Consider the following 72,089-nt stretch of genomic DNA (forward strand, 5'->3'; position numbering starts at 1 on the left):
ACAACGTTCTATACCCTCTGTACAGCCGATGAAACCGGAAGAGGATTCACAGCAGGATGCGGCCATTGCATTTGTTCGTTTTTGTGTTACGTTAACCGGGGAGATAGGACGAATTGTCTGGAAACACCAAGTCAAGACGGTATTCCGCCCACTAGCCAAAACTCGGGCGCCGCATGGTAGTGTGAAAGACGACCTTGAACTACGGAAATCCGAGGTTTATCAGATATCCTACCAATATGGTAAGACATACACAGGTCAGACGGTACGTACTGTCGAAGTTCGTTGCCGAGAATAGCAACGGCATACCAGATTGTAGCAGCCTAACAAGGGAACCTCCCCATCGCACCCCCCTCAGATTTAGTTATAAGTTGGCACAGTGGATAGGCCTTGAAAAACTGAACACAGATCAATCAAGAAAACAGGAAGAAGTTGTGTGGAACTATGAAAAAAAATAAGCAAAATATACAAACTGAGTAGTCTATGTGCAATATATACAACATCAAGGACAGTCTGTGATAAGGAGCGCCGTGGTCCCGTGGTTAGCGTGAGCAGCATTGTAACGAGAGATCCTTGGTTCAAGTCTCCCTCGAGTGAAAAATTTAATTTCTTTATTTTCGCAGTTATGATCTGTCCGTTCGTTCATTGACGTCTTTGTTCACTGTAATAAGTTTAGTGGCTGTGTTTTGCGACCGCACCGCAAAACCGTGCGATTAGTAGACGAAAGGGGAACCGAAAATATTTGATCGCAAGGTCGTAAGTCAACCGATTCCTCCACAGGAAAACACGTCTGATATAATCTATACGACACTGGTGACGGCATGTGCGTCACATGACAGGAATATGTTGTCGACCCACCTAACATGTACACTTGGCGAATGGGTAAAAAGATTCTTCTACCTTGCCCGATTTAGGTTTTCTTGTGGATGTGATAATCACTCCCAAAAAAGTGATGAAAACATAAGAGTTTGTCACATAAACTGCAACAAATGACTGCAACAGTCGCACAGTTTTCCCTGTGGTCTGTCAAAACATATGTTTTTAACGTTTTCAAAATTTTCCGTGTGTAGACCGTCAAATCCTGCATATGTCCAAGCAAATCTGAACATGTCCTGGAATTTTGGAGAACGACGTTGATTGTGTGTGTGTGTGTGCCTGAACTTTGATAATTCTCTGAAAATAAAAAATTAAAACTTTCACTTGGGGGAAGATTCGAACCAAGGACCTCGGGTTCCACAGCTGTTCACGCTAGCCACAGGACCACGGCGCTACTGAGGTTGTACTGTACTTAATGTTATATATCCTTAGCATGGACTACTCAATTTGTATATTTTGCTTATTTTTTTCATGGTTCCACACAACTTCTTCCTGTTTTCTCGATTGATCTGTGTTCAGTTTTTCAAGGCCTATCCACTGTGCCAACTTATAACTAAATCTGAGGGGGGTGCGATGGGGTGGTTCCCTTGTAAGAAGTCGGTAGTCGCACAACACTGCCTGAAGAAATTGCGCGGAATGGATTATAACCACACCAAGGTTCTGGCAGAGACGTCTAACTACTGGAACCATGTCGTTTAGGAATCTATTGAGATTCGAGTAAGGGAACCTCTGATAAATCTTGGTAGCGGGTAGATCCTTTGTAAAAGCCTGGGACTCCACTATTAGAAAGGTTAAGAAGAGAAATGAGAAACCGGAACGACGAACTGACTTCGGGGAAAGGCGGAAGAACAGCTGAGGCACCAACAGCACGCTCTCCTGGGCAAAGGGCCCAGGAAACAACACCGTGTCGGCCGCTGCTGATGCTCCCCTTCTCATAAAGGGTATCAGCGTTTGGCGCTCTTCCTTCTGGACTGATGGAGCTGTGTGTTTCTACTCGACTTGTTATGGTTGTCATTTCTGCTCACGGATTTTGTTCTACTTTTGCAGCGGGGTTCACCGTAGGTTGCTACTTATAATGGCGTTACCATGTGCCTTCAGCTTACGACTTTCGTCACTGCTGGCCAACTTTTTCCTTGTCATCAGTGAAGGCTTTGCTTCAAGGTGCTAATAGTTTCACTTTGGTATTGTTCACACTTCACGTAGAATTCTCTTGCAGTATCACAGATGCTTTCCTTAAGCCGTTGTACATTGGCTAAGTCATGGAGATACAGGATCGAATAGTGCTGTGGAATATGTAGGGCTGCCCAAAGGACCCTGCTCTCTAGGCACTCTAATGAGTTTATGCTGATCGAAACGTGTGGAGGTAGGGATGCTGGACACGGACGACCGATAGACCAACGCATCAGAGGCAGAGAGGGAGGAGATAAAAGTGCGGCACCGGCCCCCCATTAGCACACCTGATGATGGCAACAAGATCGTTTGCAGAAATATTGCAGAAGTATTGCGCCCGTTGGACATTGACTTCAAGCAGTTCCCTGTGAACTATTTTGAACGGTGTTCATAATGTTTTGACACATCACCCTATATAAACACAAAAAAAAGTTTTGCATTACCTCGGGTCCGAGAGTTCTGGAACATGTACAGGAAATGGGAATAGGGATCAACATAAACATCATTTCGGCCCTTTTTATTACTCATGAAAACCACATATATGTGTAAATAGGCTGTTTAGATTTAAGTAGGCTGTTTAGGATTTTATGTTGGTAACGCCACGTACCGCTCTGTATGAAAATCCCTGACTGTGCTGTGTGCAGTCTGTGGCTGGTTGGCATTGTTGTACTATTCGCTATTGTAGTGTTGGGCAGTTGGATGTGAACAGCGCATAGCGTTGTGCAGTTGGATGTGAGCCGCCAGCAGTGGTGGATGTGGGGAGAGAGATGGCAGAAGTTTGAGAGCGGACGATCTGGACGTGTGTCCATCAGAAAGAGTAAATTTGTAATACTGGATATCATGAACTGGTATTTTAACGTCATTAAGGTAAATACATTGTTTGTTCTCTATCAAAATCTTTCATTTGCTAACTATGCCTATCAGTAGTTAGTGTCTTCAGTAGTTAGAATCTTTATTTAGCTGGCAGTAGTGGCGCTCGCTGTATTGCAGTACTTCGAGTAACGAAGATTTTTGTGAGGTAAGTGATTCATGAAAGGTATAGGTTATTGTTAGTCGGGGCTATTCTTTTGTAGGGATTATTGAAAGTCAGATTGCGTTGCGCTAAAAATATTGTGTGTCAGTTCAGTGTTGATCGGAATAAGTAAAGAGAGTAATGTGTGAGTACGTTCAGTTTTGCTCAGTTATTTGAAAAGCAAATAACGTATGACGTTTTCCAGCACAGTATTTCATAAATTTTTCTAAGGGGATGTTTCATATGTTGTACCACCATGCGGCGAGACCTTCAGATGTGGTGCTCCATATTGCTATACACACTGGTACCTCTCTAATACCAGTAGCACGTCCTCTTGGATTGGTGCATGCCTGTATTCGTCGCCACATACTATCCACAAGTTCATCCAGGGATTGTTGGTCCAGATTGTCCCACTCCTCAACGGCGATACGGCGTTGATCCCTCAGAGTGGTTCGGGGGTCACGTCGTCCATAAACAGCCCTTTTCAATCTATCCCAGGCATGTTTGATAGGGCTCATGTCTGGAGAACATGCTGGACACACTAGTCGAGCGACGTCGTTATCATGAAGGAAGTTATTCACAAGATGGTTCAAATGGTTCAAATGGCTCTGAGCACTATGGGACTTAACGTCTATGGTCATCAGTCCCCTAGAACTTAGAACTACTTAAACCTAACTAACCTAAGGACAGCACACAACACCCAGTCATCACGAGGCAGAGAAAATCCCTGACCCTGCCGGGAATCGAACCCGGGAACCCGGGCGTGGGAAGCGAGAACGCTACCGCACGACCACGAGCTGCGGACATTTATTCACAAGATGTGCACTTTGGGGGGCGGGGGGGGAGGGCCAAATGTCATCCATGAAGACGAATGCCTAACCAATATACTGCCGATATGGTTGTAGTATCGGTCGGAGGACGGCATTCACGTATCGCACAGCCGTTATGGCGCCTTCCATGACCACCAGCGGCGTACTTAGGTCCCACATAATTCCACTCCGAAAGAGCAGGGAACCTCCACTTTTCTGCTCTCGCTGGACAGTGGTCTAAGGCGTTCAGCCTGACCGCTTCGTCTCCAAACATGTCCGACGATTGTGTGGTTGTAGGTACATGCGATACTCATCGATGAAGAGAACATGATGCCAATCCTGAGCTTCATTCGGCATGTTGTTGGGCCCATCTGTAATGCGCTGCATGGTGTCATGGTTGCAAAGATGTACCTCGCCATGGATGTCGGGAGTGAAGCTGCGCATCATGTAGTTTGAGTCGTAACACGAAGTCCTGTGGCTGCACCAAAAGCAGTATTCAGCATGGTGGCGTTGCTGTCAGGGTTCCTCCGAGCGATAATCCGTAGGTAGCGATCATCCACTCCAGTAGTTGCCTTTGGGCTGTCCGAGTGAGGGATGTCATCGACGGCTCCTGTCTCTCTGTATCTCCTCCATGTCCGAACAACATCGCTTTGGTTCACCCTGAGGCGCCTGGACAGTTCCCTTGCTGAGAGCCCTTCGTGGCACAGAGTAACAATGGGGACGCGATCGAACGACGGTATTGACCGTTTAGGCTTGGCTGTACGACAGACAACATGAGCCGTGCGCCTCCTTCCTGGTGGAATGACTGGAACTGATCGGCTGTCGGACACCCTCCGTCTAATAGGCACTGCTGATGCATGATTCTTTACATCTTTGGGGGGGGGGGGGGGGTTGGGGAGGGGGGAGGGGGTGGGCGGGGGTTTAGTGAAATCTCTGAACAACAGTCAAAGGGACTGTGTCTGTGATACAATATCCACAATCAACGTCTATCTTCAGGAGTTCTGGGTATGCGGTGGTGCAAAACTTATATATATATATTTGTCCGGATTATTAATGTTCGTTTCTTTTAATATTCGTCCTAACGGCAACAAATAGTCCCCGAACATATTTGGATCTCATCCACGTCACAACGGAAGTTCAAAGTGGCCTCCATGGGATTGCAGTGGCTGTCGTGCAGGGTACACATAACCGTACCTTTGCTTACTCGATGTTGGCAAGCCACTTGCCTGGACCTAGCACAACAGTTCGTCTCAATATCTTGTAGAACCCAGTTCTCCAGAGCCGGTGTACGCACAGTCCGCCGCATTCCTGCACGTTCGTCTGTCTGAAAGGACCCAGGACAAACTGCACACCGGCTCGTTCCCGACGTGAATACCGGACCATACTGATGCTTACAGTACCGCTACGGTGCGTCAATCAGGCAGCGTGGAACACTCAAGGAACACACAGCACGTGGTCAGAGGAACCGTTATTCGTCAGCGCCATCTACTGTGAGAATGTACTGCGGGAACGATGCATTTCCGGCTACATGTTCACGGGACATTTTTTTCTTCATTTCCAGTCAGGAATTTGTCACTAGAGTTTGTCGCTTTTATTACTCTCTCTCCCTCTCTCTGCACTGCTGGAAACAAAAATTAGTGCACCCTATTAGATGCTTCTAATTCACTAGAGATTTATAGTTGCAACAGTGCATATGTAGTACATGAAATGATTACATTTACAGATCTATAGCACAAGCGTTTCTGAAGTAAACATGATGGTTCAAAAATGGTTCAAATGGCTCTGAGCACTACGGGACCTAACTTCTGAGGTCATCAGTCCCCTAGAACTTAGAACTACTTAAACCTAACTAACCTAAGGACATCACACACATCCATGCCCGAGGCAGGATTCGAACCTGCGACCGTAGCGGTCGCGCGGTTCCAGACTGTAGCGCCTATAACCGCTCGGCCACTCCGGCCGGCCCCGTGCTGGTAAACGCATATTAGTAATTGGTGTAGTTTCCATGGGCAGCAAGAAAGGCACTGACTTGGTATCCAGTCTATTGTACAGATGGCGAATTCTGTCCAGGGACACGTTCTGCCACGCCTGCTCCACCTTTTCACGTAGTTCTGTAAGAGTTGTCGGTTCCCGAGTCGCACGAGTCACTTCTCGTCTCATCATATCCGCACGTGCCCGACTGGGGACAAGTCCGGTGCTTGAGCTGGCCAGGAAACTTGCTGCACGCCTTACAGAGCACGATGAGTTTCACAGGCAGTTTGTGACGAACATTATCCTGTTGTAAAAACACGTCGCCTTCCTGTTGCAAGAATGGCAAAAGATGGGGTTTCTGCACGCACCTAGCGCTGGTTAGCGTACGCTCCAGAAACAGCAAAGATGAACTCCAGCCCATAAGACCTGGGGTGGGACCAGTGTCTGGGACGAATGCACTCTACGAGACAGTGCTCATCAAGCCTAGGTCGTAATTGCAACAACCATCACTCGCGTGCAGGCAGAATCTGCCTCCATCGCCGATACCATGGCTCGCCATTCCAAGTGATCCTCTGACGGGATCAGCTGAACCGTCCACGTCAATGCTGTGGCCTGAGTGGAAGATGGGCTAGAGGTATGCTTGCCCATACCCCCCCCCCCCCCCCTGTAAATAACCTGTTCGCAACAGTTCGTGTTGACACGTCTGGATTCACAAGCTCTCTTATCTGTACGATCTACCACTTCCGTCCTTGCAATACGACGATCCGGGCAGTCTTCCGTTTTGCGTGGACGTCCAATACCTCATCTACGGGTGTGAGAGTGTTCACGTGGCCATTGATACCAGCATCGTTGCGCAACTGGTGCAGCACTTCCAAATTGTGTGACAATTCTCCGAAAGGACCATCCCTCCACACGAAAGGCCACACTTTGACTCCTTTCAAACTCGCTCATTTGGATGTAGTAAGCACGAGTGCGTCTGTGTGGCACGGCTTGCTTCACACATGTGCACCACACTGAACCTTTTTGCTGTGAGCATTCCCTATTAAAGGGTGGATGCTACTACGCTTTTTGATGGCAGTCGACGTTGAAACCACACGTACTGTCCTGCAGATGGCATGAGCCGACATCGGATCAAAATCGACGTCTTTCCTGGTGTAATATATATAACACTAGAAAGACGTAGATTTGGATCCGATGTCCTGGAGGAAAGTAGGTGTACCGATGATGGTATATACTGTGTATACTGCTCAGCCGGAACATTACGAGAACCGACCTACTATCAATATAATTCCGTCCAGGCGAGAGCAGCTTCACCTGCAGAGGAATGACTGTTAGTCAGCCACATGCACAGTGCCTATAGTATTAGTGAGCGTACTGTCCGTGTGTGGAGGAGAAGCCGAGCGATCTGTCTGAATTTGATCAAGCGTAGATTTTGATGGCCTGGCTAAACGGCATCAGTATTTCGGAAACTGCACGAGACGCCTGGTGTTCGAGTGTGTCTTCAACACGTGTCGACATCTAAGTGAAACCACGTCCAGACATCATAGGGTTGGGCAGCCACACTTCAGTACAGATGTGGCACGTCGTAGGCTGAGCAAACTGGGAAAACAAGACATGCATCGAAATGTGACGGGGCTAACATCAGACTTTAATGGTAGGCAGAGCACACAGTGCACTGGACACTCCTAACGATGAGCTTCCGCAGCCTACGAACCTTCCTTGAGCCAATGTTAACACCACGACATCGGCAACTGCAACTAAATGGGCACGTGACCATTGGCACTGGACGTTAGTGCAGTGGCAGAGCGTTGCATGGTCTGATGAATCACGATACCAGCTTCATCATGCCGATAGGAGGACGCGAACCCGTCATCTTCCAGGGCCACATCTCCTCGACACCTGTACTGCGGGACAGAGACAAGCTGGTGGAGGCTCCATTATGCTGCAGGGAACATTGATGTGTGCTCCGTGGGTCGACTGGAGCTTGCGCAAGGCACCACTAAGTCCAAGGAGTATCGTATACTGGTTGCAGACCACGTACACCTCTCCATGCTTCCTGACGGGATTTTCGAGCAAGATAATTCCCCGTCTCACAGAGTCAGGAGTGTGATGGAGTGATTCGAGGAACACAGTGACGAGTTCCAATTGATGAGCTGGCCCTCCAGCTCGCAAGATACGAAACCGATCGAACGCATCTGGGGTGTGATCAAACGTGGCGTTAGAGCTCATCGCCCTCCTCCCCAGAATTTACTATAATCATGGTGACTTGTGTGTGCAGATATGGTCCAAATTCCCTCCAGCCACCTACCAAGACATTATTACTTCCATGCCATGAGGCGTTGATGCTGTTATCTGTGTATATATGGTGGCTCACTTGAACTTTTCAGCGCAAGTATCTTTGGAACAATGGATATTGAAAAACGAGTATCACTGGTATGAATGTGAGGCAGGGGCTCAGTAAAGTAAATACTGTGAGTCACTCTAAAATGTGAGCATATATTATTGTCAAAGCAAACTTTTTAATGGACACCTCCAGATTATCTCTTATACAATCAATAACACGGAAAATCGTAAAAACGATATCATCGCAATACCTCAATTAAATCGAGAGAAATTGTAAAGTGAAGGTCACGCTGGAAATAAACGTAACGTGCCGCTACTGCACATCCCGAAATGCAAGCGTGAGCCTCACGTTACCCGTAATCACGGCGTGATTGAACGTACTACGGTGTGACAAACGCTGTACTTATTGCTGTTAACATTGTTATTAAGTGGATTGGAAATAATACAGATGTCCAGTCACACACCATAAAAATAAGGAAAGGATTTGCTCATTTGTGCTTTATGGATTTTTACTACACTACTAGAATGGACAAAACGCTATTAAATAACTGAATATCACCGCCCAGGGTGAACAGAACTAATGGCTGACCAGGAATCTAATAGACGGGTAAATACATCTACATCTACATTTATACTCCGCAAGCCACCCAACGGTGTGTGGCGGAGGGTACTTTACGTACCACTGTCATTACCTCCCTTTCCTGTTCCAGCCGCGTATGGTTCGCGGGAAGAACGACTGTCTGAAAGCCTCCGTGCGCGCTCTAATCTCTCTAATTTTACATTCGTGATCTCCTCCGGAGGTATAAGTAGGGGGAAGCAATATATTCGATACCTCATCCAGAAACGCACCCTCTCGAAACCTGGCGAGCAAGCTACATCGCGATGCAGAGCGCCTCTCTTGCAGAATCTGCCACTTGAGTTTGTTAAACATCTCCGTAACGCTATCACGGTTACCAAATAACCCTGTGACGAAACGCGCCGCTCTTCTTTGGATCTTCTCTATCTCCTCCGTCAACCCGATCTGGTACGGATCCCACACTGATGAGCAATACTCAAGTATAGGTCGAACGAGTGTTTTGTAAGCCACCTCCTTTGTTGATGGACTACATTTTGTAAGGACTCTCCCAATGAATCTCAACCTGGTACCCGCCTTACCAACAATTAATTTTATATGATCGTTCCACTTCAAATCGTTCCGCTCGCATACTCCCAGATATTTTACAGAAGTAACTGCTACCAGTGTTTGTTCCGCTATCATATAATCATACAATAAAGGATCCTTCTTTCTATGTATTCGCAATACATTACATTTGTCTATGTTAAGGGTTAGTTGCCACTCCCTGCACCAAGTGCCTGTCCGCTGCAGACCTTCCTGCATTTCGCTACAATTTTCTAATGCTGCAACTTCTCTGTATACTACAGCATCATCCGCGAAAAGCCGCATGGGACTTCCGACACTATCTACTAGGTCATTTATATATATTGTGAAAAGCAATGGTCCCATAACACTCCCCTGTGGCACGCCAGAGGTTACTTTAACGTCTGTAGACGTCTCTCCATTGATAACAACATGCTGTGTTCTGTTTGCTAAAAACTCTTCAATCCAGGCACACAGCTGGTCTGATATTCCGTAGGCTCTTACTTTGTTTATCAGGTGACAGTGCGGAACTGCATCGAACGCCTTCCGGAAGTCAAGAAAAATAGCATCTACCTGGGAGCCTGTATCTAATATTTTCTGGGTCACATGAACAAATAAGGCGAGTTGGGTCTCACACGATCGCTGTTTGCGGAATCCATGTTGATTCCTACAGAGTAGATTCTGGGTTTCCAAAAACGACATGATACTCGAGGAAAAAACATGTTCTAAAATTCTACAACAGATCGACGTCAGAGATATAGGTGTATAGTTTTGCGCATCTGCTCAACGACCCTTCTTGAAGACTGGGACTACCTGTGCTCTTTTCCAATCATTTGGAACCTTCCGTTCCTCTAGAGACTTGCGGTACACGGCTGTTAGAAGGGGGGCAAGTTCTTTCGCGTACTCTGTGTAGAATCGAATTGGTATCCCGTCAGGTCCAGTGGACTTTCCTCTGTTGAGTGATTCCAGTTGCTTTTCTATTCCTTGGACACTTATTTCGATGTCAGCCATTTTTTCGTTTGTGCGAGGATTTAGAGAAGGAACTGCAGTGCGGTCTTCCACTGTGAAACAGCTTTGGAAAAAGATGTTTAGTATTTCAGCTTTACGCGTGTCATCCTTTGTTTCAATGCCATCATCATCCCGGAGTGTCTGGATATGCTGTTTCGAGCCACTTACTGATTTAACGTAAGACCAGAACTTCCTAGGATTTTCTGTCAAGTCGGTACATAGGATTTTACTTTCGAATTCACTGAACGCTTCACGCGTAGCCCTCCTTACGCTAACTTTGACATCGTTTAGCTTCTGTTTGTCTGAGAGGTTTTGGCTGCGTTTAAACTTGGAGTGAAGCTCTCTTTCCTTTCGCAGTAGTTTCTTAACTTTGTTGTTGTACCACGGTGGGTTTTTCCCGTCCCTCACAGTTTTACTCGGCACGTACCTGTCTAAAACGCATTTTACGATTGCCTTGAACTTTTTCCATAAACACTCAACATTTTCAGTGTCGGAACAGAAATTTTCGTTTTGATCTGTTAGGTAGTCTGAAATCTGCCTTCTATTACTCTTGCTAAACAGATAAACCTTCCTCCCTTTTTTTATATTCCTACTAACTTCCATATTCAGGGATGCTGCAACGGCCTTATGATCACTGATTCACTGTTCTGTACATACAGAGTCGAAAAGTTCGGGTCTGTTTGTTATCAGTAGGTCCAAGATGTTATCTCCACGAGTCAGTTCTCTGTTAATTTTCGGATAGTGCACTCAGTATAATGTCACTCGATGCTCTGTCCCTACCACCCGTCCTAAACATCTGAGTGTCCCAGTCTATATCTGGTAAATTGAAATCTCCACCTAAGACTATAACATGCTGAGAAAATGTATGTGAAATGTATTCCAAATTTTCTCTCAGTTGTTCTGCCACTAATGCTGCTGAGTCGGGAGGTCGGTAAAAGGAGCCAATTATTAACCTAGCTCGGTTGTTGAGTGTAACCTCCACCCATAATAATTCACAGGAACTATCCACTTCTACTTCACTACAGGATAAACTACTACTAACAGCGACGAACACTCCACCACCGGTTGCATGCAATCTATCCTTTCTAAACACCGTCTGTACCTTTGTAAAATTTCGGCAGAATTTATCTCTGGCTTCAGCCAGCTTTCTGTACCTATAACGATTTCAGCTTCGGAGCTTTCTATCAGTTCCGGTACTTTACCAACGCAGCTTCGACAGTTTACGATTACAATACCGATTGCTGCTTGGTCCCCGCATGTCCTGACTGTGCCCTGCACCCGTTGAGGCTGTTGCCCTTTCTGTACTTGCCCAAGGCCATCTAACCTAAAAAACCGCCCAGCCCACGCCACACAACCCCTGCTACCCGTGTAGCCGCTTGTTGCGTGTAGTGGACTCCTGACCTATCCAGCGGAACCCGAAACCCCACCACCCTATGGTGCAAGTAGAGGAATCTGCAGCCCACACGGTCGCAGAATCGTCTCAGCCTCTGATTCAGACCCTCCACTCGGCTCTGTACCAAAGGTCCGCAGTCAGTCCTGTCGACGATGCTGCAGATGGTGAGCTCTTCTTTCATCCCGCTAGCGAGACTGGCAGTCTTCACCAAATCAGATAGCTGCCGGAAGCCAGAGAGGATTTCCTCCGATCCATAGCGACACACATCATTGGTGCCGACATGAGCGACCACCTGCAGATGGGTGCACCCTGTACCCTTCATGGCATCCGGAAGGACCCTTTCCACATCTGTAATGACTCCCCCCGGCATGCACACGGAGTGCACATTGGTTTTCTTCCCCTCTCTTGCTGCCATATCCCTAAGGGGCCCCATTACGCGCCTGGCGTTGGAGCTCTCAACTACCAGTAAGCCCACCCTCTGCGACCGCCCGGATCTTGCAGACTGAGGGGCAACCTCTGGAACAGGACAAGCAGCCATGTCAGGCCGAAGATCAGTATCAGCCTGAGACAGAGCCTGAAACCGGTTCGTCAGACAAACTGGAGAGGCCTTCCGTTCAGCCCCTGGAAGTCTTTCGCCCCCTGCCACACCTTGAGACGACCTCCCACTCTACCACAGGTGAGGGATCAGCCTCAATGTGGGCAGTATCCTGGGCAACCACAGTCGTAGTCCGATCGGGGGATGCGTGGGACGAGCTGGCCGTCCCCGACAAACCCCCATCCGGAACCCCACAGTGATGCCCATTGGCAATAGCCTCAAGCTGTGTGACCGAAGCCAACACTGCCTGAAGCTGGGAGCGAAGGGATGCCAACTCAGCCTGCATCCGAACACAGCAGTTGCAGTTCCTATCCATGCTAAAAACTGTTGTGCAAAGAACGTCTGAACTAATCTACAGAGAGAGCAAACAAATCGACACAAAATTTAAACGGTTATTAAAATACAAGATTGCCTAGTAAATGCAGTAATGCTGCTACTTGCGCACTGCTGACACACTGCTCGGCGGCGGAAGGAGACTACGCGATTTTACACTATTCAGGTACTAAAACGCGATGCTGCAACTCTCAAATACTATAATACGCCAGGAATTTATGAATTAGACAATGCAAGTACCAAAAACACGCAAAGAAATTAAGAATTAAACTATGTAACAAATGAGTGAGCTAGGAGTATACGTAGCAGTTGTATGTAGTTGTGTGACTGGACATTTGTATTATTTCCAGTGCACTTAATAGCAGTGTAAATAGCAATGACTACGGCGTTTGTTGCATCGTAGTACGTCAATCACATCGCGATTACGAGCAACGTGGAGTTCGCGCTTGCATATCGGGAAGTGCAGCTGCGGCGCGTTTCGTGTATTTAAAGCGTCAACTTCTCTTTCCAATTTCTCGGGAAGTAATTGACTTATTGTGACTCAACCAAAGACAATCTTTTTGCGATTTTTCATTTTATTGATTGCGTAAGAAATAACATGGTGTATCCACTTTCAAAAAACATAAGTTTGGATTGAAAATAACATTTCCTTGCGTTTCATTCTAGTATTTACTTTCATGAGAGATTGCATATATATATATATATATATATATATATATATATATATATATATATATATATATATATATATATATATATGCAATCCTGTATGGTGCAAAAGGTGGCGATTGACCCTGAATAAAGAAAAGTGTGAAGTTTTTTACATGAGTACTAAAAGAAATCAGCTAAATTTCGATTACGCGATAAGTCACACAAATCTGAGGGCTGTAAATTCAACTAAATACTTAGGGATTGCAACTGCAAATAACCTAAATTGGAACAATCACATAGATAATATTGTGGGTAGATCAAACCAAAGACTGCGAATCATTGGCAGAACACTTAGAAGGTGTAACATGTCTACCAAAGAGACTGCTTACACTACGCTTGTCCGCCCTGTTCTGGAGTACTGCTGCGCGGTGTGGGATCCGCATCAGGTGGGACTGACGGATGACATCGAAGAAGCACAAAGAAGGGCAGCTCGTTTTGTATTATCGCGAAATAGAGGAGATAGTGTTACAGACATGATACGTGAATTGGAGTGGCAATCATTAAAACAAACGCGTTTTTCGTTGCGACAGGATCTTCTCATGAAATTTCAATCACCTGTTTTCTCCTCCGATTGCGAAAACATTCTGTTGGCGTCCACCTGCATAGGGAGAAATGATCATCACGATAAAATAAGAGAAATCAGGGCTTGCACAGAAATATTTAAGTGCTCGTTTTTCCCGCGTGCCATTCGAGAGTGGAACGGTAGAGAGAGAGAGCTTGAAGTTGGTTCATTGCACCCTCTGCCAGGCACTTTATTGTGAATTACAGAGTAATCACGTATATGCTAATGCTTCGAGTGTGCCATCATGGTGGCGTAAGACCTGTACAAGTGGTGAGAGGGATATAATGAAAGTTTATGTTATTATTTTCTAACTTAATTCGATATAGCTCGTATAGTGTATTTTATCGTTGTTCAATTAAAATCAGATTAAACTGTGACTGCTAACATAAAGACAACTATTCTTTAAATGGGTGCACTGCACGCCCGCTCATGTCACAAAATGGTTCAAATGGCTCTGAGCACTATGGGACTTAACATCCGAGGTCATCAGTCCCCTAGAACTTTGAACTACTTAAACCTTAGGACATCATACACATGCATGCCTGACGCAGGATTCGAACCTGCGACCGTAGCGGTCGCGAGGTTCCAGACTGAAGCGCCTAGAACCACTCGGCCACAGCATGATGGTGGTTCATTGAACCCTGTGCCAGGCACTTCATTGTAAATAGCAGAATCAGATACATATATATAAGAACTCGCTCAGAAGGGTAGAAAAGTTCGCGTCCTGCGGCGGCGGTGTATTTGGCTACAAAGTGCAGCCCGGAGGATCTGGCGGGTCGTGGTGGGGCTGTCTGCAGCGCCTTGGCACGTCCTAATACATGCAAATTAATTCGCGCGTATCCGGGCGCCGCCGGCCATGAATTATTCAGGGCGAGAACCTGGCCGCCGTCTTAGGGGGCGGCACTTCTGTTTTACGGCGGCCCATCCACCCATCGGCCGCTGGTATTGTTCCAAATGAGAGCCGAGCAGTCTTATAATTAAGATGGTTACTCTCGCCGGCGGCGAGTGCGTAATTTAGATCGATGCAGTCTGCGCGCCCGATCTAGTAAAGGGCCCTCAGCCCCAGGCCAAAACTCAAATGCTTCTCCTCCTAATGTTAACTGCGTTCCTTTCGCAGTCACGAGCTCTATATGGCTCCCATGGTCCATTTGCGACAGATACAGTCTGAAATTATTAGCGCCAGCCCACAGTATAGGCTACTAATCGGCTTGTAATCTCCCCACGGAAAATTACCCTCTACCACGCAATAATTAATAATGGTCAACCAAATCATCCACATGTATTTACGTTTGAAAAGTATCTGATCAGATTTTCTAGTAATATATGCGCCGACAGCTCGTCGACGCCAAGGTATTTTTCTAGTGCGTTTATTCTTTGGAACAACAGAGGTACAGATATGTATGCTCCATGGTTATTATAGTGGGAGAAAGGAACAGCTTCGGAAGTATCGGTTGGAAGATTGCGGATCGCTAAAGGAGATTTTATTTACTCTTCTTCGCGCTAAAGCGAGCTAGGAAAGTTTGTGCTGCTAGCGTGATAGATAAAAAAGAATAAAAAACCTGCAAAAGAAAATTACATGAGACTTGGAACCAACACAAAACGGAACATGTACGGAAATGGATTCAATATACAATTTTCCTCAGAAATAAGGTTTGTGACCATTTTATTCTAGAGTGAATGACGGATGAGTTCTCTGTCTGAATCATTGATGATTGTCTGGGCTCTGTAATTAATTGGGAAGTTTCAGCTGTGACGAAGAGAGCCTGGAATCTCTGAGTTTTTATAAATCGTCCAAAAAGGCTTCGTCCACATCTGAAATTTTAGATCTGTCGTAAACTGAACGAATTGTTCAAACGATCGATTTTCCCAACTGAATGCAGCGCTTAAGAATAATAACAAATGTAAAGATCTTTTCTAGCAAGCCAGCCGCTGAATATTAAGACGAAGGGCTCCACCAGAGATTCTACTAGGCTGATTTCACGTAAATAATATAGTTAAACTGTACACAGATAAAGGACAGAGAGAGAGAGAGAGCGAATGAAATTCGAGAAATTACTCAGAATCCTCCATTAGCATAATTGTTTGTCTGTCTTTTCACGGATCAGCCTAATAAGAAAACACGAAGCCCTGACTTTATTGTACCGATTTATGTGTGAGGGTGAAAGAGCGATAAAGGCGACAGATACACTTCTGTACAGACAAAACATTACACCAAGTTAGCGGCAAGCTGCATTCATATAGACTTTCATCATTTACAGAGTAGAATTCATTATAGGCTGATATTACGATTGGTCTCCTACTTACCACGAAGACAAGTCAGAGGCGCGCTCAAACGATTTCAAATATTACGACAATATAATTTAGTAGACACTGCTATTCCCTTCAGATTTCGTTGTTTGCCAACACTCGGTCGACTGGTTGGGGGGGGGGGGGGGGGCGGACGTATGCGAAGTTGCAATACTTTGAAACAAACCTTATAAAATTTTCAAGACAATGTAACTAAATTTGCCACAGTTGTAAAGGAATGGTATATAGACACACATACATTTTCATACTTAACGGAGTTTTATGTTCTTAATTATAGACAACTGAACCTTATTCAACAAAGTGAGTACAAATGTTCCTTTTCTGAAAAATCTGACAGAACGAAATTGACTTTCTGTACAAAGTTTAATATATCATTATTACATTATTACATCTGTGGAAGAGGATATTGATATCTTCTTTTGCTAGATTTTTAAAAATTGCATGCCAGGTTTAAGTATTATAGTGTCAGTGGTTTGTTAGGAAAAGGTACATAAATCTGCCAAAATATAAGTTGTAGGAGTCAGCACCAACATTTTTCCTGTTTTCGATTTCCTTCAATATCGACAGTGTGAAAGGTTCTGGATCAAACCTTAGCCTCTGTAGAGTCCGTAGTCTGCCAAAATTAGCACAGTTAATAACTAACCAAGTATCATACACTGCAACTTCAGCAGTCGTGGAAACAAATTTTATCTTGGTGTATGGTTTTCCTGTCAGAGAGTGGTAACTTTCAGAAGGATTTTGAATTTTTCCATGCACGCACTTTAGCATACATTCTGGATCCACTATTCATCGAAATATTCCCTACATTATGACTGCATAAAACTGGAAGAAAACACCGCAGGAATAAAAACACCAGGAAATACAGAACAACAAAAGCGCATGGCGCCATGCAAGATTTCGTTTATTATTATTTTTGTCACACTTAGGAGTGGAACTGAAACGTAATGTTCAGGAACTGAAATTTCGATACCATGTAATAGATGAAGATCAAACAAAAAACTTTTTCACAATTTTGGTTGCTTTCGTGTACGTTCCCCCTTAAACATTGAACGGTATTACACGAATGCTTAAACTAGCCAACTGTTTAGTTAATTTTTAAATGGCTCTGAGCAGTATGGGACTTAACATCTGAGGTCATCAGTCCCCTAGAACTTAGAACTACTTAAACCTAACTAACCTAAGGACCACACACATCCATGTCCGAGGCAGGATTCGAACCTGCGACCGCAGCGGTCGCGCGGCTCCGGACTGTAGCGCCTAGAACCGCTCGGCCACTCTGGCCGGCAGTTAATTTTTAACCTGACATTGTTTTCTCTACATCGCGTCTGAGATAGCTCATGGAGTGACAGAAACGTTAACAGAGGACACTGAGAAACGACCAGCTTTCTACACTCCTGGAAATGGAAAAAAGAACACATTGACACCGGTGTGTCAGACCCACCATACTTGCTCCGGACACTGCGAGAGGGCTGTACAAGCAATGATCACACGCACGGCACAGCGGACACACCAGGAACCGCGGTGTTGGCCGTCGAATGGCGCTAGCTGCGCAGCATTTGTGCACCGCCGCCGTCAGTGTCAGCCAGTTTGCCGTGGCATACGGAGCTCCATCGCAGTCTTTAACACTGGTAGCATGCCGCGACAGCGTGGACGTGAACCGTATGTGCAGTTGACGGACTTTGAGCGAGGGCGTATAGTGGGCATGCGGGAGGCCGGGTGGACGTACCGCCGAATTGCTCAACACGTGGGGCGTGAGGTCTCCACAGTACATCGATGTTGTCGCCAGTGGTCGGCGGAAGGTGCACGTGCCCGTCGACCTGGGACCGGACCGCAGCGACGCACGGATGCACGCCAAGACCGTAGGATCCTACGCAGTGCCGTAGGGGACCGCACCGCCACTTCCCAGCAAATTAGGGACACTGTTGCTCCTGGGGTATCGGCGAGGACCATTCGCAACCGTCTCCATGAAGCTGGGCTACGGTTCCGCACACCGTTAGGCCGTCTTCCGCTCACGCCCCAACATCGTGCAGCCCGCCTCCAGTGGTGTCGCGACAGGCGTCAATGGAGGGACGAATGGAGACGTGTCGTCTTCAGCGATGAAAGTCGCTTCTGCCTTGGTGCCAATGATGGTCGTATGCGTGTTTGGCGCCGTGCAGGTGAGCGCCACAATCAGGACTGCATACGACCGAGGCACACAGGGCCAACACCCGGCATCATGGTGTGGGGAGCGATCTCCTACACTGGCCGTACACCACTGGTGATCGTCGAGGGGACACTGAATAGTGCACGGTACATCCAAACCGTCATCGAACCCATCGTTCTACCATTCCTTGACCGGCAAGGGAACTTGCTGTTCCAACAGGACAATGCACGTCCGCATGTATCCCGTGCCACCCAACGTGCTCTAGAAGGTGTAAGTCAACTACCCTGGCCAGCAAGATCTCCGGATCTGTCCCCCATTGAGCATGTTTGGGACTGGATGAAGCGTCGTCTCACGCGGTCTGCACGTCCAGCACGAACGCTGGTCCAACTGAGGTGCCAGGTGGAAATGGCATGGCAAGCCGTTCCACAGGACTACATCCAGCATCTCTACGATCGTCTCCATGGGAGAATAGCAGCCTGCATTGCTGCGAAAGGTGGATATACACTGTACTAGTGCCGACATTGTGCATGCTCTGTTGCCTGTGTGTATGTGCCTGTGGTTCTGTCAGTGTGATCATGTGATGTATCTGACCCCAGGAATGTGTCAATAAAGTTTCACCTTCCTGGGACAATGAATTCACGGTGTTCTTATTTCAATTTCCAGGAGTGTATAAAATGAGTTTAAATTTTACAGGAATACTCAGATATGAAAGTGAAGAAAAATCTATGGCTGGAAGTCCGTGGAGCAGTTGTTCTGGGCTGAAGTCTAGAACAAATAAAACAAGATAGAATCGCATTTATTTTAATTTTGTATTTTTTATATTTCATATATTACTACGGTAAGCATTGTCATGTGTCAATCATCACTATTCCTTTCTCAGTTGTTTCCATTAACTGTGAAATTGTCCATAGAGCAATCGTAGAGTGAGTCCATAGAGCAATCGTAGAGTGTATCTGGGAATTTCACTGCATCTTTTATTCGTACGTGACTGTGTAGGATACAGCTAGCTTAATAATGCGGACACAAGAATTTGTGTTTATAACTAGAGGGTGGTGAAAAATAAGCCACTTATTGGCCGTAATACTGAAGGGCTTTAGTATGTCAGTGGTTAAAAATTCCCTTGTTGCACATTAAATTTTTTCGCATGAATCTGATACGTGATTTCCTAGCCCAAATGCCTCTTCACCTACAACTAAATATGGTGTAGCACCTCCATCTTCATAAATACGCTGTTTTCATTCAGGAGGAACATTCAGTTGGTATCCTGAAAGCCGTTCATCCATGTTAGACGATTTAAATACCTCTGAATCACAAACCCTTTCATATGCACCGTCGTCTATGTAAACGAATTTATAATCGGCGTCGGCCCAAGCCATTGGAATACGAGAGATCAAAAATCCGTCATGTTCTGACTTCATCATTAGTATACGCTTGCAGTTTGAAAAATTAGTGGGACAATAATATTTGCAATTTGTCACCGGTCAGTTTCTGCCATATTTGTCATTTACAGTAGTTAAAGAATACTCCATATATTCTCCATGTTGATAGTTTGTACGGAGATAGGGCTCCATGTGAAATTTTGGTACAAACTGATAATCAGATTAATTAAATTGATCAATTAATTAATAACGTGCTGGCCTGGCATTATGAGTTCCTGCTGGTACTCTATGAAACAGAGGGTGGAATCTGAAGATATATAAAGGCTAACCCCCACACGACTATCTTGCAAAGACTGATTCTCGCAATATGAAACAACCACCCAGTCAGTAGCTATGCCAGCGGCAGAGGTGATGGGAAACGTCCAAACTTAGGGCAATTGCCTTGTAAGTGTTTAGAAAAAGAAATTAGATCTCGAACTGCGACAGTTATAAAATTTCGTAGCAATGTATTCAAATTTTTTGAGATCATGGTTATAAAAGTTCTTTTTACCCGCTATAGCAGCGTTCATTTCCGAAATGCTGGCGGGATTATAGCGTCAGCTGGAAGCTGAAAGTAGCCAGCAGCACCCAGCCGAAGAGATTGTGCTACCATCATGTAAGAACGTCTCCAAATTCTGTGTGAAGGCTTACATGTTGAGAAAATAGCTTCTGATGTATTCAAATCGTAACGAGTGTTTATAAAATTTTTGATCTAGTTGTTGCAGCATTAGAGCGGCAGCTGACGGACCTCGAGCGGCTGATGAAGGCAGAAATGCGATAGCAGCGTAAATACATTAGCAGTATATTAGTGTTAAACATTTTTCCTTTTTATTTTCAATCATGTACAGCCGTGTGAGGCATATATTCTTCATTGTTGGAGATGTTACAACGAAGCAAGAGGAGGAAGAGAATCTAGCAAGGCTATGCATCGAGAATGATGACCAGGAGTCATGATTTCTATCTGGTATCGCGGACGGTCGAATAGAGAGCCAATGTTTTTTCACAGATGAGTCTTGTTTTGGTCTGGAGAGTGATCTCGACAAATTCGCATCTGGAGGGAACGTGGAAGTCGGTTTCGGGACCCAAAACCTGCAGCAAGAGACCGACATCGCGGCGGGTCCATAATGTTGTGCACGGGCAATACGTTATCCAAACGGACACTTCTTCACCAAATTGTTGGGGTAGATCGGCAATCTTTAACTGCTGCCAGGTATCGCTGACGAAATCTTGGCACCTCATGTGAGGCCGTTTGCGAGTTGACGTCGGTTCAGACTTCGTGTTGGTAGACAATAATGGTCGATCTCATAGAGCACAGGTGGTTGATGTTTTATTGAAAACGGAAGATATTGCATGCATGGCGTGGCCTGCCCGCTCTCCCGATCTGAATCCCATAGAGTACGTCTGGGATGCATGGGGAGACGGGTTGGATCACGTCAGCTTCCATCAACCACTCTCCAAGCCTTGTGAGCAGCTCCGCAGGAAGAATGAGTGTTATTGCCTCAGCATGAGACTGATGACATCATTCGCTGCATGTCCCGTCATTGTCAGGTGTTTATTGGTGCCAGAGGTGGTCACACCCCATACTGAGCACATTAACCAGTTGTCAGAATGTACGTGTTGGAAAAACTGATGAACATTTGCTCTACTGTTGTTCACGTTGCAATTGTTTACGTTCCGAACTATTTCCATTGTTTCTACTTTACTCGGTATACTGTGTTGTGGCAAAATAAACACAACCTTGCAAAATTTCTGTTCGTTGCTTTAATTTTGGACACCAGTATGTATACTGCACTTGTCATGTACTGGAGTAGTTGTGGATTGTCATAATATTTGAAGATTTTATGCAGTTGTGCCTTAAATTAATAAATCTCGTTGTGTTACTCAATTTCGCTAACTTTACAGTGATTTATAGAATCACATCTTTGGAATGGATTATTCAATATATTGTAAATTATTTAAAGGGAGTCAACCCATGAGTTGTTATTAAAGACGGTGCCAAATAGATTCTAACACATTCTACCATGTGTACACGTGATAAATGGACTGATAGGGGTGGTGTTTGTCTTCGCAACATTGAGATACGGCTTTTATTAAAACCAGGGAAATAATATCCCCTCACCATAAGGCAGAATTTCAACCTTTCCTAATAAAAGTGTCCCATAGTTCGTATCAATCCCGTCTATCAAAAGTCTTGTACATAGGAATTATCTTCGCTTTTAGCTAACCCTCAGCTATTCATTGTTATCCCTAGCACATGTTCAGCAGTTGCATGAACCTGTGATGTAAGAATCATCTATCATGTTCCCGACCCTCCGCATTAATCCAGCCCATTCTTGCTGCTTTCCCGTTTTTGACGGTTTTGAACACATCCATAGCATCCTCGAGAAAGATGATGTCTAATCGTGATGTTCACCGGAATAGGTGACTTTCCCAATACACTGTCCTGTCACATTAACGTAACCCCCGCCTATGTTCAACGTCAACGTGCAATAGCCTCTCACCGGCGTCAGGCGGTAGCACAGTAAGAGGAGAATATAAGAAAGCTTTTTTTTTTTGGGGGGGGGGGGGGGGGGGGGGGGGACGCGGGAAACAGTGCGGTCGTTGTCGTAATGTGAAAACGGTGCTATTTATGTGACGCCCAAAAGTGCACAGTCATTGGCTTTCGGGCCAACGGTGGAAACTATTCCGAAACGGCTACCTTGTAAGCAGTTCGCGTGTCGCCGTAACAATACCACGTATGGAAAAACAGCGCTAACGAAACCCGGCGCCGATGCAGCTATGGTGAACCACGGGCATAGATGACAGGTGTGAACGATGACAGTGAAGATGTGTGCGGCCGAATAGTACAGCTACAGTTGTCGTGTGAAGTTAGCACCCCTTTTTCGAGAAATAAACTATTACCTGCACTAAAAAATTCTACTAGGAATTTCGATAGAACTCTTCACGTGGTGTCCAGAACTGTCATCAGAACTGTTGTACGAATATATTTATATTTTCTGTAGAGAAAGTGTGTCCCACATTAAATCAATTTATCACAAACTATTATCGCCATAGAAAAATGTTATTAGGATTTTCGATAGAGCTCTTAGGGTTCTGTTCAGAACTGTCCTCAGAACTGTTGTACCAGTTTAATTTTTGCGAAAATTGACAAAAAATGATTTCAATAGAAAAATTTTTTCGAGTATTGTTGTTTTCTTCCCTAAATTCTGCAGAACTATTGAAATTTTGTACAAAGAACTCTAGAACTATGGCATACCCGTCAAGAACTGTGAAAGAAATATACGTTTCTGAAGAAAAGGGTGCCAACTTCACAGTAAATGAAAAGATTTTCTCCTTAAATTGCAATTATTTCCTAAACTATTAGCTGCACAAAAAAATGTTAATTGGGTTTTCGATAGAACTCTTGGAGTTCTGTTCAGAACTGTGCTCAGAACTGTTGTACTTATTTACAATTTGCGAAAATAGACGAAGAATGTTTTCGATACGAAAATTTTTTCGGATATTGTTTTCGTCGCTAAATTCAGCAGAACTATTGAAATTTTGTACAAAGAACTCTAGAACTATGCCATATCTATCAAGAACTCTGAAAAAAATATATCTTTCTGAAAAAAGGGTGCCAACTTCACAGTAAGTGAAAAGATTTTCTCCTTAAAATGCAATTATCTCGTAAACTATTAGCTGCACAAAAAAACGTTACTTGGACTTTCGAAAGAACTCTTGGAGCTCTGTTCAGAACTGTGCTCAGAACTGTTGTACTTATTTACATTTTGCGGAAATTGCCAAAGAACGTTTTCGATACGAAAATTTTTTCGAATATTGTTGTTTTCTTCGCTAAATTCTGCAGAACTATTGAAATTTTGTACAAAGAACTCTAGAACTATGCCATATCTATCAAGAACTCTGAAAATAATATACATTTCTGAAAAAAAGGGTGCCAACTTCACAGTAAGTGAAAAGATTTTCTCCTTAAATTGCAATTATCTCGTAAACTATTACCCGCACAAAAAAATGTTACTTGGGTTTTCGATAGAACTCTTGGAGTTCTGTTCAGAACTGTGCTCAGAACTGTTGTACTTATTTACAATTTGCGAAAATTGACGAAGAATGTTTTCGATACGAAAATTTTTTCGAATATTGTTTTCGTCGCTAAATTCTGCAGAACTATTGAAATTTTGTACAAAGAACTCTAGAACTATGGCATATCTATCAAGAAATCTGAAAAAAGTATACATTTCTGAAAAAAAGGGTGCCAGCTTCACAGTAGGAGCTCTTATGGAATTCTTAATTAAGTTGCAATTACCTCTTAAACTATTACCTGCACAAAAAAATTTCACTAGGATTTTCGATAGAACTCTTCACGTGGTGTCCAGAACTGTCATCAGAACTGTTGTACGAATATATTTACATTTTCCGTAAAGACAGTGTGTCCCATATTAAATCAATTTATCTCAAACCATTATCGCCATAGAAAAATGTTGTTGGGATTTTCGATAGAGCTCTTGGGGTTCTGTTCAGAACTGTCCTCAGAACTGTTGTACAAGTTTAATTTTTACGAAAATTGACAAAAAATGTTTTCGATACGAAAATTTTTTCGAATTTTGTTGTTTTCTTCGCTAAATTCTGCAGAACTATTGAAATTTTGTACAAAGAACTCTAGAACTATGCCATATCTATCAAGAACTCTGAAAAAATATATATTTCTAAAAAAAAGGGTGCCTACTTCACAGTAAGTGAAAAGATTTTCTCATTAAATTGTAATTATCTCGTAAACTATTAGCTGCACAAAAAAATGTTACTTGGCTTTTCGATAGAACTCTTGGAGTTCTGTTCAGAACTGTGCTCAGAACTGTTGTACTTATTTACAATTTGCGAAAATTGACGAAGAATGTTTTCGATACGAAAATTTTTTCGAATATTGTTTTCGTCGCTAAATTCAGTAGAACTATTGAAATTTTGTACAAAGAACTCTAGAACTATACCATATCTATCAAGAAATCTGAAAAAAGTATACATTTGTGAAAAAAAGTGTGCCAACTTCACAGTAAGTGAAAAGATTTTCTCCTTAAATTGCAATTATCTCGTAAACTATTAGCTGCGCAAAAAAATGTTACTTGGGTTTTCGATAGAACTCTTGGAGTTCTGTTCAGAACTGTGCTCAGAACTGTTGTACTTATTTACAATTTGCGAAAATTGACGAAGAATGTTTTCGATACGAAAATTTTGATAGTTTTCTCTCTTGTGAAACTTGATTTAAACCTAGATTGTAGATGTAATATGGCATAGGTCATCCTTTGGCCCATTCTAGAACTTGGAAACCCATTCAGGGAATATTAGTTCACATTTTTGTTGAACGCAGTCAGTTTTTACCATCCTGTATTTAAACATTTCCTTTTATCAATAGTGCAATTTCTAAACAATGTTTTGTGAGTAGAAAAAAATTTCCAATGGTAAACTTAACTGCTTTTTCGGCGTTATTTTACCAGCTAACTAAAAATAGGAAAGCCTTGAACCCCTTCCACTAAATTTAGTTTGTATTAAGATTCTTTTACAGGGAGTGCAGTGGAGCTGATGCTGAAATCATTAAGTATTTGGCTATATCATCGCTAGTCTCACTGAACTCTTCTGAATTCTACATGTCATGTGTGGTCTGGCGTCTCCTTACCAGCAACAGGTCCCAGGTTCAATCTAGTCAATTCCCTAAAAAAACACGCTCAGAGCGTCGTTGCGCGAAAGTGGGAGGGAGACATGATATAGAACAAACAGACACCACGCAGAATGTTTAGAAAATAGCGACCCTGCCAGGATGGTAAAATACCATGATTGAAGGTCGACCACATGCCTAACTAGGTCAGAAAAATATCCTACTGAAAAATTTTCGTAGTAAAAATTTTTTTTTCCTAAAGTTTTAAATACTCGAAAACATTAGCTGCAGCGATAGATAGTAAGAAAGTGTCAGAGACAATAGCATAATTAAGTTGTGAATTTTAATATTGTTAGAATCAAGTTTTCTCCTCAATGCAAGCGCACAAGTGGCAGATACATCGTTGACAAGTTGGTTCTGACCCAACAAGTAAGTGAACGCATTGTCAGTCTTGGTAGTGTCAAGTCGTGTGAACAAAAAGTTTACGAAACGCGTGAGATCGTATGAGCGTATGTTGACTCGAAGTAGGGCGCGTGAATTGCTTTTAAAACAGAAAATAAGGGATTCGGAAAGATTAGCAATAACAGATCGAGACCTTGACCGAATTGAAGTAGAGACCCAGCATGAAAATGGACAGAGAATAGAGGACAGTACAACAGACGATGCAGTATCGCGAGAAATAGGACATATAAGGCACCATAACGAGGATAATGTACGTCAAGGCATAGAAAACGTAAGTCAGCATACGACAGAGGAACAGGAAAGTAGAGAGACTGTCGATGAGGATTCTAACTTGCGTCTTGAATACGTAGAACCCATAGTACAAGTAATCAGAGCTCCCTCACCACAGAGTACAAGGAATGCGAGCAGAAACGTGTCACAGCACAGTTCAATGCAATCGGTTGCGAACCAACACTTGGGCGAAAACACAGAACGTGTGACGTCGGAAGAAAACTCAATAGGACCCATCAATCTGGCAGAATTACTACAACAAATTACGGAAACCATGACAAGGCAAAATAAAGACATAGCGAACCAAATTCAAATTCAAATTGCAGAAACCACGAGACAAATGCGTGAGATTAAAGAACAAAACAAAGAAATTCAGTTACACCTAAGTCATTTTGAAGACGAGGCCAAAGAATCTCGAGAAGTGATAGGAAACTTAATAATAGGTCACAATCAATTGAGAACAGACATTGAAAAGGTACAAGTGGACGTACAAATATTGCGTAATGACACTCAGGACGAGATCAAAACATTACGTAACAACACCCACGGAGAAGTCAAGAAACTAAAGAAACAGATAAACGAAATTACTAGACGAGCAGCAGGTACAGCGCGTGAAATTGTTGAAAACAGTGTGTTACACAAACGTATCACAAAAGCAGCGCTCAAAAGATATGATAACCGCATAGTCAAAATAGAAGCGCAAACGAAGCGACAGTTTCAGAAATTGCGAACAGAGTTGTTGCAAACCATTGAAGAGCGTAGTGAACAGGATCGAACAAGCACAGAGTCTGCAACCACATCCGTATCTGTAACAGCACCGGAAAAACAAGCCATTAACGAAGATATTACGCATTTGCGATTCCAATCACAGGCGGAAAGTAACATACGTGACAATGGAAAGCCAGGTCGCGAAGAGTACAGTGCAATGCAATCAGCTACACGTTCACAACCGATGGAAGAAAATTATTGCGTACCACTCCAACGATACTACGCAAGGGTAGGCGAAAGTTACAGTGGACAATATCCAATGGATCTACCACAACCGGAAAGAACGACGGGAGAAATGATTAGAAACAAAAGTGGCGAAGAATCGCGAATTTCATATGGAACTATGACGAAGTACGACAACGATCATTTCCTCACAGTCAGAAAATTTCAACACTTTCGAGAAGGAAACTCATTACATCCACGAACTTTTATTGAACAATTCCGAATAGGATTACCAGAACACTGGACGCTAGCACATAAATTAGACTTTATATGTGCACACATGTCAGGAACAGTCGCAGAAACCATGCAGAATGTTGAAGCGACATGCCGATCGTACGAAGATTTCAGAGAGAAGGTTCTCTCACGATATTGGTCCAGCGAAGCACAGAACAGAGTGAAGTACGAATTATTACAGAACCCATATTTTGAAAATTCAGGAGAGAAGAGTCCCGTGAAATTTTTCCAATTAATGGCAAAGAAAAATCAATGCTTAGATGTACCATACAGTGACGGAGAGTTGATCAAATTATGCGCGATGAAGCTACCATTGAAATACCAGCAATCATTAGTAGGTCGCGGAGGCAGTGACGTCGAAGCATTGAAAGGTATTCTAAGGGAACTTGAGTTCATATTTTCGGAAGATGACGCAAGAAAAAGACGAAGCGCACGTGAAAACGAAAGCAAAAAGCAGTGGAATCCACAAGATACAGTACGAAGAAACTATAATTACGAACCATGTGATAACTTCGCACCAAGAATCGACAATAGATTTCAACAAAGAACCAGTTATGGATTTAGAAGAGAATATGGCAATAACTATAATTCACCCAGGAACGGCAACAACTATTACAGAGGGAATAACGACAACCGGAACGGGTACTGGAGAACCAATAGACCGACAAATTACCAACAACGAAACCACTATCAACAAGCTGAACAAGAAAAGAGAATACACATAGAAGAGGTGGAGGTAAGACCACCAAACCCCGATAAACTTTCGAATTGACAGCTAAGCGCCAATGCCAAAGAGAATGACGCACCGACCCAGGACAATTGCAGCACCGTGAACAGAGAAGCATAAATCTTATCACGAGAAGAGAAGAAGGAAGAAACAAATCCGCAGGAACCAGATGAAAACGAAGACAAGAAAATAACAATAACTTGTTGCGACGAAATTAATTGGGAGAATACTGACGAGGAAGATGAATTACCAGATGCATGCACAACGAATGTAGGAGGAAAGGACGAAGTAATGAGTATTGGAGAGCTATTTGAGATGGAAACCAGGGAAAGCGAATTCAAAGAGGATAATGCGCAGTCGACAGAAGTTGAAAATAAGTTACGAGTGGGCACACAACCCAACGTATATAATGAAGGAAGTTATGAAGCGATAATTAGAGCATTTAGATGCGATTATGTGGAAGTAGCGACGAAGAAGGAGAAGATAGACGAGGATGAGGAAAAAGTAGAGGATGTTGAAGAAAGCGTAAATGAAGGAAGAAATAGAGAAGAGGAAATAAAAGAGAGAGAAGTAGCAGTCGAAGCTTATCCTACAGAAATTTCGAATTCACAAGGGAAATTCCTAAAAAGACTCATGTATGATTCAGTGGAGGATTCGTTGATGCAAGAAGAAGAAGAACAGAACCAACCCTTTCAAATTCAACCAATTGTGAAGGCCATGGTAAAGCATATCCCAGTCAATATTGTAATTGATAGCGGAAGTGAACTGACTGCGATCTCAGAAAATTTATTCATGCAGTGTAATGCCAATGAGGAATTGCCAGTTCTGAAAACACGTAAGATTAAAGTAAGAGGTCCTCTTAAAAACAATGTTGCGGAAGTTACGAGACAAACAAGGTTAACTCTTTCGTGCCAAGGTCAAAAGATCGAAGCAAACTTCGTGATTATACCTAAACCAACTATAGATTTGATTATAGGTGCAGATTTCTTAAATGAGAGACGAGCGATAATAGATATGGGGAAAGGTAGCGTAACATTCGGGAACGTCACACTTCTCTTTGAGCAAAAACTAAAATTAGAAGAAATACCAGTTATAAACAAACAATTAAGAATGATGCGAGATAAAGACGATGAAAAATTAGAATGGTATACACATTTAAGTAATGGCCACTTTGGACCAAAGAAATGCTCTTTAAAAATAAAACAAACAAGCCATTTTCCTAATATGGAAAGATGAATTAGAACAGTATTAGTCAAATGCAAAATATGTATGAGGGCTAAACACGTCACTTTCCAAACCAAATCACCTATGTTTCCAATAATCCCTAAAAGATTAAAACAAATAGCTGCAACAGATTTGATGGGGCCCCTCCCACCCACAAAAATGGATATATTTTCATATTTGTCGTTTTGGAACTTACTTCTAAATATGTTACCTTGACACCATTAAAACGGGCAACAGGTCTTACTATAAGTAAAGCATTTAGACAAGATTTTCTCAGACAAGTAGGTCGAGTGGAACGAATAATTTCGGATAATGGCCCACAATACAAATCAGTGCAATGGCAGTACACGTTAAAACAACACAAAATAAAACCCATCTACATATCTAAGTACAAACCTAGCGTAAATCCAGCAGAACGATCTATGAAGGACATAGACACTTTATGCCAATTACATGCAGGCAAAAGACACAGCACTTGGGATATATAACTTAAAGATTTTCAAGAAGTAATAAATGAAATGCCACATAGCACTACACTACTACCTCCAGTTACTGTACTTAAAAATATTGAACCCCCAAACATAACCAGAGAAAATGTTAGATTTCCTATTGTACCAAGTAGACAGCACAAACAAGTAATAGGAACAGCACTCTCCAACATCAGAAAGGCAGCCATTAAAAGAAAAGAAAGAGGAGATAGAACAGCAATTAAAAGAACATTCTCAGTAGGCCAGAAAGTATTTGTAAAAACACACCATCTCTCCAGCAAACAGAAACACAAAATACATAAGTTTTACGCTGCATACAAAGGACCTGTCATAATTAGCCGAATTGCTCATGATAATGCTGGGGAACTAATGAACCCAAAAACAGGCAGAACCTTAGGACTTCACCATGTGAGCCACATCAAAAAGTTTGAAGATTAATTTTATTACTGGTAAATAATCTGCACAATATTTCAAGATTGTGTTGCAGAATAGATCGTCAGGAGAAAGAAGAATGAAGAGAGAGGAAGGTGGGAAAAAGAAAGTAGTTTCAATAATAACACCAATAGTACCATAGATTAAGGTGAAGGGATAAAGCATAGATAGTCTAACAGCATGAAATACTAAAATGCTATACACGACGACACTACACAAAAATAAAAAACGAATTTGAGGTTTCTTGTATAAGTTAAGACTCAAAATATCTTAGAATTGTAACATGGAAAGGGCGCCGAAATTTGTAAAGCTTTTAAGAAGGCGTAAAACAATATAGGTACTAGACACATGTTAGATGATTATAAGTAAAACTTTTTGTAAGAACTATGGTAAAAACCCCAGCAAAGACCAGATGCAACGACCCACAAGTTGCAACGCGAGAAGTATCAAGAAAGAAAAGGACGTAATTAGCAAGACACGATTCCTACAAGGCAGAAGTGTCGAGAAAAGGGGAAGGACAGCGAGACCAACAGAAGACTCTTGTAACTGAAGTGGGCAATAAATTTGACCGCTAGGCGGAAACCTGCTGGAACGAACATGGAGCCGCACAGTGACGGAGCCCTGCAGAGATGGGACGCCGAATGCCGAATGCCGGAAAGGTCTCCGAGGGCCCCCACTCAGCGGAGCGAGCAAAAAACGGCCCGACGAGAAGACCGCTTGGGCAAGCCACCACTGGCAAAAAATATGTGTAAAGGTCACACTACTGCTATTAAACAGCACGCTGATGTACGAAACTGAAGAAAACGTCCACAAAAGTAGAAATGACATGTCCAAACCATTTATCAAACTGTTACTAAGAGGAGAACTTCAAAGCAACTAGTTATCAATAAATATTTCCATATCCTGCCCAGAGAAGAACCAAGAAGTAAGTAAGAAGCAGAGAAAAAGCAGTAAGAACAGAAGTTGAAGATTTGCAAGATTGACACCAAGAAAGAAGATGGGTGAAGAATAGACGACATACCTTCCCAAATCCCTATCCTATTGTAAAGTAGTCATCTGTGACGTATTACAACGAAAAACGACGGCTTTCAGCGACACATAACGATGACTTTTACGCATACAAAACCAGTAAACCACGAGATTCTGCACTCACAGCTCCATTCCATTATGGGACCTCCACAACAGCAACTCACACTTGCAAAGCCAACAAGGAACGACGAACGAAGCTGTACATCAAATACTTGCCCACATCCATCTCGCTCAAGTCCATCACCTTCGTGCAAAAACATTCACCAACCTCATGCTTAAACATTCATAGGATTGTGTGAATGTGTGAAATCAAATTATGTCATGTAGGAATTGTGAAAAAGAAATGTGTGAATAACTAAATAAGTTAAGCACATCAGACAGCTAATAAACTACAAAATAACAGTCATTGACTATGGACTCAAGTAAAAAATAGACTATCGATAAAAATAAGTCATTAGTTCTGAAATGGACAGTATATAAAGAACAAAAGTAAGGCATAATAAACACTAAAACCATATGCCACTTATTTTCACCTCATAAAAATAAAAGAATAACTATATTTTACTCATTTTCTTCTTATAGAAACAAGGAATAAAAAATTATCTTGTTGGATGTTTTCCCTTTTTTTAAACATTTGTATCATTTGTTAGGATAATATCTCAATTCTTGTGTATGTATATTTCTTTGGCAAAGCAATTCTTCGAAATAATTATTATTTGTTAGTGTTACAATGTTGAAATGAGTGTCTAGAAACAAAAATATTTTACTTGTACATGATATTTAGAATATCTGTTGGGAATAGATTTCACTTAATTACTACATTTATAGAACAAATATATATATTTCTAAGAAAATCGATGTGAAAGACTCCTCACTTTCCATAACAAACTTCTTAAAAAACAAACTTCACACTTAAATAAAGAAAGAAAATAATTAAAAATTAATAATAGCATAAAAATATTCTTCTCTTGTCATTTTTGATAATAATGTGGGAGAATATAAAAATATAAATTAGTAATACAAACCAGTATAGAACAGAATAACGTGGCTGAACAGTAGGCAAAAAATTTAGATAATGAAATAATTTTTGACCGACTTAGACAACGATTCAATCATTGCCTAACTTCAGTGCAAAAATTATGTTCGAAGGGTGGTGATATGTAAGGTGTCAGGCAAATCCAACACCTCCCATGAAAACCCTAACATGATAAGCAAATCCAGTAGTATGTCACATAGCTCCAAATAAATCGTGACATTAAATTAATCAAAGTAATACGAGTAACGAGTGAGCAAATGGAATACCACAGACTAACACAAGAATGCCTAAATGCATGTCATACCTTCCCACCGTGGGACAGATGCAGTTCCGAGGGGAGAAACTAGAACAGAAGCCGAGAGCAGAACCGTGTTAAGCGAGAAGGCCCTACGATAAGGGACGGACGGACACCCACGTCGCCAGCTAACTGCTAAGACCACACCACCCACAAGTTTTTTAGCGTGAGACTTTTTTGCGTCTCTGTTACGTCAAGAGCACCCCCCCCCCCCCCCCCCCCCAGCCCATGTTAAAAGCTAGAGTCCTCCAGAGGAACAGTGTAGATCTTACGATAACACAAAAAGCGCTACACCACACGCAAGTTTCAGCGTGAGACCTTTTTCGCATCTCTGTTACGTTAGGACCACCCCCCAGCCCATGTCAAAAGATAGAGCCCTCCAGAAGAACAGTATAGATCTTACGATAACGCTAAAAGGACCACACCAGCTGCAAGTTTTAGCGTGAGACTTTTTCGCTTCTCTGTTACGTTGCAAACTTTAAAAACATTGCCCCACCACGAAAAGTATAACGTTTCTCATTGGATAGACAGAATTTTTGTAGGCGGAGCTTAAGGTTAACATTGAGACCCTGATTGGTCAGATGAAAACACAGCCAGATAGTTTTTTTTAAACCAACTTCGGTAAATCGTAGCAAGGGGAAGTTAGGAGAGAGTTGCTTCGGAGACGGCGAGGTGAGCGGAGCTGTGCTGTCCGCCGCCCCCTGACGAACACTGACAAGGTAATGAACGCACCCGATGCCGCAGTTTTGAGCGCATAAGGCTTCACTCAGAATGGCAGAAGTCTCATCTGTTACATCCCCTTTACGTAATACTAGTGTCGATCGTCAATTAAAGCTCATGGTGTTCACATTTGCCACTTGAAGTAAAAATCTGAAACGCGATGATTTTTCTGTTATATAGTTATTGAGAAGCCAAATCAGCCACTGTAATTTACGACAAGTTAGATAAGTAATTAAAGATAATTGAGGGTCACTGTAGACCATTTTGATAGTTTTCTCTCTTGTGAAACTTAATTGAAACCTAGATTATAGATGTGATATGGCATAGGTCATCCTTCGATCCATTCTAGAACTTGGAAACCCATTCAGGGAATATTAGTTCACATTTTTGTTGAACGCAGTCGGTTTTTACCATCCTGTATTAAGACATTTCCTTTTATCAATAGTGCAATTTCTAAACGATGTTTTGTGAGTAGAATAAAATTTCCAGTGGTAAACTTAACTGCTTTTTCGACGTTATTTTACCAGCTAACTAAAAATAGGAAAGCCTTGAACCCCTTCCACTAAATTTAGTTAGTATTAAGATTCTTTTACAGGGAGTGCAGTGGAGCTGACGCTGAAATCATTAAGTATTTGGTTATATCATCGTTAGTCTCACTGAACTCTTCTGAATTCTACATGTCATGTGTGGTCTGGCGTCTCCTTACCAGCAACAGGTCCCACAGGTCCCAGGTTCAAACTAGTCAATTCCCTAAAAAATACGCTCAGAGCGCCGTTGCGCGGAATTGGTAGGGAGACACGATATAGGACAAACAGACACCACGCAGAATGTTTAGAGTGCTTTCAGATGAATCAGGTTTTATGCTCTATCGGGCAGATGGCCATTGTCGGGTACAGCGTGAAACATCTGAGAGCAAACGCCCTGCAACAGTCACTGGAAGCGTCGACGACGGAGGAGGGAGCGTTATGGTCAGGGACGAGGCTTCGTGGCATTCCCTGTGCGATTTCGTCGTTCTGGAAGGCACTATAGATCAACACAAATGTGCATTTATGCTTGGGGCCCATGTCCATCCGTATATGCAGTTTGTTTCTCCTCGCTACCATAGCATCTATCAGCAGAACGATGCAACGTTTCAAACAGCTCGTAGTGTAGGTGCATGGTCCGAAGAGCTCCAGGATGAGTTTTCAGTGCTCCCCTGGCCACCAATCTCCCTGGATTTACAACCAGTCGAGAATCTGTGGGAGCACCTCTGTTGGGGTGTTCGCGACTCTAAACTTCAACCGAGAATCCTAGCACAGTTGGCCCCGGCACTGAGTAGGCATGCCTCCACATCCCCGTACTACCTTGCAGCAGGTCAACTGACTCTCTTCCAGAACGTTTCCCAGCGGTCCACACTGCGATAGGCGGTTTTTCAGGCTTTTGACAGGTGGTCATATTAATGTGACTAGACAGTGTATAAAATTTTCTGTGCCTTGTGAAGGAGTGTTTGCAACCTGTGCGACTTTAGGTGCGCATTAGGCGCATGCAATCGTTGCACGAAGAGGCAAGAAGGCGCATGCGCCGGTGCAGTCACACAAGCCTCTGAAACGAGTGCACGTGTTCCCAGACGGGGAGACACGTGTAACAGCCGCGCGCCTGTCGAAGTTCTATCCGTTTGCTGCTTCGTTTTACTGCATTCCCCTTTTTAAAAATTTAGTTTTTCGCACGCATTAAAATTTGCCTTTGGGTTAGCACTTTGACCGAGTTGTCTAACGAGAAATACACGCAATCTTAACCGTATTTTCATATATATATCCTTTTTTTCTGGCTTGTTAACTCCGTGCATTATAAAACCGGAGTGAAGCTAATACTTTCTACAGTTACTCGCAAATAAGAACAATCTGGAAGCAGATCAAGTAAAGCAGAACAAAATAAAAACCAGTGAAACATCCCCTTAGAAAAATTTATAAATGACAGTGCTGGAAAACCTCTACGTTATTTGATTTTCAAACAGTTGAGCAAAACTGAACGTACTCAGACACTTCTCTCTTTACTTATTCTGATCAACACTAAACTGACTCACAATATTTTAAGCGCAACGCAATCTGACTTTCAATAATCCCTACAAAAGAATGGCCCTGACTAGCAATAACGTATACCTTTCATGAATCACTAACCTCACAAAAATCTTCGTTACTCGAACTACTGCAATACAGCAAGCGCCACTACTGCCAGCTAAATAAAAGATTCAAACTAAGGAAGGCACTAACTACTGATAGGCATAGTTAGCGAATGAAAGATTTTGATAGAGAACAAACAATGTATTTACCTTAATGATGTTAAAATGTCATAATTATATATATATATATATATATATATATATATATATATATATATATATATATATATATATATCAGTTCATTATATCCAGTATTACAAATTTACTCTTTCTGATGGACGCACGTCCATATCGACCGCTCACATCCAACTGCCCAACACTACAATAACGAATATTACAACAATGCCAACCACCCACAGACTTTACTCAGGGCAGCCAGTGATCTTCATACAGAGCGCTACGTGGCGTTACCAATATAAAAACCTAAACAGCCTACTTACAGCCTTAACAATGTTATATTGAAGATGGTATCTGTTCTTTCGGGCATGTTCGAAAGAACAGATACCACCTTTATATATAAACTTCATGCAGTGTTTCGTTATACTATTCTGACAGTCATGATGTTGCACGACTCCTTCTTGCTGAATCAGTTACAACATGTTCGTACTGTTCCCGCCTGCACCGTCACCAATCACTTCTTAGTTGTCGCTTAATGTTATTAGTTGTAAATTTACGGAAAGTCAGTTATCTCCATGTAAGTTTTCTGTTTCATGTCTTTTCCTGTCGGTGCGCTGCGTTGGTATTGATGCAGTCTCTTTACAATATTTGACCAGTGTTGAGATCCAGAATTATGTGCCCAGTGCCGGTCGATGAGCCCGAGCGGTTCTAGGGGCTTCAGTCTGGAACCACGCGACTGCTACGGTCGCAGGCTCGAATCCTGCCTCGGGCATGGATGTGTGTGATGTCATTAGGTTAGTTAGGTTTAAGTAGTTCTAAGTTCTAGGGGACTAATGACCTTAGATGTTAAGTCCCATAGTGCTCAGAGCCATTTCATTTCCATTATGTGCCCAGAAATCATTTACGGTAAAATATGTGAATCATACGCTTGATAGGTTCTCGGGACTTACGCCGGATAATATTGTAGAAGCCGCACAATATTTCAGCGAGACAACTGCCCGCCATCTTCAGGTGCTACTGTCGCGTCGCTGAGGAGACCAGGAATATACAAAATCCCGTGCCAGTGTGGGAAATCTTATATTGGCCAGACGTGTCGTACGGTCAAAGACAGATGCGACGAACATAAACGTCATACGAGGTTGGGTCAGCCAGAGAAATCTGCGGTTGCTGAACATTGCCTTGACACGGGACACGGCATGAATTACGAAGAAACCAAGATCCTCTCGCATGCTTCCACATACTGGGACTCCATCATCAAAGAGGCGGTCGAAATACGTATAAGCAGTGAGCTAATAAACAGAGACACGGGGTTTCACCTGAGCAAAGCCTGGGAACCAGCCTTGTCGGCACTAAGGAACCGTCAGCCACAGATTAGCAACCGCACCGAGTCAACGCAGATGGGAAGCCTTAGCGCACCCGTCAACGCAGATGGGAAGCCTTAGCGCAGATGCTTAAATCGGGCGCCAACACCTCGCGCGCGCGAACGGGGTCCGTCGCTCCCGGCCGCATTTCCCGCGCCGCGGCGCGCTTCCGCAGACCGCGACCCGTTTCTCCAGCAGAGGACTCTGGTATTCGACGCTGCCTACGATTGGTGTTCGATGACGTTATGCCCCGCTGGCGCCTGCGCTGTTCTAGAAAGCCAGCATATAAATTAGCGCGTTTCTCAGCGACGCGACAGTAGCACCTGAAGATGGCGGGCAGTTGTCTCGCTGAAATATTGTGCGGCTTCTACAATATTATCCGGCGTAAGTCCCGAGAACCTATCAAGCAGATGCAGCGCCGGGAAAGCCTCAAACAGCACATCTGGTACCTCTACGGGGAGGAGATGGTTAACGCAGTACGTGAGTTCGATAAACTCCGCAACAAAAGGGAGAGACTGTTGTGCTCTCTCGCGTTCTTACTGAGATGTCGCGACCAGCAAACTACACCAACTTTCGCCAAGTTTACCCATTACGTGGACTCTGCGGAGGCCAGGAGAATTAAACAACGAGCAAGCAGGGCACTGGTGAGAGAAAGAATCCGTTATACTAGACGAGTATTAGACCAAGTCTCCAGAAGCCTGCTCTCACTTCACCTGAAGATCTCGTCGGGTCTGTCAGCCGATTCCTGGGAGTGGGTGGACAGCTCTACTTGGGCGTTTTCGGACTGGGTGCGGCAGCAAATCACAGCGCGTCAAACTTCTAAGTTCCAACGCCTTACACACCGGTCATTGCAAGAAGAGAAATTTAGCAGACGGACTGTGTTTAATCTCACAGATAAACCACTGAGTGACGCTGCAATGTCAGTGTTAGAAAAGGGACTTAATTTTGCGCCTACTCCCAAGACCTTGCCCATCAAGGAGTTCATCAGTGCCGTTGAACAAGGTGTTTTAAAACTTCCGAATGACGCTGCTGAAGAAATAAGGCGAGAGGCTTGTAGATCAATAACCAGGATGCCTGCACCCAAGCAGAATGTCACCACTGAAGAAAGAAGAGCGCTCCGTTCTTTAAAAGAAGACAATGATATAGTAATTTTACCAGCTGACAAGGGTAACGCCACTGTTCTTATGCCTGCTACATCTTATTCTGGCAAGATGATGGACCTACTACAGGATACAGCGTATCGTCGACTCCAGAAAGATCCGACGGATGCCGTACAACGGAGGACATCCGCTCTCTTAAAATCCAGCCAACTTCCTGACCATCTGAAGAAGAGTTTAAGAGAACGAGCGCCAGTTCCGCCACGACTTTATGGCATGCCTAAGATACATAAGGAGAATGTTCCGCTTCGCCCTATCGTTAGTAATATAGGTGCCCCAACATACCATCTGGCTAAACATCTGGCTTCTCTTCTGAGTCCCATGGTGGGCAAATGTGAACACCATATTCGAAACTCAGAAGATTTTATACGGCGAATGAAGAACTTGCGTCTTGAATCTACAGACTTACTAGTGAGTTTCGATGTGGTTTCCTTGTTCACACGGGTGCCTCTGATGGACTCATTACAACTTATAGGAGCCAAGCTGGAAGGGGACGTCTTACACCTTTTCAAACATGTGCTTACCTCGACTTATTTTTTATTTAACAACCAGTATTTCGAGCAGACTGACGGTGTTGCTATGGGTAGCCCTTTGTCTCCCATAGTAGCAAATCTTTTTATGGAAGATTTCGAGGACAAAGCACTTCAGACGGCGGTTCTGAAACCCAAATGTTTTTGGAGATATGTAGATGATACGTTTGTGGTATGGCCGCATGGGACAGCAACGCTTCCTTCTTTCCTGGAACATTTGAACTCTATCCATCCAAGTATCTGTTTTACCATGGAGGTAGAAAAAGATGGTGAGCTCCCGTTTCTGGATGTTTTGGTGCGTAGAAAAGGTGACGGCTCCTTGGGTCACAGTGTGTTCCGGAAGCCTACGCACACAGACTTGTATTTACAAGCTACGAGCTGTCATCACCCCTCACAGCGCAGCGGTGTATTACGGACGCTAGTGCATAGGGCTAGAGCCATCTCAGATCAGGACAGCTTATCGGCAGAGCTCAACCATCTCCGCTCTGTATTTGCCCAGAACGGGTACTCCGAGAAGCAGATCCGGAACGCCTTTCGACCAGCACGCTCCAAACCTCAAGAACAACCTGAAGAAGCAGATAACACCACAGGGTTGGTTTTTCTACCGTATGTCGGTGGCGTGTCTTTTAAGGTGGGCAGAATTTTCAAGAAACACCGGATTAAATGTGTTTTCCGGCCTCCAGCAAAAGTGAAATCGATGCTGGGCTCTGTTAAAGACAACCTCGGCCTGAGGAGACCAGGAATATACAAAATCCCGTGCCAGTGTGGGAAATCTTATATTGGCCAGACGTGTCGTACGGTCAAAGACAGATGCGACGAACATAAACGTCATACGAGGTTGGGTCAGCCAGAGAAATCTGCGGTTGCTGAACATTGCCTTGACACGGGACACGGCATGAATTACGAAGAAACCAAGATCCTCTCGCATGCTTCCACATACTGGGACTCCATCATCAAAGAGGCGGTCGAAATACGTATAAGCAGTGAGCTAATAAACAGAGACACGGGGTTTCACCTGAGCAAAGCCTGGGAACCAGCCTTGTCGGCACTAAGGAACCGTCAGCCACAGATTAGCAACCGCACCGAGTCAACGCAGATGGGAAGCCTTAGCGCACCCGTCAACGCAGATGGGAAGCCTTAGCGCAGATGCTTAAATCGGGCGCCAACACCTCGCGCGCGCGAACGGGGTCCGTCGCTCCCGGCCGCATTTCCCGCGCCGCGGCGCGCTTCCGCAGACCGCGACCCGTTTCTCCAGCAGAGGACTCTGGTATTCGACGCTGCCTACGATTGGTGTTCGATGACGTTATGCCCCGCTGGCGCCTGCGCTGTTCTAGAAAGCCAGCATATAAATTAGCGCGTTTCTCAGCGACGCGACAGTAGCACCTGAAGATGGCGGGCAGTTGTCTCGCTGAAATATTGTGCGGCTTCTACAATATTATCCGGCGTAAGTCCCGAGAACCTATCAAGCAGATGCAGCGCCGGGAAAGCCTCAAACAGCACATGTGAATCATATTTTCTAGCAACATACTGGTGGCGAACCATTTACTGTAATTAATGATGCATACGTTTTTCTATGAAAATAATTTATTGTGATTAAAGAGTTTCGTTTCTGTTTGAAACTCGTGAATAAATTTCTACTATTATCTGGAGCAAAGCCGTTTGATTTTGTACAGATATATTGATCATCCAGGTCATCATGACCACCTGACTGCAGCATATCAACTTTATTCAGTCAAAAAATACACCAGAATGGAAATGAGTTGTAACAGAGACAACCGCAGGCTGTCGAGAGTGTTGCATTCCAAAGCATAACGCGGCCAGCTGATTCTGTAAAGCAGAACCGGCTGGACGTGGTATAGCAACTGCTGATCCTGCAATACACTCCGGAAGGGCGTAATCCTTTCCTCACTTGCCACCAAGAAAGTGCTTCGAGTGTGTGCCTTAAGCCCTAAACGAACATACTCTGGAGCCTGTAAATACTCAGAAATTCGTGTACTAAATGGTTCTCATCACAGTATCACAGCCTACACCATGAGCCTGTGATACCTGGAGCGACATCCTGGAGTGCAGCACGGGGTTCACTGTTCGACCACGACACAGGGCAGCCTGCCCAGAGTCGCGAGAGCAGCCGCTGCCAGAGCAGAGTGGGAGGTCACGCCCACCTCCGCAGTATCGTAAGCTGTGCTGCCAAACCCTCATAATGGTCACAGCCGGAGACGTCGCTGACAGTGGCATTCAAGTAACGACGTGCTCACACCCACTCTTTGCGCTGTCAGCAGTGCTGGACGTATATTGTTTTGCGTGAGAGGCAACTGGACGCCCTGTCATGCTCTTCTTGATGTGCTGTTGCCAAGGACTGGAATAAAGAAGTTAATTAAACAAATCTTCTGTCATTCTGGCATCTCATTTCACTCTCACTGGGTGACAATCCTGATGTCACGTAATTAATTTGCCCTTAGTAGACCAACGTCTGAACCTACAGCCTATAGAAGGGTGACTGACAGTCGTGCATTTTGTAAAGCAGATTTTATTGCAAGCAGAGAACGAGTCGATTTGTCTAGTTTTAGAGGCAATGGAAGTTACGACTTGTTAATGACTGTTAGATGTACGCAGTGTGACCTTGCGGGTCTCTCAGCTCCATGTATGGAATCAGTTTTAGTAAAATGTTATGTATGTAATTGTTGAGACACCCTGCTAAACCTGCAGGACAGAACAAGTAGTTTAAATTGTGGAAAGGGGCCAAAATAAGCGGCTGTCAGTTACACTCGAACATACAACTTTTGTTTTGACCAAACATTACAAGATTCAAGAAAAATGTTAAGAAAACACAGGATTAATTTACTGGCCGAATGCGCCATACAATCTCATGAAATACCAGTTTAATTAAAAATCGGCGGACAGCCAATAACTTAAGAGTCAAACCAAAATCAGATATTTAAAGGCAGAAGGCCTTTTCTTAAATAAGTTCATTCAATTAGGCTGAAAGCCGAAACAATCTCACACCTTAAGAGCAAAACAACTTTAATTTAAAAATCGGCTGAAGGACCATCACTTAAGACTGAAACAAAAATAAATTTTTAAAAGGCCAAAAGGCCATATCTTAATACAGTTTTACAATTAGGCTGAAGGCCCAAACAATCTGACACCTTAAGAGTAAAATAACCTTAATTTAAAAATCGGCTGAAGGCCCATCACTTAAGACTCAAGCCAAAATAAATTCTTAAAATGCCAAGGCCCCACCTTAAAGCGGTTCTTTAAATTAGGCTGAGGGCCCAAAGAATCTTACACCTTAAGGGCGAAACAACCTTAATTTAAAAATCAGCTAGAAGCCATACAAATAAAAACAACAAGAACAAATAAGAAAAGGCAGTACACCCAGCGGTGCTCAGATGTTTCCGAGGGTCGGTCCGAATTCAAACACAAATGCTCGCTTAGGTGAGACAGGCAGTCGGCCCAATCATTCATGATCCGACGACAAGGACCAGGACAAGGACCAGGACCAGCACACAACAGGAAGTTCAATGGAAGAATGTAGAAGGTATTGGCGCCCACAACCAATTATTAATTGAGCTGTTAAACTACACACCGAGCTGGACAGCGACAACACGATGAGGAAAATACACTGCCTGAATGTACGTCAACGGGGAGGGCAGGTAGCCGGAACGTTAACGGCCACAACGCAGAAGATTCCTCTGGTGCACTTCAATTCAAAATAACTAAGTACAGTTGAACTCCACCGGAGGGTGGCTAAAATTTGCCAACTTGAAAACACACGTTGTTGCTCGCGGGAATGTCCCAACAGCCGACAACGAAATCCAAACGAGACAATGAGAACAGTCGGGACTTGCTGTAGATTAAGTCAAAACTCAACTTACGTGTCCAGGACCGGTGAGCCACGGACCTCGTATCAATCGGAACACCACCACACACCCTGACCGCGAGTGGAAGCCACCAGCGGCCTCGGCCAAACTACGCGCCGCGGAGATTTCCTCACTGCTCCACGCCAATCGACCAACTGCTCGCACACAGCACAGCCGGTAACTATAAGCGCCAGGCCAAAGATAGTACAAGTTGCGAATATCGATTCACACCGCTGCTGCCACTCGCGGAGAGAGAGGATAACAGCATAATCGTGTTAACCGCGGGAGACTAAACACAGAATAGCAATGAAAGTTTAATCCAACGCATAACATAAGCCAGCCATGTCTCAATCGTTATTGGCATATGGCTATGCAATGCCATAAATCGAGATGACTCACGATAAGGTATAAGAATTAAGTTAATGAATTTTTTTTAATAGCGAATTTGTTGTATCATGTGATGCCTCAAAGCATGCACCTTGCTCTGTCATTGATTCTGTTACCCTCCCCCTCCCCCCCCCCCCCCATTTAGTGTAACACATTTAATTTTTTAAGGTGTCTGACTCCAAACGTGAATGGGTGTGAATCAGGCACAGCACAATTTAGAGTTCGTAGTATAATGGGAGTTTATAGCTGAAACGCGCACTGTAGTTTGATGTGAATAACGTGTCACACTTCTAATACCAATCGTTGGAACCTTTAAATGGATGGCAGGAATGAGAAAAGATTAAAGGTGTCCGCTGTTCTAAAGCCAAGAGCTGAAAATAGACGCAGGCCAAAAATATAAGTTGCTTTTGGTAAGGTGATAACTATGATGTATAGTGTGTATAAAACCTTATAATGACATCCATTAATACAACGCCCCACTAACATAGACTTTCATCATATTCCTCTCACCTGGTGTGCAAGACTTGCCCCACTCTGATGACACACTTGAAGCATTAACATCTACATCTACACCAACGTGATTACCCTACTATTAACAATAAATTGCCTGGCAGAAGGTCCAAGAACCACCTTCAAACTCTCTCTCTCTACCATTCTACTCCCGAACAGCCGCGCGGGAAAAACAAGGGCTTAAATTTTTCTTTGCGAGCCCTGATTTTTCTCAGCTTATCGTGATGATCATTTTTCCCTACGTAGGTGGGTGTCAACAGAATGTTTTCGCAATCGGAGGAGAAAACTGGTGATTGAAATTTCATGAGAAGATCCCATCGCAACGAAAAACGCCTTTGTTTTAATGATTGCCACTCCAATTCACGTACCATGTCTGTGGCACTATCTACCCTAGTTCGTGATAATACGAAACGTGCTTCCCTTCTTTGTACTTTTTCGATGTCATCCGTCAGTCCCAGCTGATGCGGATCCCACACCACTCCAGAATAGGGCGGACAAGCGTGGTGTAAGCAGTCTGTTAGTGGCGCAAGTAGTGGCCTCAGCAGTACACTGGTCATTGTGCTGTACCACGGAGGCTATTAGCTGACTTCAGTTATTGGCACCACTAGTGCGTCCGGCAGATTATAGGAGTTTCTGTCGTGAAGTGGAGGATATTAGCTGACCGCACCTGGTGGCTCCACAAATATCTGTGGAGACTCATGGGTTACTGAACTCTATTTGGGGGCATATTAGCCGACTTCAACTATCAGTGCCACAAATGGTTCCAGTGACTCAGGGGGCAATGTATACCGTCTTGGTTTGGCTTTTAGCAACCTGTTGTGATTCGGAAGTCCGGGGCTCGATTCCCGCTACTGCCAACAAGTTTTGCTTGGTCGGAGAACTAGTTAAGTGCGCACCCAGCTCTGTGATTCCAACTGAGGAGCTACCTGACCGAGTAGTAGCTGCTCCACGATCTGTAAATTCTGGAAATACTGCCAGAAGAGCAGTGTGTTGACAACATGCCCCTCTAATATCGCACAGTTATGTTGCTGAAAGGCAGAAAATGACACAGCGGCCATTAGACATCCCTTGGGTCTTCATAACCTAGACGAGGAGATGGTCTTTATTAGCCGACTGCTACTATCTGCCCCACTACTGCTTCTGAGGACTCTCGGGACTTAGTATTATATTGGGAAGGCTATTTGTCAACTGCAGGTAGTGACACCACTAGTGGTTCCAAAAGCTCGTGGAGTTTTGTATCGTATTGTCAGAGCTGTAAGCCTGCTCTAACAGCAGCATAGTGGGTCCATTGTGCTGCAGTGCATTGTATTGTACTGTGGAGCAAATTGGCACACAGCTACTAATCGCGCCACTAGTGACTCCAGCAAGTCATAGTGCACTGCATCTTACTGTGGCGACTATAACTAGAGGCTCCAATACTGCTGCTCCTGTGGCTTTGTATTTTATTGTGGATTCTGTTAGCCAACCGCAGCTAACAGCACCACTAGTTCCCCCAGCAACTGTGGCTGATTTGTACTGTGCTGTACTATCGTCACCACTTGTGGCTCTGACAACACCTGGAGCACTGTGACAGATTATGGGGGCAAACAGCAAACTTCAATTAGTGGGTCCATTAGCGGCACTGGCAACTCACGGTGCCATATTGCAGAGGCTATTAGCCGACTGCATCTAAGACCTCCACTTGTGGCTGTGGTTACTGCACAGTGTGGAGGCTATTACCTGGCTGCAGCTATCTGCGCCCTGGCAGCGCTGATGACTCGCAGTTAGCGGCACCACTAGCTGCTCCTGCGACTTTTGGGGCATTATAAACCTTTTGTCGTTATATGCTTTCATCATTTCCATCATTGCTTCTTCTACGTATAGAGTGAATGGTAGGGGTGAAATACTAATCTCTGTCTTACACCCTTTTTAATACGAGTATTTTGTTTTTGGTGTTCATATTATCCTCTCTTTGCTCTTGTACATGTTGTATATTACTCACCACCCCCTGTAGCTTACCCCTCACCCTATTTTCCTGAGAATTTCGAAAATCCTGCACCATTTGACTTGTCGAATCCTTTTTCCATTTCGACAAAGCCTTTGAACGTGTCTTGATTTTCTTTTAGTCTTGCTTCCACTATCAACCGTAACGTGAGAACTGCACTCTGGTGCCTTTACATATCCTGATGTGAAACTCACCGTCAGCTAATACATGCTCAGGAGGAGGAGGAGGAGGACATTAGTGTTTAACACCCCGTCGACAACGAGGTCATTAGAGACGGAGCGCAAGCTCGGGTGAGGGAAGGATGGGGAAGGAAATCGGCCGTGCCCTTTCAAAGGAACCATCCCGGCATTTGCCTGAAGCGATTTAGGGAAATCACGGAAAACCTAAATCAGGATGGCCGGAGACGGGATTGAACCGTCGTCCTCCCGAATGCGAGTCCAGTGTGCTAACCACTGCGCCACCTCGCTCGGTAATACATGCTCAATTTTATTTTCGATTGTTCTGTATATTCAAGGCTAAAAGAGTCAATGATACGATAGGCTCATGACATTGCTATCTTCAGTGACAGTGAAGAAGAATTACATCATTTGCTCAATGGAATGAACAGATGAGTGCAGTATATGGATTGAGAGTAAATCGAAGAAAATCGGAAGTAATGAGAAGTAGCAGAAATGAGACCAGTGAGGAACTTAACATCAGGATTAGTGATAACAAAGTAGATGGAGTTAAGGATTCTACCTTCTAGACAACAAAATAAGCGATGGCAGACGAAGCAATCAGGACATCAAAAGCAAACTAGCACTGGTGAAAAAGACATTAAGACAAATGTACCAGTATCAAACACAGGGCTTAATTTGAGGACGAAATTTCTGGGAAAGTACGTTTGCCGCTCAGCATTATACGGTAGTGAAACATGGACTGTGGGAAAACCGGAACAGAAGAGAATCGAAGCAGCTGAGATTGATGCTACAGACGAATGTCGAAAAGTAAGTAGACTAATAAGGTAAGGAATGAGAAGGTTCGGTGCAGAATCGGAGAGGAAAAGAATATGTGGAAAATACTGACAAGAAGAAGCGACAGGGTGATAGGATATGTGGTAAGACATCAGGGAATGACCTCCCTCATGGTACTAGAGGGAACTGCATAGGGTAAAAACTGTAGAGGAAGACAGAGATTGGAACAGATGCAGCAAACAATTTAGGACCTAGGTTGCAAGTGCTACTCGGAGATGAAGATGTTGGCATAGGAGAGTAATTCGTGGTGGGCCGCATCAAACCAGTAAGAAGACAGACCAAAACAAAAAGTTTTGCGAAGGATAGCATCGCACTGATATTAACGATGCCATTGGTTACTATGCTAACCTTGAGGGCACTGTGTCATGTCGCATATCACTCAACTGCAACCAGCCGCGTCACTATTTCCTCCAGTCGTTGAGGAACATTACATCGTATTGTGGAGGCTAGAACTAGAGGTGCCACTAGTGAGCGGCTGATAGGGCACTTAATTGTGTAAAGCTACTATCTGACTGATCCCATGAAGGTGAAGTTGGCATTCTGTGAATAGTGCGCAGTATTTTTACGATAGAGACTGTCGCATGGTATGCGTATTGTAAGGGTGAATTAATGTATGTGGAAATCCAGAAGAACTGATACGTTGAAGTGGTGCGTGTTGTAAAGTGCTATATGGCACATAGTGTGTAACTGGATGAACTTGCAGAAGGGATGCTTCTTGACAATTTAATGGGTGGGGTGTGACATACAAGGCCCAACTGGGTCTTTCACTGAGGTGGCTATTTGCAAACTCCAGCTAGTGGCGTCACTTATGATTTACTCACAAGGGATTGTATTATAGCCGGCCACGGTGGCCGAGAGGTTCTAGGCGCTTCATTCCGGAACCGCGCGACTACTGCGGTCGCAGGTTCGAATCCTGCTTCGGGCATGGATGTGTGTGATCTCCTTAGGTTGGTTAGGTTTAAGTAGTTCTAAGTTCCAGGGGACTGATGACCTCAGATGTTAAGTCCCATAGTGCTCAGAGCCATTTGAACCATTTGATTGTATTATAATTGACGGCAACTAGCAATGATATTGCGCGGGTGCGCTTGCCCGGCTGCATAGTGGGGCTCAAAACTGTGTCAGGGCATTGCTGTCAATGAGGCCTATTGCCCATACATAACGGGTTGTGCCACTAGTCGCCTGAAAGGTGTGGATGTGCTTGTGGTAGTTCCATATTGCACATGCTCCCTTAGCCCCACAATCGTTCACAAGTTCCTCTCAGAAAGAAAAAGAAAGAAGATCCGATGTAATTTCATTTTTTGCGTCACCAAAAGACGTGGATAAGCAACAGCGACCACCTAATGTTGGGTTTACTATTCATTACCCTATTCATTACACCACCCAGTTTCCTTCAGTTTGTCAACAACCATCGTTCCAGTTACATAGTATCCATCACCTAGCATGCATCCACATGCGCCACATCAGTAAATCGGGTCTTCTCGATTTTCATATTTCTAGTTAAATATGTCGGTAAAATTGTCGATAATGTGCTCACTAGGTTCAAGGTAATCACTTTCGATGCAATGCGCCATACAACTCTCCAACAGCCTCCGAAATGAATTACATGTCGTGGCCTTAGAGAGTACAAGTACCTTAACATACTTCATACATTCAACACCGTAAACAAGACGTATCCCTCAGGATCGATCACTCTTTTAGCAAATAGCTTGAATTTTCTCATTTTGAAAGTACTGCAGGCGCGATCTGTTTTACTTGCTAAAAACATTCAGCAGCCTACACTGCATAAAATGTTTCTTTATTTAAGACAACCGGTTTCGACGGACTTTGCTGTCTTCTTCAGGTCTTAAAAATCTTTTTATTGTAAAACGTGTTCTTTTTAAGTTGAACGTCACTCCAGGATGTCAAGCACCACATTATAAAAGGTTCGTAGTAAGTAAAATATTTAAAAACACAAAGCGCCTTGTGCGAAAGGCAGTGTCCGTATATATATCGCTCACAAATGCTTGTCACATCACAACATAGTACAAAGTAGCGTATCTGTTTACATTTCCTGGACATATTTTAAATTGTTCCTATGTAGGACTGTTTAGAACATGTCTAGCATAGGTAAATAGATGTTTTTGTGATGTAACGAACATGTATGAGCGATATATATCTAATTATATGGGCGTTTGCTCAACGCGTTTTAAGTTTTTAAATATTTTAGTTACGACAAACCTTTTATAATGTGGTAATTTTTATCCGCATGGCATCTTGGTGTGAGGTTCAACGTAAAATGAACACGTTTTACAACAAAAGGACTTTTAAGACCTGAAGATGACAGCAAACAGTCTGTCGATACCGGTTGTCTCATGCAATCTAGGCTGTTGGACGTTTTTTAGCACATACATTTTGTTTTCAACGTGTGTGAGTGTGTGTGTGTGTGTGTGTGTGTGTGTGTGTGTGTGCGAGCGCGCTTGTACGTAGAACAGATATTCTAACACTAATATTCTATCAATACCTTTACAATTTATGTAAGTATGAATTGACTGTATGGCTTAAGGAAAAGGCCAATAAAACCAGTTAAATAAATAAATAAAACATAAAATAAGTGACTATGGCGACTGCCTGCTAAGGCAATACCTCGCACGGCCCTTTTGCATCCCAGGCTGGGAGAACACGCTACTCTGTTTCTCGCTACGAATTAATCCGAATGCAGCCTGATTATACATTTTCAACTTTCTCGGCACATTTATTAATTAAATCGCAAAGTTCCACAACTGGGCACAGCTTTACTTTGTACTTAACAAACTCTGGCAGGGATGTGTTGGAAGTTTCGCCATAAGTTACTTCGGCGAGAAGTATGTGAAGGGGGCTGCAGTTCGGAACGCACGGTATTAATTTGCGCAGAATATTAACAGCTGTGTAGAGCGGCGAGTAAAACGTGGCAGTTCGTTCACGTCGGTTCGCTTGGAAAGGGAAATGTAAACGCAGCAAGGAGAACGTAATGCTCTCACAAACGGCTACTTTTCAGAAATGTTTTCGTCGAGTACATGATACCTCTCTGTTAATGACTTTTAGTCTCCTTGTCTATGGTAAAAGCACTGATTGGATTACTGTATATAACTCGTAACGACATCTGCTATCTTGCATGAGGTGCTGTCGTCACTTATAGAGGTTAGACGGAGGAGATAGTTAACATTAAATCGGAGTTTCTAAAAACATTGAAGAAAATGCAAATTAAATGAATATCCAACTTCGGGTGCAGCATCTATGAGACTGATGACGTTCCATCAGACTTTCGGAAAAATACCGCCCAAACAATTCCGAAGATAGCAAGGGCAGGTACCTGCGAAAACTGTCGCACAACCAGCTTAGAAAAATAATATACAGAAGAATGAACAGGAAAAGCGAGGATCAGTATGGTTTTAGGAAAGGTAAATGCATGAGAGGGACAGTTCCTACAGTTTGCTTGATAATGGAAGCAAGGCTATATCACCAACGTCGATTTCAAAATGGTTCAAATGGCTCTGAGCACTATGGGACTTCACATCTGAGGTCATCAGTCCCCTAGAACTTAGAACTACTTAACCTAATTAACCTAAGGACATCACACACATCCAAGCCCGAGACAGGATTCGAACCTGCGACCATAGCGGTCACGCGGTTCCAGACTGTAGCGCCTAGAGCCGCTCGGCCACACCGGCCGTCATAACGGCGATTTGCAGTAGGGTTTTGGAACAAATGTTCCAACATTATGAATTACATCGGAGAAAACGATTTATTAACACGTAGTCAGCACGGATTCAGAAAATATCGTTCTTTTGAAAGATAACTAGCTCTTTACACTCATGAAGTAATGAGCGCTATCGACAGAGGATCTCAAATTGATTCCATATTTTTAGATTTCCAGAAGGCTTTCGACACCGTTCCTCACACGTGTCTTCTAACCCAACTGCATGCCTATGGAATATCGCCACAGTTGTGCGACTGGATTCGTAATTTCCTGTCAGAAAGGTCACAGTTCGCAGTAAGAGACGGAAATTCATCGAGTAAAACAAAAGTAATATTAGACGCTCCCCAAGGAAATGTTATAGGCCTTCTACTGTTCCTGATCTATATTAACGACATAGGAGACAATCTGAGTAGCCGTCTTATACTGTTCGCAGATGATGCCGTCATTTACCGTCTTGTAAAATCATCAGATGATCAAAATGAATTGCAAAATGATTTAGATAAGATATCTGTATGGTGCGAAAAGTGGCAATTGAATAAGGAAAAGTGTGAAGCTATTCACATAAGTACTAAAAGAAATCAGCTAAATTTCGATTACGCGATAAGTCACACAAATCTGAAGGCTGTAAATTCAACTAAATACTTTGTTGTTGTGTGGTCTTCAGTCCTGAGACTGGTTTGATGCAGCTCTCCATGCTGCCTTATCCTGTGCAAGCCTCTTCATCTCCCAGTACCTGCAGCAGCCTACATCCTCCTGAATCTGCTCAGTATATTCATCTCTTGGTCCCCCTCTACGATTTTTACCCTCCATGCTGTCCTCCAGTACTAAATTGATGATCCTTTGATGCCTCAGAACATGTCCTACCAACCGATCCCTCCTTCTAGTCAAGTTGTGCCGCAAACTCCTCTTCTCCCCAATTCTATTCAATACCTCCTCATTACTTATGTGAGCTACCCATCTAATCTTCAGCATTCTTCTGTAGCACCACATTTCGAAAGCTTCTATTATATTCTTGTCTAAACTATTTATCTACCATGTTTCACTTCCATACATGGATACACTCCATACAAACACTTTCAGAAACGACTTCCTGACACTTAAATCAATACTCGATATTAACAAATTTCTGTTCTTCAGAAACGCTTCCCTTGCCATTGCCAGTCTACATTTTATATCCTCTCTACTTCGACCATCAACTGTTATTTTGCTCCTTAAATAACAAAACTCCTTTACTACTTTGTGTCTCATTTCCTAATCTAATTCCCGCAGCATCACCCGACTTAATTCGACTACATTCCATTATCCTCGTTTTGCTTTTGTTGATGTTCATCTTATACCCTCTTTTCAAGACACTGTCCATTCCGTTCAACTGCTCTTCTAAGTCCTTTGCTGCTCTGACAGAATTACAATGTCATCGGCGAACCTCAATGTTTTTTATCTTCTGCATGGATTTTAATACGTACTCCGAACTTTTCTTTCGTTTCCTTTACTGCTTGCTCAGTATGCAGATTGAATAGCATCGGGGAGAGGCTACAACCCTGTCTCAGTCCCTTCCCAACCACTGCTTCCCTTTCATGTCCCTCGACTCTTATAACTGCCATCTGGTTTCTGTACAAATTGTAAATAGCCTTTCGCTCCCTGTGTTGTACCCCTGCCACCTTCAGAATTTGAAAGAGTGTATTCGAGTCAACATTGTCAAAAGCTTTATCTAAGTCTGCAAATGCTACAAATGTACGTTTGCCTTTCCTTTATCTAGCTTCCAAGATAAGTCGTAGGGTCAGTATTACCTCACGTGTTCCAACATTTCTACGGAACGCAAACTGATCTTCACCTAGGTCGGCTTCTATCAGTTTTTCCATTCGTCTGTGAAGAATTTGCGTTAGTATTTTGCAGCTGTGTCTTATTAAACTGATAGTTCGGTAATTTTCACTTTTGTCAACACCTGCTTTCTTTGGGATTGGAATTATTATATTCTTCTTGAAGTCTGAGGGAATTTTGCCTGTCTCATACATCTTGCTCACCAGATGGTAGAGTTTTGTCAGGATTGGCTCTCCCAAGGCTGTCAGTAGTTCTAATGGAATGTTGTCTTTTCCCGGGACCTTGTTTCGACTTAGGTCTTTCAGTGTTCTGTCAAACTCTTCACGCAGTATCATATCTCCCATTTCATCTTCATGTACCTCCTCTTCCATTTTAATAATATTGTCGTCAAGAACATCGCTCCTGTATAGGCCCTCTATATACTCCTTCCACCTTTCTGCTTTCCCTTCTTTGCTTAGAACTGGGTTTCCATCTGAGCTCTTGATGTTCATACAAGTGGTTCTCTTTTCTCCAAAGGTCTCTTTAATTTTCCTGTAGGCAGTATCTATCTTACCCCTCATGAGATAAGCCTCTACATCCTTACATTTGTCCTCTAGCCATCCCTTATTAGCCATTTTGCACTTCCTGTCGATCTCATTTTTGAGACGTTTGCATTCCTTTTTGCCTGCTTCACTTGCTACATTTTTGTATTTTCTCCTTTCATCAATTAAATTCAGTATCTCTTCTGTTACCCAATCATTTCTACTAGCCCTCGTCTTTTTACCTACTTGATCCTCTGCTGCCTTCACTATTTCATTCCTCAAAGCTACCCATTCTTCTTCTTCTGTATTTCTTTCCCCCATTTCTGTCAATTGTTTGCTTATGCTCTCCCTGAAACTCTGTACAACCTCTGGTTCTTTTAGTTTATCCAGATCCCATCTCCTTAAATTCCCACCTTTTTAGTTTCTTCAGTTTTAATCTACAGTTCACAACCGATAGATTGTGGTCAGAGTCCACATCTGCCCCTGGAAATGTCTTACAATTTAAAATTCGCTTCCTAAATCTCTGTCTTACCATTATATAATCTATCTGAAACCTTTTAGTATCTCCTGGTTCTTCCATGTATACAACCTTCTTTCATGATTCTTGAACCAAGTGTTAGCTATGATTAAGTTATGCTCTGTGCAAAATTCTACCAGGCGGCTTCCTCTTTCATTTCTTAGCCCCAATCCATATTCACCTACTACGTTTCCTTCTCTTCCTTCTGTCGAATTCCAGTCATCCATGACTATTAAATTTTCATCTCCCTTCACTACCTGAATAATGTATTTTATCTCATCACACATTTCATCAATTTCTTCATCCCCTGCAGAGCTAGTTGGCATATAAACTTGTACTACTGTAGTAGGCATGGGCTTCGTGTCTTTCTTGGCCACAATAATGCGTTCACTATGCTGTTTGTAGTAGCTAACCCGCACGCCTACTTTTTTATTCATTATTAAACCTACTCCTGCATTACCCCTATTTGATTTTGTATTTATAACCCTGTATTCACCTGACCAAAAGTCTTGTTCCTCCTGCCACCGAACTTCACTAATTCCTACTATATCTAACTTTAACCTATCCATTTCCCTTTTTAAATTTTCTAACCTACCTGCCCGATCAAGGGATCAGACATTCCACGCTCCGATCCGTAGAACGCCAGTTTTCTTTCTCCTGATAACGATGTCTTCTTGTGTAGTCCCCGCCCGGAGATCCGAATGGGGGACTATTTTACCTCTGGAATATTTTACCCAAGAGGACGCCATCATCATTTAATCATACAGTAAAGCTGTATGCCCTCGGGAAAAATGACGCCCGTAGTTTCCCCTTGCTTTCAGCCGTTCGCAGTACCAAAACAGCAAGGCCGTTTTGGTTAGTGTTACAGGGCCAGATCTGTCATTCATACAGACTGTTGCCCCTGCAACTACTGAAAAGGCTGCTGCCCTCTTCAGGAACCACACGTTTGTCTGGCCTCTCAACAGATACCCCTCCGTTGTGCTTGCACCTACGGTACGGCTATCTGTATCGTTGAGGCACGCAAGCCTCCCCACCAACGGCAAGGTCCATGGTTCATGGGGCGGACTAAATACTTAGGGATTACAATTACAAATAACCTAAGTTGGAACGATCACATAGATAATATTGTGGGTAGAGCAAAGCAAAGACTGCGATTCATTGGCAGAACACTTAGGTCTACTAAAGAGACTGCTTACAGCACGTATCAGGTGAGACTGACGGATGACGTCCAAAAAGTACAAAGAAGGGCAGCTCGTTTTGTACTATTGCGAAATAGGTGAGATAGTGTCACAGACATGATACGTGAATTCGAGTGGCAATCATCAATTCTTCTCCGAAAGCGAAAACATTCAGTTGGCACCCACCGTCATAGGGAGAAATGATCATCACGATAAAATAAGAGAAATCAGGGCTCGCACAGAAAAATTTAAGTGCTCGTTTTTCCCGCGTGCCGTTCGAGAGTGGAACGGTAGAGAGACAGCTTGAAGGTGGTTCATTGAACCCTCTCCCAGGCACTTTATTGTGAATAGCAGAGTAATCACGTTGATGTAGATGTAGAAATCTAAAGAAAAGGCAAGAATATGGCATCCTAGAAAAATTGTTCGATAATGTCAAATGGATCAAGATGTTCGAAATTCAGAGAAAAATAGGAGTAAGCTATAGTGAAAGACGGGTAATAGACAATATTTACAACAACCAAGAGGAAACAATAAGACAGGAATACCAAGAACGAAATATTCAGACTCGAAGGGGTGTAAGAGAGAGATGCAGTACTTCGCCTCTATTGTTCAATCCGTACGTCGAAGAAGCAATGACGGAAATAAGAGATAGATTCAAGAGATGGTTTGAAATTCAAGGTGAAGGAATTAATGGATCTATGGCAATAGTCGCCGATGACACTGTTGTCCTCAGTGAAAATGGAGAATAATTACGAGCTGTGTTGGATGGAATGAACAGTCTAATGACTACGGAATATGGATTGAGAGTAAACCGGAAAAAGACAAAGGTAATGAGATGTAGCAGAAATGAGAATTGTTAGAAACTTAACATTAACTTGGAGATCAGGAAGTAGACGAATATAATTGATTCCGCTGTCCTGGAAGCAAAATAACCCAAGACTGACGGAGCAAGGGGGACATGAAAAGCAGAGTAGCACAGGCAAAGCGGGCATCCCTGGCTAAGACAAGGATTGTAGAATCGAATATAAGCCTTAATTGAGGAGGAAATTTCTGAGAATGTGCGTTTTGATCACAGCATAGTATGGTTGCCAATCACGGACGGTGGGAAAACCGGAACAGAAAAGAACCGAAGTTTTTGAGATGGGGCGCTACGGAAGAACATTAAAAAATTTGATGGACTGGTACAATAAAGAATGAATAGGATCTCCATAGGAACGGCGAAGAAAGGGACATATGGAAAACTGAGAAGAAGAAGGAACAGGACGACAGGATATATGTCATGACATCAGGTATTAAAGGGAGCTTAGAGCGTAAAAACTGTAGGGAAATTCAGAGGCTGGAAATACACCCAACAAATAGTTGAGGACGTACCGTGCGAGTGCTACTGTGGGATGAAAAGGTTGGTGCAGGAGAGGAATTCGTATCGGGTCGCATCAAATCCGTCGGATGACTAATGACTGAAAAAAGTTAGTGTTAAATTTTCGCAAATTAGTTTGTAGATCAGATACGGTGCTATGAATTACTGGCAATATTTTCTGAGCAGCTTCACTGTTACCCTACATAACTGCTCAAATGGTTTTATTCCGGCCTTCGAACAAGTGAACGATTAGATGAGCACTTCGGGAAGCTAATTTGTATAGTGATAAGTATATTGCGTCGTCCAATCAGTGAAGATACACTGAAGAACCAAAGAAACTGGTGCACCTGGTGAATATCGTGTAAAGCCCCCACGAGCACGCAAAAGTGACACAGCAGGACCTGGCATGGACTCGACTAATGTCTGAAGTAGTGCTGGAGGAAACAGACATCATGAATCCTACAGGGATGTCCATAAATCAGTAACAGTACGACTGGGTGGAGGTCTCTTCTGAACAGCAAGTTGCAAGGCGTCCCAGATATGCTCAATAACGATCATGTCTGGGGAGTTTGGTGGCCAGCGGAAGTGTTTAAACTCAGAAGAGTGTTCCTGGAGACACTGTGTAGCAATTCTGGACGTGTAGGGTGTCCAACCGTCCTTCTGGAATTGCCCAGGTCTGTAGGAATGCACAATGGACATGAATGGATGAAGGTGATCAAACAGGATGCTTACGTACGTATACCCCGTCAGGGACGTATCTAGACGTATCAGGGGTCCCATATCTCTCCAACTGCACACTCCCGACGCCATTACAGAACTTGAACAGTCGATCTCTGACATTCAGGGTTCATGGATTCATGAGGTTGTCTCCAACGACTCGATTGTTGTGACTTGGCAAGACAGCCAAGCCACTAGGAGAGGAAGCCGAAAGGCACGCGTTTAAGCTCACGCAGACTGGCGAGAGGTCTGGAACAGGACAAGGTAATTAATATAGCCAATAACGTACGTAGCTGCTGGAATACTTAACTTTAATCCACAATTGGTGAACATCGGTCTGAAGGTACATGCATCACAAGATAAATAGCAAATGATAATGGCGCCTTGCTAGGTCGTAGCAAATGACGTAGCTGAAGGCTATGCTAACTATCGTCTCGGCAATTGAGAGCGTAATTTGTCAGTGAACCATCGCTTGCAAAGTCGGCTGTACAACTGGGGCGAGTGCTAGGAAGTGTCTCTAGACCTGCCGTGTGGCGGCGCTCGGTCTGCAATCACTGATAGTGGCGACACGCGGGTCCGACGTATACTAACGGACCGCGGCCGATTTAAAGGCTACCACCTAGCAAGTGTGGTGTCTGGCGGTGACACCACATCGATACAATTTGAAACGAGACTCGTCCGACCAAGCAGCATTTTTCCAGTCATCAACAGTACCATTTCGGTGTTGACGGGCCCAGGTGGGGCGTAAAACTTTGTGTCGTGCAGCCATCAAGGATACACGAGTGGGCCTTCGGCACGAAAGCCCATAACGATGAAGTTTCACTGAATGGTTAGCACGCTGAAACTTGTTGATGGTCCGGCGTCGAAATCTGCAGCAATTTGCGGAAGGGTTGCACTTCTGTCAATTTTAAACGATTCTCTTCAGTCGTCGTTGGCCTGTTCTTGCAGGATCTTTTTGCAGCATCAGCGATATTGGAGATTTGATGTCTTACCGGATTCCTGATATTCACGGTACACTCGTGAAATGGCCGTACGGGAAAATTCCCACTTCAATGCTACCTCGAAGATGTTGTCCCCCATCGCTCGTGCGCCGACTATAACGCCACGTTCAAACTCACCTAAACCTTGATAACCTATCATTGTAGCAGCAGTAACCGATTTAACATTTGCGTCAGACACTTGTTGTGTTATATAGGTGTTACCGACCTCAGCACCGTACTCTGCATGTTTACATGTCTCAGGATATGAATAAGTATGCCTGAACCAGTTTCTTTGGCACTTCAGTGTACTTCATATTAATTACTTTTATCAATTATAATCTATACACTTGAATGCACTTTCAGAAACACTGTTAAAGAAAATATTGAATGTGGGAGTGTAATTGAAGTACATCATAATTTGCTGTTGGGAAATGTGGATCGGCCTTGAGTAAACATAATTTGTCTTGTATGAAAGCAGAGTCTCGCGGCGATAACATTGAATAAAATGTTCTTAGGTTTCCAACCGCGTCAATTGCTTAAAACTACACGAGCTTTCCGCCAAGCACTTCTTGACCATTGTCAAGTGGTTCGACTGTGTCTTGCCTTACTACCCAAGAGAAGTTTCTCCATCTTCAGTTGGTTCATTCATTTTTTTGTTAAATAACTTATAAATACCACCTCTAGTCAGAATGACGTCAAATTACAATGAAGATAATCGGAGAGGGAGGAACGTATGGCAGAAGAAAAATAAATAATTACAGAATGTAGCAATATATGGCTCTGTAAGCATCATAAGTTAATAATGGGTGACTACAAATGACAAATAAATCATACAACCATGCCTAAGGTGTACGTTTGCCGTTAAACAAACTGTACCACTCAGTGTGCATGTGTGTACAGGTGTGATACTGTTACGTAAGCCCATCCACCATGGCCCATATCACATCGGATGGGAAAAAACAGTTTTTCATTGTCCTAAGGGAAAAAAACAGCATAAAAAGCATCACTCACGTCGGTTTTGTCCTGAGGCCAAAAAAGCATGAATCACATCGGTTTTTAACTGTGCTGAGGCCAAAAACCGCATAAAAAGCATCAATCAAAATCAAATCGGATTATTAATTTCCGTGTGACGGGCGCAAAACATGTTCAGTATGCTGTTCACCGTTTTCTGTAACAAGTTGAAATCGAGGAACAGCGTGTTCCACAACTGATCGGAGTGTTTCCGGAATCACGTTCGGAACGTGTTGCGCAATGCGTGCCTCCAATGCAGCTAAGTTTGCAATCGGAACACTGACCACAACATCTTTCAGCCCGACAGCCAGAAGTCACACGGATTAAGGTCAGGTGATCGGGAACGCCAGGCTGTAGGGAAATGGAGCCTGACAATTGTAGCTTTTCCGAAATGGCGCTTCAGCAGCTGCTTAACTGGATTTGCAATGTGCGGAGGTGCATCTTGCATAAAAATGATCCCATCCACACATCCACGCTGATGGGGAGCTGGAATGACGTGGTTCCGCAAGAGACACTCATAGTGCTTACCAGTGACGATACAGGTAACAGGACCGGAAGCACCTGTCTCTTCGTAAAAATATGGCCCTATGATAAATGATGCCGTAAACCCGCACCACACCGTGACCTTTTCAGGACGAAGTGGTATTGGTTGACTTGCGCGTGGATTTTCCGTTCCCCATGTTCGACAATTCTGTGTATTGACATATCCTGTCAGATGGAAGTGGGCTTCGTCTGTCCGCAAAATCTTCCACGGACAATCATTGTCCACTTCCATGAGAGAAAGAAATTCTAAAGCAAAAGTCTCTCTTGCTGGCGGGTCAACAGGAAGCAACTCGTGCACATGGGTAATTTTGAATGGATGGCAAAGAAGGATGTTTTATGGGATTTTATGAACGGTACTCACGGGTATGTCCAATGTTCGGGCAGTTCTCCGTGCACTACACGTTTGCACACCACCACTCGTCTCGTCCCGCATTGCCATGGCCACTGCTTCTACTGGTGTCGAATCAATTCGTTTCCTTCCTTTACCAGGGCCGGTCGGAGTGGTCGAGCGGTTCTAGGCGCTTCAGTCTGGAATCGCGCGACCGCTACGGTCGCAGGTTCGAATCTTTCCTCGGGCATGGATATGTGTTTTGCCCTTAGGTTAGTTAGGTTTAAGTAGCTCTAAGTTCTAGGGGACTGATGACCTCCGATGTTAAGTCCCATAGTGCTCAGAGCCATTTGAACCATTTGAACCTCTACCAGGTTGCACACCAAAACAACGCAGTTTTTTGAATATCCGAATCATTTTTTCGAGACCCACGGCAGTCATCGGACCAAAGCCTCTTCTCAAACTTCTGCAGAGCGACGTGTGCACAGTCATCATCCTTGTAAAACAGCTTTACAAGCAGAGCGCGATCCTGCATTGAGAAGGTCATGGCGAACGTCGCAGGCGCAAAAGGTGGAAAAGCCGTGTACCCGGCGTGTTTATAGCAACTTCAATGGGTCGTGCTCATAACAGGTGTTTTCATTTATGTGTTCTGCCACATACAGCGCCATCCGTTGATCAATTTTTTGTTCTGGCTTACGTTTTCCCCCTTCTCCGATAATATTCCGTTGCAATTTGACGCCAGTCTGACCAGTGTTGTTATTTCTACTGCGTTTTCAAAGTTTAATTTTTAATTATAATCGTTCTATACTTACAGTAATAAAAATACCCGCAGAAGTGTTAGTAGGAAAAATACATATCTCTTAGTATACCCACGGCTGTTGACGTGGCCGTCTGATATTTGGATTATGAACTAAAATGCATAATTTTTTTGTATTATATACAGAGAATAAATGTACCCCCTGAAGATGTGGAATCCACTCCGAAACAAGTTTGGGTACTAAAAGAAGAAACAGTTTGTCATAACAGAACCATATTTCCTTTTTATACATCAGGAAGAGTAGGCAAACAAGGAAAGAGCTTCAACCGCAAGACGATTACATGATAATTTTTTCTCCCTCTGTTACTTTTGGATCACACATAATTTATTGTAGTTACCGTTAACACGATGGCTCAATGAATTAATATGTATAAATTAACATCTTATCACGTACACTCTGATTAGAAAGAGAACATTAATGTGCCCTTTACGTTAAGTGAATTGCTAGGTCAGTTTTTTTGGGTGTTGGTTATCACCTTGAAACAAACAGTGCACTGCCACACTGACTTTTATGGAAGGGGTTTCGCCCTTTCTATTAGCACGATGCGAATCATTTTTATTCAGAAGTGGTCACTGTATGATTTAAAGTGGCACCCTAAAGGAAACCCTTTCTTGCAAGCACTAATTTGTTAGCGACTGCGTCAGATTAGGCAAGACCTCTACCGCCAATGACTGTCATAGATTGTCTTGGCGTTTGCTAAAAGCTACATTCTTTTGTTGCTCTCCAAAGGTATTTTAGTACTCCTGTTCGGAGTATTGCTATCAAAATGTCTGGTTGCAGGGGATACGATCGTAATACAGTGCTGAGTTTAATTAAAAATGTGCGCGCCGAAATCACTCATATTGTAAAAGATAAGTAATCGTACTTTATTTAGTAGAGATTGAAATAAACAAATACAAACTCAGTACTCTCTGATGTCTATTCTGGGATTCCTTCAACACAACAGCACCCAACATGCATGAACTGTTAGTAGGAGAATACGGTACTGCAGGTCAACAAAATCACTCAGAGACCTTAGTAGAATAGTCTGAGCTACTGCTTTATTTTCTGCGACGTGATTCCTAGCCACCGACCTGAGATCAGTTCTTGGTATGATGCTGAAAACAGTGACACAGTCACTGCATCAAGCATTAATCCACTGTGGCCCCTCCTGCACTTCACAACCGTTCTCTAGGGTAGCGATCACCATCAGCAAACGTAAACAGCCTTTCGAAGGTTACGATGTTTTTCAGAGCACAATTTGTGTAACTCTTGATATTCCTTAGGGGAACGTTCGAAACAAATTTCTCATCTAAGGATTTCTCTCCGTTAAAAACGACATGCTGAATTCTGTTTGCCGGAAGTCTTCAGTTCAGTCAAGTATGGAAACGTCCCCTTAGAAAAATTATTGAATTGCTGTGCTGATAAATCTCTTACATTATTTGATTTTCAAACAGCTGAGCAAAACTGAACGTACTCAGACATTTCGCTCTTTACCTGTTTTGATCAACACTAAACTGACAAACAATATTTATAGCACAACGCAATCTGACTTTCAAAAATCCCTACAAAAGAATGGCCCTGACTAACATTAACCTATACCTTTCACAAATCACTTACCTCACAAAAATCTTCGTTACTCGAACTACTGCAATACAGCGAGCGCCACTACTGCCAGCTAAATAAAAGATTCAAACTACTGAAGGCACTAACTACTGATAGGTATAGTTAGCAAATGAAAGATTTTGATAGAGAACAAACAATATATTTATCTTAATAGTGTTCATAAGTCATAATATATATAGCAGATCATGACATCCATTCTTACAAATGTACTGTTTCTGATGGACACACGTCCAGATCATCTGCTCTCAAAAATCTGCCATCTCACTTCCCTACATCTACCACTGCTGGCGGCTCACCTCCAACTGCACAACGCTACGCGCTGTTAACAGCCAACAGCCCAACACTACAATAGCGAATATTACAACATTGCCACCCAGCCACAGACTGCACACAGCACAGCCAGTGATTTTCATACAGAGCGCTACGTGGCGTTACCAATATAAAAACCTAAACAGCCTACTTACAGATGTTACAGGCCAGGTGATATAGTCGATCATCCAGATCGATGTCCATGTAACTACTGCAGTGGCCTTTACTCTCTCTGAACCACATGTTTCTCTGGCCTCTCCGCAGACATCACTCAGATATGGTGGCATCTATGGGAAGACTATTCTTCTGGTTGAGGGACGAAAGCCACTCCTCCCTCGGCAAGGTCTATGGTTTGTGGAGGTGCTAGGAAATAATATATCATTCCCAACACACTCATTAATCTTAAAAGGAAACGTCAAAATATCGTCCTTACTGTTTAATTAGGAAGCACGAAAGCACCCATATTACGATTGGCTGCTTATATTCAATCTCCTAGGAACAAAAATAAAACAAAAAAGATTTTAACAAAAATTAAAATTGTAATTTACACAGTTGTATTGTTATCCACACTTGAAGCCTAGCTCCCAGCCCAAATCTGGGTACAGTGTGTTACATGATTATGTGCCGTACGCAACACATTTCTAACGCCTCTCTCTGATAACTTAAAGGCAATTGCAGTATTTGGAAATACTTAATGGGCTCTTTATCTTACACGAGTGGCTGAAACAATTATTTCATCAATTATAAACAGTGCTTTTCGCAATAGATGTGGAGTGTTCATGGGACAACTGTTGGTGCTTTGTGGAAGGATCTTGTATCACCATACAGACCTCTGTAAGGGCAATGTCAGAAAATGATATGAAGAGAATAAAATATGTATTTTGATGAGTTCGTGTTATTCACAAAACAGTATAATTTTTTCAGTAGCAGCAAACCTAACACATTAAGAAGATGGACTTTATGACTCCACACCCAATGTGAAATACACTTAGATGACGAAGGTCATGCAACAGCGATACGCTTATATACAGAGGGCGGTAGTGTCGCGTACGCAAGGTATAAAAGGACAGTGTATTGGTGGAGCTGTTACTTGTGTTGAGGTGATTCATGTCAAAAGGTTTCCTACGTGAATATTTCCCCACGACGGGAATTAATAGACTTTTAACTCGGAATGGTAGTTGGAGCCAGACGCATTGAACGTTCCATATCGAAATTTTTACAGAAACCAATATTCCGAGATCAAAAGTGTCAATAGTGTGCCGAGAATGCCAAGTTTCAGGGATTACCTTTCATCGCAGACAACACAGTGGTCGACGGCCTTCACCTAACGACCGAGAGAAGTGGCGTCTGCGTAGAGTTGTCAGTGCTAACAGACAAGCAACGCAGCTTGAAACAACCGCAGAAATCAATGTGCGACCTACGACGAACGCGTCCGTTAGGACAGAACGACGAAATGCGGTGTTAATGGGCTACGACAGCGAACGGCTGTAGTGAGCGGCTTTGCTAACAGCACGAAATCGCCTGCATCGCCTCTCTTGAGCACGTAACATTGTCAGTTGGATCCCAAACGACTGGAAAACCGTGGCCTGGTCACATGATTTCCGATTTCAGTTGGCAAGAGCTTCTGGCAGGATTCGAGATAAGCGCAGACCCCACGAAGCCATGGACCTAGATTGTCTACAACGCACTTTGCAAGTTGGTGCTGGCTCCATAATGGTTACGGCTGTATTTACATGGAGCAGGATGGGTTCTGTGTTCCAACTGAACCGATCATTGACTGGAAATGGCTACGTTCGGTTACCTGGAGAGCATTTGTAGCCATTCGTGGAGTTCATGTTCTCAAACAACGATGGAATTTTTATGGATGATAATGTGCCATGTCACCAGGCCACAATTGTTCGCGATTGGTTTAAAGAACATTCTGGATACTTCGAGTGAATAATTTGGCCACCCATCGAACATTTTGGGACATAATCTAGAGGTCAGTTAGCACACAAATTTTGCAGCGGCAAAAGTTTCGCAATTACAGACCGCTGTAGATGCAGCATTGCTCAGCATTTCTTCAGGGACTTCCAATAGCTTGTTGAGTCCATGTTGCTGAATTGTGCCGGACAAAATGAGGTCCGATACGATACCGGCATGTATCCTATGAATTTGTCGCCTCAGTTTACCTGGAAAGAAATAAGCTGTAATGGCTCGTGTAACATAATATGTCGGAGAAAGTAATAACATGCCCAGCTGCTTCAGTTTGGTAACTGAGGTTATCATGGAAGTAGAACACACAGAATCGTAAGCTCCAGTCACGAACAGTCTCTGTTGCGCAGTTCAAAATGACTCGTTGACTTTAGAGACAGTTATTGGATTACATCTTTTGTGAAAAGGTCGCCTCATTCTAGTTCAGCAGGTCTAATACCGAATGGGAGATAGAACAATTGACAAATAGACATGAAAGGTGCAAATAGAGCAATGAAAGGTGCAAATACAGCAATAGTCACGTAATTACGAGGTACGTCCACAAAATAAGTTCCTTTTGGTTATATAAAACAAATGTGTACAGATACAGAAAATATATTTATTGTACAAAAATCTACAACTGTTAAACTACTTTTCCACATAGCTTCCGAAATTGTGTAGGCACTTGTCATAGCGCGGCGCAAGTTTTTGTTTGCCTTCTTCATAGATTCATATAAGGTTTCCGCCTCTGAATTCAACCATGTGGTAACATGTTCTTTCAGTTCGTCATTATCGTTGAAGTTTTGACCACCAAGGGCAGAGTTTAGGTGTAAGAAGAGATGAAAGTCGGTAGGAGCGAGGTCCGGACTGTACGGAGGATGATCAAAGGCGTCCCAGTGAAATTCCCGTAAGAGTTGTTTGGTCACATTCGCCGTGTGACGTCGGGCATTACAGTGGAAGAAAACACCTTTTGGCAGTAGTCCTCGGCGCTTGTTCTGTATTGCGCGACGCAATTTCTTAATGGTCTCGCAGTAACCATGTGTAAACCATGCAGATTTGACGATGAATTTCCTTTAGTTTAACTTTCTTTGCATTTAGAAAACGAGTCACAGATCTGATTCCACACGCGGCGGCATTTTCAATTACGGCTGACATTATAAAGAAGCCCTACAAAGCACAAGTCGGCAGCAGTGATCTGAAAATGGCGTACATGTCTTCTCCTTGAGTCAGAGTAACTGCTGCGCATGCTCGGAACTCCGATCGTAGCGCTGCCTCGGATAGAAACAGAAAAGGAATTTACTTTGTGGACCACCCTCGTATTTACGGAAGTCAAGATGCAACAATTTGCAAACCAAGATACTGCCACCACAATTTTTGTACATTACACTAAGGTAAGGCCGTTGAATTAACACGAAGTTTGCTGAACAAGGCACGAGCAAACTTCCAAAACTTCTGAAAAAGTATTGCTGATCATAGAAATAGAATGCAGTTACTAAAAAACAATTATAGTAAATGAGATACCACTTCTGTATTTAGTGGAACAGACGAATGTAGTTAGCAGCACGGTCTCGTGCAAATTTGTGCTATGTGTAGAAGTCCAGAACGTTTCAATATTTTAAAAAAGTACACAAGAGTTCAGAAAACATACAAGATGAAGATAAGGGACGTCGACAAATAGACGACATGATCAGGATATTTAATTTGCACGCAAACCCACAAACGCGTAATTTTTAGGTTTTTGTACGTTATAATCTTTAACCCACCTGGTCCGTCGCTAATATGATAGGAACACCAGAATTCGGCTAAACGTATAGAGAATAAGATAAATACGCGCCGCTGCAGTCATTTTTTCGGGCACAGAATATTTAAGGCCGATACACATTCGATGTTAACGGAACGTCAGCTGACGTCTCCATCAAATGGTGAAATGCTCACAGCAGGCACAACATAAACACAGCGGTAAAATGCGGCAATGCACGGACATCTGTGTGTCTGTGAATTACCAATTGCTGAAACGCTCATTACCAGCTAAAATGTGCCTTTTCCCGAAGCGTTAAATTTAAACTGTGAGAGGAAAAGCCACATTTGTTCAGTTTGAGGAAACCAAACGAAGAATACGTATGGCGACACCGACTCTGGAAGACAGCTTGAATTTGCGCGAGAACGACCTGATTGGCTAACTTCAATGCTAAATAACTCGCAGACGGTGCAGCGTACCGAATTTCTTTCTTCACAATTATTTCCCAACACAGCCTCCCCTGCAATACGCTTACAAGGTTTTGAGTCTGTCTCTGACCACGTTGAATACTCCGTGAGATCGAGAGTATTCGAGGAGTCCAAACCCGAGCGACTGAGCACTTAGTTTCCTGAGCGCGACGTTTGTGGATCGAATTGTATTGTCGATACTTTTTCCTCATTGCCACACAATTCTAGCAACAGATTAATACGAATGTGCAAAGTATCAGTATTTCGTAATTCATTTATTATTTCATCATCTTCATCCTGCAAAAAAGGAGAAAACAATTTCAGTAAACAGACTGAAAAAAAGGATACACCAAAATTTTCAGTGAGACCAGTATAGCAATTTTATTTATATTATTGTATCTAAATTCGCGACAAGTGCAATGTTTAACTTATCGATCGCTGCGCGAATCAAGATGATATTGATTGTAGAATTATTGAAAACAGTAATTATTGCTAAATGTTAGTACACCATCAATCTTAACCCAAATATTAATTCTATCGTTTGCATTAACATGTCTCCTGTTTCTTGTATACAATAAAAATGGTTTGTCTGTTAGTACAACAGCTGTACCATAATTCCTATCGCCCTTAACTCCAATAGAAAAGATACGATAAGCAACAATATCTCTGTCATAATAGGCCTCCAAACCTTCAAGAGGCTTATCACTACCTCTCACAATAGCAATTGTCAACCAACTGCTACCAGTAACAACCTCGGTAGTTGTACACGAGAAATTAATCTTCGCTCCAACAAATGTAATTGGTCCAGTCAGCAACTCTTCTTGGTCAACATTATTAGGTGTGATAGAAAAAGTATCAACAGTCTTGTAGACAGGCATTTTTGATCTTCTTGTATATCTCCTCCTCCTATACGGCATGGCTGTGTGCTTCGTGCGGCTGCCAGTAACAACCTCGGTAGTTGTACACTAAAAATCAATCTTCGCTCCAACAAATGTAATTGGTCCAGTCAGCAACTCTTCTTGGTCAACACTATTAGGTGTGATAGAAAAAGTATCAACAGTCTCGTAGACAAGCATTCTTGATCTTCTTGTATATCTCCTCCTCCTATACGGCATGGCTGTGTGCTTCGTGCGGCTGCCAGTAACAACCTCGGAAGTTGTGCACGAAAAATTAATCTTCGCTCCAACAAATGTAATTGGTCCAGTCAGCAACTCTTCTTGGTCAACACTATCAGGTGTGATACAAAAAGTATCAACAGTCCTGTAGACAGGCATTCTCGATCTTCTTGTATATCTCCTCCTCCTATACGGCATGGCTGTGTGCTTCGTGCGGCTGCCAGTAACAACCTCGGTAGTTGTACACAAAAAATTAATCTTCGCTCCAACAAATGTAATTGGTCCAGTCAGCAACTCTTCTTGGTCAACACTATTAGGTGTGATAGAAAAAGTATCAACAGTCTTGTAGACAGGCATTCTTGATCTTCTTGTATATCTCCTCCTCCTACACGGCATGGCTGTGTGCTTCGTGCGGCTGCCAGTAACAACCTCGGTAGTTGTGCACGAAAAATTAATCTTCGCTCCAACAAATGTAATTGGTCCAGTCAGCAACTCTTCTTGGTCAACACTATTAGGTGTGATAGAAAAAGTATCAACAGTCTCGTAGACAAGCATTCTTGATCTTCTTGTATATCTCCTCCTCCTATACGGCATGGCTGTGTGCTTCGTGCGGCTGCCAGTAACAACCTCGGAAGTTGTGCACGAAAAATTAATCTTCGCTCCAACAAATGTAATTGGTCCAGTCAGCAACTCTTCTTGGTCAACACTATCAGGTGTGATACAAAAAGTATCAACAGTCCTGTAGACAGGCATTCTCGATCTTCTTGTATATCTCCTCCTCCTATACGGCATGGCTGTGTGCTTCGTGCGGCTGCCAGTAACAACCTCGGTAGTTGTACACAAAAAATTAATCTTCGCTCCAACAAATGTAATTGGTCCAGTCAGCAACTCTTCTTGGTCAACACTATTAGGTGTGATAGAAAAAGTATCAACAGTCTCGTAGACAAGCATTCTTGATCTTCTTGTATATCTCCTCCTCCTATACGGCATGGCTGTGTGCTTCGTGCGGCTGTCTCGAGTGAAATGAGCGTGCTGCTGCCTGCATGGCGGATGTACGTCAGAGATAAGCTGGGCGCGGCAGGAAGTCGCGCGCTGAAAAACCGCAATGGCCAACCGGAAACATCTTTTTTCTGCGGATTGTGCTTAGTTAAAACACTAGCGCGATCCGCCCAGCCCTAGCGGCGGCCGAGCGAAACTCGTTCAAGGTTTGTCTGTTAGTACAACAGCTTTACCATCCTTATCTATCCCGTGAGATTTTTTTAAAAATAAAGAACACTAATCAGCTACTGAAGCATCTTTCTTTATTGTGGGTTGCAGGGGTTCTGACCCCTAGGGAGGTGGGTGGGTCTTGTTTGGCTGTGTGCGCTGCCATATTGGCGGGTGACCTTGAACGAGTTTCGCTCGGCCGCCGATAGGGCTGGGCGGATCGCGCTAGAGTTTTAACTAAGCGCGATCCACAGAATAAAGATGTTTCCGGTTCGCCATTGCGGTTTTTCAGCGTGCGACTTCCTGCCGCGCCCAGCTTATCTCTGACGTACATCCGCCATGCAGGCAGCAGCACACTCATTTCACTCGAGGCAGCTGCACGAAGCACACAGCCATGCCGTATAGGAGGAGGAGATATACAATTTTTGCATGTCCATGGATTTCTCAATGTGTGTGTTGCAAAACAAACTTGGTTTACATTCACAAACATTTCTCGGTCATTACACAATTTAGTGAAGTACCACGCACACCTGTTGTCACAATTACATGGGAATGAAACAAAGTACCACCACCGTGAAGTTCACGGTAGTGGGTATGTGTCACTGCACAAATTACTAGAGTTTCTTCCCGCTCCGTTCACGTACGGAACGCGGTAAGAACGACTGTTTGAATGCATCTGTGCGTGCAGTAATTCTTTTTGTCTTGTACTCAGGATACCTGTGTGAGCAATACGTAGGGGATTGTAGTATATTTCTAGAGTCATCGATTAAAGCCGGTTCTGGAAACTTTTTTAGTAGATTTTCTTGGGATAGCTTACGTCTGTCTTCAAGAGCCTTCCAGTTTAGTTCTAAAAGATCAAACAAAGCTGTGGCCACTCGTGTTGCCCTCCTCTCAATACGTTCAAGTCCCCTGTCAGCCCCGTTTGGTAACGGTCCCACACACTTATGCAATATTCCAGAACCGATCGCACGAGAGATTTGTAAGCAATCTCCGTTACCCACAACTGAGCCTATGTGAGCATTCCATTTCATATCCCTACAAAGTGTTACACCCTGGTAATTGTATGAGTTGGTCGATTCCAACAGTGACTCATTGATATTATAGTCACAAGATACCACGTTTTTTGTTTTGTGAAGTGTACAATTTTACATTTCTGAACATTTAAAACAAGTTGCCAATCTTTGTAGCACTCTGAAATATTATTGAGTTCTGACTTATGAAAGTAATCACTTAGCCGGTCAGCTGCGAAATGCGTAACTACGAGCGACCATACAAATTATATAAGCAAGTCTAAAATTTTCAAGCTCGATTTTCTCAATAACGGTTGAGAGGTACGATTTTTCCCGTTTACACATATAGAAGTACTAGTCGTGCCCTACACACGCTGTCAATATGAAGCAAATCGCTGAGGGGAAGTTCGTACTGTCCTCTTGTGAGAAATGAAGTCGTGGGGAAAGTGTGGTCGAAACATTTCAAAAACGGTGTTTATTTCCTAGAAAAACTATACACCTAGGAACGCATGAAACGATATTTGAAAGGCAATAAGTAGAGCCTTTTTACCCTACGCATTCCGTTTCTCTAAATTTTTCTAAGTATCAAATAACGTCAAAGCTTACAGTTTTTTTATCCTTCAATACAGCGGAAATTTCGCTGTTAAGAAAATATGTTTGATGAAAACTGTTACAGCAATTTATGTTCTCATTTATGCACAGTGAAGGCTTTCCCTGTCACCTGATACTGTAAAATCTAAATCATTTGGCACTTTTAGATATGTCTCCTCTTTTTTTTTTTTTTTTTTTGGAAGAACAGTTATTAAAAATTACTGATGTCCCCATGGACACTATTTCATGAATATAAAGCAAACAATACAATTATGATCAAGCGCACGCAAATCTATTACTATAACATCAGCATTAAGAGGTCGAATTCCGATGATAATAGACGACGCAAGGGTCACCTTTTTCTGCCCACGAGAACCAATGTCAACACCAAACCTTCACGCAGACTATCTACGTTAGCGTGTAAAGCATGAACAGGGTATCCGGTTTTCTCCATTAGGACCACACTAGTGCCAAGCCTTTCCTACCTAATCTACAAACACTGAAACTGCCCGTCGCGTGCAGCCTGGGGTAGCCGCTTGGTCTGGGGTGCCTTGCCACAGTTCGCACTACTCCCCCCGTCGGAGGTTCGAGTCCTCCCTCGGGCATGGGTGTGCGTGTGTCGTCCTTAGAGTCAGTTAGTTTAAGCTGGATTAAGTACTGTGTAAGACTAGAGAACGAAGACCTCAGCAGTTTGGTCCTATAGGAACTTATCACAAATTTCCACAAAAAAAAAAAATTTGGCGGTCGTATCAAGGCTGCCTGATTCACTCATCAAGAAACTGCGGGGGTTGCACAGAAATGTGGAAACGCCGCGAGGAACGCATGCTTGAACATGAATGCAGATGCTAGCGAAGTTTTGCTGTTGCGCTGCTGTATTCGACCTCCAACCGCACCAGTGCCATGCGTTGCAAGTGTTGTTCGCCCTCAACAACAGTGTGGCGGGAAGTCGTGAGTGCCGCAGATGAGTGAATTCCGACGTGGGCAAATTGTTGATCCCCCAACGGTGGATACGTCCGTGACCTTTGGTGTTTCGGGAGGCACCGTATCAGAGATGTATACCGCGTACAGAGACAGCGGAAAAACGTCATCCTTTAAGGCACAACGCGAACAAGAGGGTGTGTTGAGTGGTCGTGAAGGGCGGTCACTGGGGAAGATTCTGAGAAAAGATAAGCGGACGACAGCTGCAAAAGTTAAAAAAAAAAAAAGTGGTTCAAATGGCTCTGAGCACTACGGGACTTAACAGCTGTCATCAGTCCCCTAGAACTAATTAAACCTAACTAACCTAAGGACATCACACACATCCATGCACAAGGCAGGATTCGAACCTGCGACTGTAGCGGTCGCGCGGTTCCAGACTGAAGCACCTAGAACCGCTCGGCCACACCGGCCGGCTAGCTGCAAAAGTCACTGCAGAAGTAAACACCGCATTCACCAACACTGTCGGAATCAATACAATATGACGGAAGCTCCAGAAGTAGGGAATCACGGAGCGAGCACGAATTCGTAAACCACCATGAGTGATGGAAATGCCCTTAACAGGAAAACTTGATGCCGAAGACATAACGGGCTATAGAGGAGTGGAAGAAAGTCACTTGGTCAGATGACAATCTCACAAACTGTTTTCCGATTTTATCCGAGTTTATGTCTCAGGAGTGAAAAACTCCCAAATGTGCCTTGACCTCCCAAACCAGTGGTAATTCGTTAGAGTACGTGGATTGAGCTGTGTTGTTTTACAATGAACATTTCGAAGCCATTATAGGGGTAGTAAACGACTTCAATAGTGCAGAGCAGTGGTTCCGAGCAGGTGGTCCGCGGACCACCAGGCGTCCGCGAGCTATGCCAGAGGGGTCCGCAAGAAGCTATTAGAATAAAAAATTATATTAAATATATTTCGTATGATAACAGATATTTTGTTTTGGCCGCTTCCTGCATGAGCAGAGCGAACGCTGACTTCTGCATATAGCGTCTTCCTAGAGCCTTCTGACTCTAGCACACTCTAGCGCAAAACTAGAATTAGATAGAGGCAAATAGTTCTGCTGTATGCCGTTAGACTGCGCGCGCTGCCTCTTTGCAGCTGACAACTGGCAGTCACTTTACACAGAAACTCGCATTTCAGACGAAAATCGGCCATTGTTAATTTATTGCCAGTGTTTTCACAGACCGTGTTGTTTACATATTCA

The sequence above is a fragment of the Schistocerca americana genome, chromosome 5, assembly GCF_021461395.2.
Source record: "Schistocerca americana isolate TAMUIC-IGC-003095 chromosome 5, iqSchAmer2.1, whole genome shotgun sequence".
Lineage (NCBI taxonomy): Eukaryota > Metazoa > Arthropoda > Insecta > Orthoptera > Acrididae > Schistocerca > Schistocerca americana.